The 72089-nt window shown below is 38.3% G+C and overlaps 2 protein-coding genes, 2 long non-coding RNA genes and 1 pseudogene across 7 annotated transcripts in view; 3 read left to right on the top strand and 2 right to left on the bottom strand.

Annotated features, from left to right (window-relative positions):
- LOC110722080 (nuclear pore complex protein NUP155-like) overlaps window positions 1-10881 on the top strand; it is a 16874-nt gene extending 5993 nt beyond the window's left edge. Inside the window, exons 3-13 of the mRNA XM_021901315.1 lie at window positions 260-386; window positions 4087-4349; window positions 4555-6214; window positions 6301-6513; window positions 6618-6865; window positions 6939-7341; window positions 7617-7822; window positions 8051-8399; window positions 9550-9768; window positions 9871-10196; window positions 10639-10881. Of these exons, the coding sequence (XP_021757007.1) occupies window positions 260-386; window positions 4087-4349; window positions 4555-6214; window positions 6301-6513; window positions 6618-6865; window positions 6939-7341; window positions 7617-7822; window positions 8051-8399; window positions 9550-9768; window positions 9871-10196; window positions 10639-10756 (4132 nt within the window). The 3' untranslated portion in view covers window positions 10757-10881. The remainder of the gene's footprint in view (window positions 1-259; window positions 387-4086; window positions 4350-4554; window positions 6215-6300; window positions 6514-6617; window positions 6866-6938; window positions 7342-7616; window positions 7823-8050; window positions 8400-9549; window positions 9769-9870; window positions 10197-10638) is intronic.
- Window positions 10882-12953: 2072 nt separating this feature from the next.
- Window positions 12954-23499, bottom strand: LOC110722078 (annotated as a pseudogene).
- A 9829-nt stretch (window positions 23500-33328) lies between these two features.
- LOC110722077 lies at window positions 33329-34609 on the top strand. Its single transcript, XR_002511520.1, has 2 exons — window positions 33329-33903; window positions 34301-34609. It is a non-coding gene; the product is annotated as an uncharacterized LOC110722077 (long non-coding RNA).
- A 12901-nt stretch (window positions 34610-47510) lies between these two features.
- On the top strand, window positions 47511-52086 carry LOC110722076 (dihydrolipoyl dehydrogenase, mitochondrial-like). Its single transcript, XM_021901314.1, has 2 exons — window positions 47511-48021; window positions 50632-52086. The coding sequence occupies exons 1-2, from the start codon at window positions 47746-47748 to the stop codon at window positions 51880-51882; spliced, it is 1527 nt and encodes a 508-aa protein (XP_021757006.1). The 5' UTR covers window positions 47511-47745; the 3' UTR covers window positions 51883-52086.
- Window positions 52087-52905: 819 nt separating this feature from the next.
- On the bottom strand, window positions 52906-57922 carry LOC110722075. 4 transcript variants are annotated; one of them, XR_002511518.1, is made up of 11 exons: window positions 57418-57922; window positions 56187-56293; window positions 55918-56030; window positions 55656-55818; window positions 55489-55562; window positions 55255-55345; window positions 54943-55071; window positions 54284-54842; window positions 54059-54170; window positions 53776-53917; window positions 52906-53676 (listed from the first exon to the last, which is right to left on the bottom strand). It is a non-coding gene; the product is annotated as an uncharacterized LOC110722075 (long non-coding RNA). The 4 variants fall into 4 exon arrangements; XR_002511516.1 differs by having other exon boundaries at window positions 55255-55341; window positions 57418-57915; XR_002511517.1 differs by having other exon boundaries at window positions 55255-55341; window positions 55656-55723; window positions 57418-57912.
- Between the last annotated feature and the right edge of the window lie 14167 nt (window positions 57923-72089).

The following is a 72089-nucleotide window of genomic DNA, read 5'->3' as shown; positions in this document are numbered from 1 at the left end:
ATAACCACTGGTTATATGTACACCACCACCACAATCATCCTGTGTGAATCTTAGGTTTTGAGAGACTGTTTTTTTTACTGGAAAAGGGAAGTGCATGAATTGTATAACGTCAAAGAGAATAAGAATATACAGTGTGTTTTGTAAAACTGACTAAATCTGTTTGTCATTTCATTTTCTGAAGCTTGCATGTTCTATCTGCCTTGATGTTTCTGCCTTTGAGTAACTAGTCTTATTTAATCTCATTGTAATCTATGTGTAGGGATGGGCAATGTCCCGAGTACAGTGGAGAGGAACAAGCTATATGTGCTGTGGGCCTAGCTAAATCTAAACCTGGCGTTTTTGTTGAAGCTATACAGCATCTTTTGGTGTTGGCTACACCTGCTGAGGTATTTGAATTTTTTGTGCAATCATCCAGATAATACTCCCTCCGGTTTTAATAAATGTTCCATTTTGACTTTCAGTCAATAAATGAATTCGGCTATTACAGTTATCTCTAATTCTTATAAGGCTATTGTTATAAATTATAAAAATTTGATAATTCGTATTCTTATATGGAGACAAACCAAATAATAATTTACCTTATACTTGGTTTTATCTATTAGTTGAAAAGATGGTAAAAGTATGACATGTAAACAGTGCAAAAGTGAAACAATGAATTAAAAAAAAAAAAAATAATAAAAAGAAGAAAGAAATAAAGAAAGAAAGAAAGAAAGAAAGAAAGAAAGGAGGACTACTTTAAGATGATATATTGGTTCTAACCTTTCATCAGTTAGATCTCTTACCAAGCATCAACTTAAACAACATTTTGCATATGCCACTTGACAACTCGCTTGTTCTTGATATACTTTTCTTTCCTTTCACTCCCATATTATTGTCTGATTTTCTGTTACTTGGATGTGAAACATGCTAACTCTTTTTTTGGAATTCTATTGATTGGATGGAACTTGAAGTGGTCAGCTGGATTATCTATTATGTGTTCATCTGTTATATGCTAGTGGGAGGAGACATTGCAGTGCTCCAGAGTGCTCAAATTGAGCTACCTTTGTAATCTTGCCTTTTTTTTGGATATTTTAGATAATGACACCACCCAAAAAAAACCAAAAATTTGATACACTTTTTTTATAACACCACAACAAAAACCCAAAAAACTGGTTTTACCACCACTTAACTTTGCCATCCAAAAAAAACCGTTAAGTGGGTTTCACATTGTACATGTGTCAATCATCTATTGGATTAAAAAAAAGAAAAAATTGCCAAGAATAATACAACCTTTGGCCCATTTTTTAACTAATACAACCTTTGGATTATACCTGAATATTACAAGTTTACAACCTGTAAGGGGTTTCAATTTTAAACAAGACAAAAAACTTGTAACCGGTTAAATCCATTAGGCGTGACAAGTGTTGTCATATAATTGGTGACTTTTTTTCCCTTTTCTCTTTCTTCGTCCTTTCTCTTTCCCCCTACATACGACCATACTTCTGGCCACCTTCCTCTCCCTGCTGCACCTCCCTTTCCGGCCACCCCTTCCCTGCCACCTCCCTTTCCCTTTCCCGCATCCCCCGCCCAGTCCATCTCCTTTCCTCGCATCCCCTGCCGTGCTCCCACGAGTTTGCCGCTTTCCCCTCTCCGTCGAAATCAAGGAAAAACCCACCACCTTGCCGCTTTCTTCCTTTCTCTTTCCCCCTCCAATTGATGTTGATTTGCAATTGTTGCTGCTGATGTTGATTTGCGGTTGTTGATGTTGATTTGATTTGGATTACCAATTGATTTTGATTTAATTGCTGAATGGGGGTGGCGGATTGGTGCTATTTGGTGGCTTTGGCTATGATTTGGTGTGAAATTGGGGAATTGGTGATGCGGGGCTGGTATTGTTGGTGCGAGGAGAGGGAACAACTGCTGGTGGCTGCTGTTCTTGAGGTAGAAGGGAGTTGTGGTTGGTCAGGTAGGGAATTTCGGATTGTTGGTGGGTGTGTGGGAGTTTTTGGCGGTGGTGGTTGGCTGCAGTGGTCAGGAGGGCTGGAATCAGGGCTGCAGAAGGATGGGGGTGGAATCGAGGCTGGTTGGTGGGTTATGTGGGAGTTTTGGCCTGGTAGTGGGGGTTGGCAGCGATGGTTGGGAAGGGGAAGAGGGAGGGGCGGTTCTGGGTGGTGGAAATGAGAGCGAGTGGTGCAGTGGTGGTGGGGATGGAGCAATGGTGGAGCTCGGGGAAGGAGAGAGAGAAAAAAAAACTTATGTAAGCCAATCATATAACGACACGTGGCATGATTAACTTGTTTATCTTGTTATGTCTTGTTTAAAATTAAGACCCCCTAAAGATTGTAATATTCAGAAATAATCAAAAAGTTGTATTATTAAAAAAAAAGGCCCAAAAGTTGTATTATTAATGACCATTTTTCCTTTAAAACAACAGAAAAAATTTTAAAAAGAAAAAGGAAAACCCTAAAATCCCAAACTAGCCACCACCCTCACCACAAGCACCAGTTCCCACCGCCGTCATCCATACACAGCCCCAAAACCGTCGATGAACCGCCGAAAACGTCGCCGGACCACCGTAATCCCAACCCAAACCAACCAGCCGACAACAGCAACATCACCTCCACCACCGTCGTCGAACTCCTACCCTACCCAAAACCGTCGAAACCCACACCCATACTTAAACCCACAAATTGCCCTACTCTCGCCCTCATTGAACCTAAACCCATACCCAGGAGGTTGGGATACGGTTGGGCTGGTTTCGACAAAGAAGGGTGGTCTGCTGGGCTAGTTTCGTCGATTGAGGGTGGTCGGCTAGGATGTGGTGATGGTGGTGGGGGCTGGGTTGGGGTTACGGCGATGGGAACCAGCGCCGGGGTGGGGGTGGGGGTGGTACAGTATAAGGAAGATTAGCAATTGATTTTAATTCATTATTCTGCCTTTTACATAAAACATTTTGAAATGCAGATCTGATTCTCAATTAATAATTAAATTCGACAATGATATTGAGAGGCCCTAGAAAATCACTCTTCATGTTTAAGGACCATTCCCCTTAGCTGTAGTACAAGGTACCACAAGAATTTGAGCCTACCACTGGTATCTTGACTATTTTGGAATGTGTTCTTGCTTTTCCTTTATTAGTAACTTGTCGTTTAGTATGTAATATTGTAATTGTAATAAGATGAAGGTCCGATAATGGATTTTACTATTTCTTAGTAGTTGCATTAATTCAACCAAATAAATACATATTTCTGTTTGAATCCATTTTTACATGTGTTGATGTGATGGGGTTTTATGTTATAAGTTCTTTAGTTCCGCAACGAAAGAAAGAGGTTGAAAAGGTTACTTAATTTTCTACATTCTTTCCAATGATCTATAAGCAGTTTTACTTTCTATCTCTTTATATGTGCTCCCTTAGAGCTGTTTAATGAATTTATGAACTCTAGAACTATTCCATTTGTTGCTTGGTTGAAATGAAATATTGCATACGAAACATTGTCTTCACCCACCTTTTGAATTTCAACATTTTTTCATGCATCTTTGGTACAAAATAAAGTGTGGTTTTTTTTTTCATTTACAATCTCTTTACTTTGATGAATTCACTTTTTAGTTTGGATAAGTGTGAGATTTTGATTTTTCATTAGGCCAACATACTCTTGTCTTGAAAAAAAGTGAGAACTTGGTAAGTGGATAGGTGACCTGGAAGTGTCATTACAATACTTTAGCCTATAACAAGGAAGATCATATAAATCACCAGAGAATGCCCATTTGTGATTTTTGTAATTGCTATAGCTCACTTCTAAAGTCTGGTACTAATGTCATATAAATGCGACTTTTAGAAAAGTGGCCATTTCATCCTTGTAACTGAGGAGATTATTTCATTAAAGCTTTGAATAGGAGTTCTATTCGAAAGATAAGAATAAAAAAAATTATGTTTCACCTCTTATTGGAGAAATTATTTAATGTACAATGGTCTATTTGATATTAAAATAATGTGCCTAATGGAGTCTCTTACTTTCCATGTATACGTTTACTTTTTTTGGCCTTTAATTTGATGTTTCCCTTGTATTTTTTTGGGTGCTGTTGGTTGCTAACAAGATCAGATTTCAGTTAATTCTTGTAGGAGTTTGCTGTTCAGGAACAGCTGATGGAACTGATCCATATGCAGAGCTCTCTTTACAGCCACTTTCTGAATATACAATTCCATCTGAGGGAGTCACAATGACTTGTATTACGTGCACTGATAAAGGTCGTATTTTCTTAGCTGGCCGTGATGGTAACATTTATGAGCTATTATACACAACAGGATCTGGTTGGCAAAAACGTTGCCGTAAAGTATGCCTTACTTCAGGTCTTGGTAGCGTCCTTTCAAGGTACATATCATATATCTGGTCTAGCTGGATAAAACTTTGTCATAATGTTTTCTGTACAACATGCTATGTCCTTTGATATTAATGTATGATTTATATACTCTTATTCCCCATGTTTATTGTTTAATCACTTTAATGTTGAACCGAAGCCATTCCATGATCTAAAGAATATTTTTTTTGCTTATACTCTGCTTTTGTATCTGTTCAGATGGGTTGTGCCAAATGTCTTTAAATTTGGAGCCGTTGATCCAATTGTTGAGATGGTTTTTGACAATGAAAGGCACATATTCTATGCAAGAACTGAAGCTATGAAACTTCAAGTTTTTGAGTTGGGTCAAAATGGAGAAGGACCTCTCAAAAAAGTGGCAGAGGAAAGGAACTTTATAAATCAGAGGGACCCAAATTATGGAGGTAGACAGTCAGCAGGGTCAAGAGCTGGTAGTGGATCTGCAAAACCCTCTATAGTTTGCATTTCACCTTTATCTTCACTAGAGTCAAAATCTCTTCACCTCGTTGCTGTATTATCTGATGGGAGAAGAATGTATTTTTCTACTGGTTCTTGTGGGTTTAATGGTTCAGTTGGAGGTCTGCATGAATATTCTGGTAACCATCATAGGCCAAGTTGTTTGAAATTTGTTTCAATCAGACCTTCTCCTCCTCTGGGGGTCACGGGTGCACTTGGTTTTGGCTCTGTTCCTCTTATTGGTCATGCTCAGAGTGAGGATCTCTCTCTGAAAGTTGAAACAGCATATCATTCTGCTGGAACTCTTGTGCTTTCTGATTCCTCACCTCCAAATGCATCCTCTCTTCTTATTGTTTGCAAAGATTACACTGCTCAGTCTTCTCCTTCAGGGAATATGGCGACTAGTGTCAGGAGTTCTCGTGCTTTGCGGGAAACTGTATCTTCTCTGCCTGTAGAAGGCAGAATGTTGTTTGTAGCAGATGTTTTACCCTTACCAGACACTGCATTAATGGTGCAGTCTCTTTATTCAGAAGTTGAGTTCTTTGGTTTGGGTAGCTCAGGTGAGTCGCTGGAGAAAGCGTCTGCAAAATTATGGGCCAGAGGTGACCTTTCGACTCAGCATATATTACCAAGGAGGCGGATTGTTGTATTCAGTACCATGGGCATGATGGAGTTAGTTTTTAATAGGCCAGTTGACATCCTTAGAAGGTTGCTGGAATCCAACTCACCAAGAGCAGTTTTAGAAGACTTTTTCAATCGTTTTGGGGCAGGAGAAGCTGCTGCAATGTGCTTGATGCTGGCTGCAAAAATAGTTGATACAGAAAATATTACAGGCAATATTATTACTGAAAAAGCTGCTGAGGCGTATGAGGACCCTAGATTTGTGGGAATGCCCCAACTAGAAGGTAGTAATGCATTGTCAAACACAAGAACAGCTGCTGGTGGGTTTAGTATGGGGCAGGTAGTTCAGGAGGCTGAGCCTGTATTTTCAGGTGCCTATGAAGGGTTGTGCTTGTGCACGGCAAGGTTGCTTTTTCCGCTGTGGGAGCTTCCTGTTATGGTTATAAAAGGTGGTTCAGACTCTGATCAATCTGAAAATGGTGTTATAGTGTGCAGACTATCTGTTTCAGCTATGCAAGTTCTTGAAAACAAAATCCGTTCCTTAGAGAAATTTTTTAGATTACGTAAGAATCAAAGGAGAGGAATGTATGCACGTGTTGCTGGCCTTGGGGATTTGACAGGCTCGATTTTATATTCAAGTGGTTCAACGCTAGCGGGTGGTGACAGAAGCATGACAGGACATTTATTTGGGGGTTATTCTCGTAATATGGAGTCTGCTGATGGACTTGCATCTAATAGAAGACAGCGGCTACCTTACAATTCTGCAGAACTTGCTGCTGAGGAGGTCTGCTTTTGCTGTTTTTCCCTTTTTAACCATAAAATAATGATTCTTATCTGAGTTTTTTTTTTTTTTTTTCCTGTACCCTGCAGGTTAGAGCAATTGAATGCCTTCGGCAGCTGCTGCTCAGATCCAGTGAAGCTCTTTTTCTGCTACAACTGCTTTCATTGCATCATGTATCACGGTTAATTCAAGGTTTTGACGCTGACTTAAGGCGTGCATTAACTCAAATGACTTTTCATCAGCTTGTTTGCTCTGAGGAAGGTGATATGCTACCAACTAGGCTCGTCTCTGCCTTGATGGAGGTAATACGGCTTGTGGGACATTAAAAAATGAGTACCAACTCAGTTTTGTTGTGTCTTCCTTCTGCATTAATTAATCTTGTTCTTTTGCTTCTCTATTCCCACAGTATTATACTGGTCGTGATGGTAGAGGGACTGTGGATGATATTAGTGGGAAACTGCGTGAAGGTTGCTCAAGTTACTATAAGGAGTCTGATCATAAATTTTACTTAGCTGTGGAATGTCTTGAGAGAGCTGCTATATCTTCTGATGCTGAAGAGAGGGAAGCTCTTGCTAGGGAGGCCTTTAGTTTTTTGAGTCAGGTCCCCGAGTCTGCAGACTTACGCACAATATGTAAAAGATTTGAGGACTTGAGGTAAGCTTATACCAAAATTCTATCCTGTATGTGTCTTAATCAAGTGTACTTGCTAACAATCAAGGAGTTGCAGATTCTATGAAGCTGTTGTGCACTTGCCTTTGCAAAAGGCTCAGATTCTTGATCCTGCTGGGAATGCATCTAATGATCAAATAGATCCAGCAATTCGAGAACGTGCTCTTGCTCAGCGTGAACAATGCTATGAAATTGTTACTGGTGCTTTACGTAACCTGAAAGGAGAAGCATTTGGTTCTCCCACTAAATCTGCATCTGCAAGATCTGTTCTTGATCAGTCCTCTAGAAAGAAGTATATATGTCAAATTGTTCAGCTCGCTGTCCAGTCATCTGATAGAATATTTCATGCGTATCTCTACCGAACTATGGTTGATCTGGGTCTGGAGAATGAGCTTTTGGAATTCGGAGGTCCTGATTTGGTTCCTTTTTTGCAGCATGCAGCCTCTGAACACAAAGATGAGGTACATTTGAAACTTCTGCTGTCATTTTTGTTCCTCGGTTTTTCTTGGTGTCAATTCCTGCTTTTGGTATTGCCTTCAATGGATAATTTTCGGACCTTATATCATTTAATTTGATCTTCTTCTTTGTTGTATGACAATGTACAGTGGGTGTGATCTTCTACTTCAGTTTTTAATATTTTTTTTTTTTTGAAGGAAGGAAACGTCAGTTTTTTATATTCTTGTTCCTATATATATATTTTTTTCACGGGTAGTGGGTGCGGTCTTCTAACTTACAGGTACATGCTGCTTCATCAACTACATACCCTACTTCAGCAATGGGTCATATGGGTCTCCGTAATTCTTTTAATCAAGCCAAATATCTAGATCTCCTGGCACGTTATTACATCATGAAACGCCAGCATTTGCTTGCAGCTCATGTGTTGTTGAAGCTGGCAGAAAGGCGTTCCATAGAGGATAGAGATGTCCCCAGCTTGGAGCAGAGGTTAGTGCTCTAATTCTGTATTTTAACACATACCACTCCCATTAAACAACTTTAAAAATAAAACCAAACAAAACATCCTTTGTTGGACCCTGTAGAGCGAGATGACATAATGAAGAGGGAGGCTCTAGCCATTCTACTACCATAACATTATCTTTTCTTGATTGCTTACTATTTCTTGATATGCCAATCAAAGTATACATGAATAGTTTTTGCACATTGTTATGTCAGGTGTCAGTACTTAAATAATGCTGTTTTACAAGCAAAAAATGCAAGCAATAGTGATGGTTATGCGAGTTCTGCAAAAGGTGTCTATGATGATGGATTGCTTGATTTACTTGAGGGAAAGCTTGCTGTAGTGCGCTTTCAGATAAAGATCAGAGAAGAACTGGAGGCTATTGCCTCACGGTCAGAATCTCGCACTGGAACATCAGAGTCTGGTGAGAATGAAGAGACTCTTGAAAGACGTGAAGTTAATTTGGCCAGCTCCATGAGGGAGAAGGTGAAAGAGTTATCATTAGAATTGAAGAGTATCACTCAGCTGTATAATGACTATGCTGTTCCTTATGAACTTTGGGAGGTAGATCACTCCACTCTCTCATTTGCTGATACCCCCCCCCCCCCCCCGAACATATAGAATTTAATGCATAGTGCTTGTCTTGGAGTATGTTTCATTCTACCTTTCTATATATGATTTTGAGGCATGGTTATCTCTTGTAAGCTGCCACAAATTTTTGCTGTTGGATATGCTATGCATACATAGGTACCGTGAGAAGTATAGTTTTTAGATACTTGACACTAGTTTTCGATAAAGTTTCTTGATGTGACTGGTAGTTGATAAATAGTTGTGAGGAATTCTTTGTTTAGGGATATGCTTTTAAGATTTTCTATTTTGGAAGAGGTTTGAGTTTTTGAAGTAATATTATATTGCTCTCAAAGAAAAGTGGTTAAGATATTTCCTTTGGAATTTGATGTCTTATGGCATAGCATGCCATCATGCACAAAAAGTAGTTGTGCTCTCTCAAGTAATGTTGACATTGGAAAATCATTCCTGTGGTCTCTTCATTGTTATTTTTCTTCTTTGGTATAGCACTATAGTGTAGGGCTTGAATAACTGTTTAGGTGGAGCATTTTTTCTAAATTTCTTAACATAAAATTGTATCCACTCAAGTACTTTTAATTTCTAGGGTTACACAATTTTTCTGATGAAATTCCACTTTGATGGGGAGGGATCCTTCAAATTTAGAATAGATTTGAGTAAAATAAAAAAACCTAAGGTTGCATGCTGTTGTAGGAAGAACTATTGGAGAATTATGTTAAGAATCTTGTGGGGGTTCTTTCTTGGCAATATCAAACTGATGTAGAATTTTCAGGAGCCCCTTCATTGAAGTATACGAAAATGCATCTGATTTGTTCATATTAACTACTAACCAAAAGCTATAATTTTGTGGCTAAATTATGATTTTGAATGTTCTTAAATCCTTATCCTTAATGCCGAGGCGATTTGATCCTTTGCGTAAACTTTGAGGTGAAAGTTTACTTATTTATTTCAAAGTTTCTTCGTCAAGCAATAAATTTGGGGGCAAGGGAGTAGCATTTTGCTTTGATTCAAATCGAAATGTCTTTTACTTTAAAGACATTTTGGAAATTTTACTGCATAACTTAATTTCTCTCCTTTATGCTTTGGTATTCAATCTTAAGTTGGTTTTGGCTCTGTATTTGATCCACAGGTTTGTCTTGAAATGTTGTATTTTGCAAGCTATTCTGGTGATACTGACAGCAATATTATTAGAGAAACTTGGGCCAGACTTATTGACCAGTCTCTTTCAAGGGGTGGTATTGCCGAAGCTTCTTCAGTTTTGAAGAGGGTTGGTCCTCGTCTATATCCTGGAGATGGAGCTATGTTGCCGTTAGATACATTATGTCTCCATTTGGAGAAGGCTGCACTGGTATTGATGTTTACATGAATGACCTTTAGTAATGTTGCTTACAATAACTGTATTTTTTGAAGCTGTGGATCAACTAATTTGAACTTCTGTTTTGTTTCTCAGGAGAGATCTACTTCTGGAGTTGAGTGTGTTGGAGATGATGAGATTCCGCGAGCTCTCCTTGGTGCCTGCAAAGGTGCTGCAGAGCCTGTCCTTAACACTTATGATCACTTGCTATCTAATGGAGCAATTTTAACATCACCAATGCTCAAGCTACGGCTTCTTCGTTCAGTTCTAGTGGTGCTTCGAGAATGGGCTATGTCCATTTTTGCACAGACAATCGGTACAAGTTCTGTTGGAGCTTCACTAATCTTAGGAACATACCTACCTGATCAAACTGCTGGTGGTAACCAAGGGGTCCGAGATAAGATCACCAGTGCTGCAAATAGGTAGCAATTCCTTATTTTTATTTATTTTTCAAAAAAATTTGGGTTAGTTGGATTACATGCACTTAGGTACTTCTCTTTCTATATAATCTTCTACATTTTCTGTGAGTAATTTTTTTCTCTTAGTCTGCTTGCTACTCAGAAAAGAAAGATGGTACCAATCCTTTTTTAATTTATTTTTTTTATTCTATCAAATGACTGTTGGCAGACATTGGATGTTGTGTTACATATTGTGGCTTTGAGTAAGTTTGTGCCACCGCGGGAAATTTGGTTTGACCATAGGATAACAGGCTTTACTGCACTTCATGACTTGGCTAAATAGAGTGAAAGGCTGCTTACTAACTATTATGCTTACCATTTGATGGAACTTGTATACTAATTATTTGCCAAGACTGCCAACTTTCTTCATTACTTCTGATCTACCATGTCAAACTTGGAATTTCAGGTATATGACTGAGGTACGAAGATTGCCACTACCACAAAGCCAGACAGAGGCAGTGTATCGTGGATTTCGAGAATTAGAAGAATCATTAATAAGTCCATATTCTTTTCCGCACTACTAAAGGTTTTGATTTTTGAAGCAATTTGTTGTATGTACTGTATTAATATCAGCATTGATCCACAGTTCTGAAATATGATGATTGTGATTTGTGAGTCTTTGAGGCATGATTCAAAAGCTTTTCGTGTACTTCCTGCTTTCAGTTAAATCATCCCACTTAGACGTCTTAATTTAAGGAATAATTTGACATCATATGCCATATATTATCACCACGTCAATCAAACCACTGATGAGGGTCCAAAATCCATTGTCCTAATACAGTTTTCTTTCAATTAGTTACTCTGTAATAGTGAAAGTCAGATTGTATCCAACTATTCAGCACTGATTTTTATTTTTGGGTGATGAGATTATGTCATTGCATAAATCCAAGTACATATTTTGGAATTAAATTCTGTATGAATTAAGCTTCACTTATTCTCACTACCCATATCTCCGTAAGTATGTACTAAAAGTATGGCATGTTTGCCAATCCATGTCTTTATTACCTCCTTGCTCTCCTCGAGCTTATATCGATAAGTAAAGCAAATCTGTTGGCTTTTTATCAGCACACTAGTTTATCTGCAAAAAGGGAAACAACACATGAAAATATGCACTAGAGATGCACAACATTGATCTGAAGCAGGAAATGAACACATGCACTAGAGATGCAGGAAATGAACACACACTAGAGATGCACACCATTATAGGACAATCAAGCAATTACATTGAAACGGAAATAGCTTACTTAATTCGCTAAAAAAACACTTAATCCACTATGGTTTGCTAGGCAACTTGTTTAAGAGGTTGGCTTAGGCTAACTGTATCAAGGGGAATTTGAGTCAATTAAAATATCCTAGTAATGAATCCCATTTCCTATTCACTCCAATTAACATCAATTCAACACAATTACATGCTCATCAACGCAAATATGATGTATTTAACTCAAATCAACTCATTTATACATGACATTAACTCCAATTAACTCAATCAAATTACCCAAGTCGTAGAATTACACATGATATTACCACAATCAATCAATAAATTATTTAATTGTAAAAAAATTCAATTTACAGTAACAATAATGGGATGAATCAACCCGATAAACTGAAAATAATGTCGTAAAGTGAAGAAACGACAATGTACCGCCACCTCCATAGTTTGAAAACACAGACACCAATTCAGATCGACATAGAAAACTGGGGCAACTTCAATTCCATATGAGAATCAGTGGAATTATGGAGAACATGCTCTCCACCTGCAATATCTTTTGGAGGAGAGTCAGACCATTCAGGAGAACGAAACACCAGTTGGTTTAGCAACGGAAAATAGTAACGGAATGGAACGGGATTGTAAACAAACGATGAGTTCACGCCTGTTTTGGACGTTAGAGGTCCTACCCGCATGTTTACAATTTTGCCCTTACTAAAAAGGTGGAAATGACTGGTGCGCCCTCATATAAACGAGTCTTGTTAATATTGCATATTAACCAGTATTTTCTCGTAGGAAAACAAAGGTTTAAAGGAAAGTGATATAATAACAAGGGTGCACCTAAATAAAAATGCCTAAAAGAATGAAATTCCGACATACTTGACTAGTTTAAATCTATTTTTTGGCAATGCTTTGATTTAAGGGAATTACGGTAATTTAAATGAGGTGGCTGTGTTGAAAAGTTGCGATAGTGAATGAAGTTAATTCAATTACTAGGTTATCCCGTCAATAATAATAATAATAATAAGGGGCGTTGGTTAGCTTTTGCCGAATAACATATTACCCCCTTTGTTTTAAATACTTGCTCAATTTTTCTATGCGCAGAGTTTTAGAAGAAATTAGAGAAAGTAATAAAAAATTGAGGTAGTGGGGTTGGTAGAAGAATAAAAAATTGTAAAAAAAACCAAAAGTAGTGGAGTGAATTGAAGGAGAGAGAATATGGAATTAATAATGTTAGATCCACTCGGTGAGAGAAATTAATTAAATATTGTAAAAGTTTTCTAAATAAGGAAATGGAGCAAGTATTTAAAAACGGAGAGAGTATCTCATAAAATATGTTATTAACAAAGTATTAATATATATTTTCAAAATATAACTTTTATTACAATTTTCATCAATATTTTAATTATACGGAGTATAAAAATAAGGGCAAACTAGTGCATCGGCATGTGTGCAAAGGTTGAATGTGTCGGCCTGAAATAGACGGAGTATAATGGGAAACAAGCATTATAATATAGGACAAGGGGAAATGGGGAATTACATTATAAGATCTTTGGGCAAAATAAAGAGAAAGAGCAAAAAAACAAAAGGGTAATGATATATATAGCCCTTGGGCATCCTATTACATAAAGCATTGAGAGCAGAACAATTTTTTTTTTTTTTTTTTTTTTTTTTTTTTTTTTTTTTTTTTACTTCAGTTGAATATCCCAAAACTAAATGGATAGTTTAGAAAAAGTAGGCATCCAAACCTTGGGGGACAATATACATAACAATATCAAGAAATTAAACATCACTCATCATCATGGGTATTCTTCTGGAATTTGCTTGAGAAGTTTGACTTGCAGTTCATACGCATCATCCCCACGAAGCATATCACGCATCCATGTGACTTTTGTCTTCATTGATACCTAAATATACAGGTGAAGGGGAAGATGTACTAATTATATGTAGGAATGTAGCCCAAAAGATAAATATTGCAATGATGACTCTGTAAGATAAATATTGCAACGATGACTCTGTAAGAAGGTTAACATTCATTCATTCCTTTCCAGAAGATGAAAGTTGCACATACAATTGGAAGCATAGGTGAAAATCTTAACGGTAAGGTGAGAGAACTCACAGCAAAGGCATACACCACAAGATAATAATATATAACAATCTCCCCCCCCCCCCCCCCCCCCGCGTCTTCTTTTTCTTCCCCGTGACAACGTAAAAACAAATGGGCTTGAGAAAAATGCTTTATGGCGGTGATGAGAGGAGCTTCAATAAAGACCTCCTCCACAAACAAAAGTTAAAAAAAAAAAGAGAAAGATATAGTGAAACAGATAGTATTAGCTAGATCTCTTCAAGAAACCTATCCAGGCAGCTGATGAGGCTAGAAATCTAGATACAGATCCTATCAGCTTATAATGCCAATCTGAAAATTAGATTTCAGTGGCACACTCTGCTTCAATATGGAAACAAGTACTCCATTAATATGATTAAAAAAAAAAAAAAAAAAAAAAAAAAACAAACAAAAAAAAAAACAAAAAAAAACACTAGCATTAGATAGCAAGAGCTCACCATCTCCAGCGCTCCTCTGACCACACCATTTAAAACATTGCAATAGTGAAGGCCTTGGCACGTGTCAGGAAGCTAAACAAAATCTACCAAAGGGTTGTCCTCCAAGACAAGGCTGCAAGTTGTTCCCTCTGCATCTCAATTAGTGACTGTTGCACTCACCCCCAGAAACATTTTGAAGCCAACCTGTTAGCATGCCATAAAATCTGTTAGAAAGTTTTAAAAACACCTATATACCACATAAAACAAAATAAAGGATACTTTATTTATAAAATTATAGAGAAATATGGTGTACCTTCATGCTGTTCAACAACCATATTTTTGTTCCAAGCACATAGGATAATCAACAACATAGAAAACACTATCTTACAAAGCCATCAGCTAATATGCTATTAGATAGACTAGCTTTTAAACAATCATCACATTAAACAGGGCTTATCATAGCATGACAATTATTCAAGTCACAGACTCATACCAACTTCAAAACTTTGGAAGCTTCTCTTATATTAGCATCATTAGAATACAATAATCCGTCTTTAAGGAAGCTAAACATAATCATATACTTGTAAGATTTTTATTCTCTCTTAATCTCTCACTCCCTCTCTCGAATGACTTAGACAAGAGTGAGATATTATTCATATTTAACTAAAAACAATCGGACAACTGTATAATTTGTACAATTACAACAAGGAAAAAATTCAGAACAGGAGTCCAATGAGACTGACCTGATTTTACAATTTAGCTTAACAGAAACAAGATAGAATTAATTGGTTTTAATTACCTCAATTGTACAAAAACATGTCACATTTGTGGTTTACTAGTTTATAAGCTTAAAATTACTGATACATACAAATTTAGCTTAATTCATTGACCTGCTAGTTTATAAGCTTAAAATTACTGATACATACAAATTTAGCTTAATTCATTGACCTGCTACGAGTATTGATATAGAATTACTATCTGAGTCATACTTCAAAGAAATTCCAATTAAGGGGAAAATTTACTCTATGTCGTATGTCAGAATTAAGGAATACTAGCTGATTCAGTTGAGGAATACTGGAGCTAAAGCGCATTTAACTGAGACAGATCAACTGCTGTAATCAATAGATGCTACAATATGTAACTGACAAGCCAGAATGCACTCCAAATTTGCATGTAGACAATAATAAGAAATACAGCATGAAATGTAACCTTTGCAATTACTTCAGCAGTTTCCTTGAAGTCCACACATCTGGAGACATTGGATTTTGCTAAGAACTCATCAATCAACCGCACACCAATATTATAACCCCTACAAGAAAATTGAACATCAAATAAACAATTACAGGTTGAGACACAACAGATAATTAATGTGCAGCAACATGTGTTTTATCAATGTAAAAACAATACAAGAAAAAGGGAAGACACAATCCATAATGGATTTTGAGTTACAGAATGTTTATTAGCTACAAGGAATTTTAAAAATAGAACTGCAGCTAAGTTTGGACGCTTGAAAATGCACAAATGTTCCTAAACTTACATGAAAAAGCAAGACTTGATATCGACATGTAAAAAAAAGACCTAATAAATTGTCTAGTATCTATCACCAAGTTGTTATAACGTTAAGTTACAATAAGTGAAGTGTCAAAAAAATCCTTACCAATCACATAATGTCTAGCACATATCATTTCAACTGCAGAATATCTTACCAGTAATTAAAACCTTTTACAGTCTAGGCGAGAAGTGATGTTGGCTTTACATATCATTGCCAAAAGAATCATCGCTATGAATCCAAAAGCTTTAACAAAGTTTTGGACTTTTAGTACTACTTAATGCAGGCCTTGCATGAACTGGTAATCCCTAAACCTATAAAAGCACCAAGTATCATAATTTCTATAACTCCTTATGAATAGTGTGCTTCCCATATTGGCCCAAAATTTTAACTAGCATTTCCTTATGAATAGTGTGCTTTCCGAATTGCCCTCAAAAAATTGTGCATGTGAAAGCCCATGTGGTCCCTCAGTTGCACTGCCCAAATATCCCCTGAATTTTAACTAGCTTTTCTTTATCAATAGTGTTCTTCCCGAATTGGCCCTCAAAATTTTCTCTCTCCTCCCACCTCAATCTTTACGCATGGTCTGAGCACTTTGACCATCTTCATCATCTCACCTTTTCATCGGAAGGTAATCTATGAATTAGGAAGTATTTTGATCGGAAATTTTCGATTTGCAGTTTGATTTCCTCCTCCATCATTGCCGGAAAATTAGCCATCTGGTGCTGCACCCAGTGGAAGCACCGCCGCTATTAGCGTTTTAAAATGCTGCAGCGGAGGTGCCGAGAGTGCGAATGAAGGATCTTCAAGGAATTCCGACCTCCCAGATACACCAGGTTGGCTTGTGTTGCATCTCTCTCAAGGTTTTACTTTTAAATTCTTTCCCAAAATTTTCTTGCACAATTCTCTGATTTTTAATTGTTCTATTTTGATTTCATCATTTTAATTGAATTAATTTTGTAGGCTGATCTGAATCGAGGCTATGGTGGGTACTGGGTTTAACATCAGATGGGCATTGTTACTCTTGCATCACATTTTTCCACTGGTATTTTCTCCACTGATTTCAACTCTCTATAACCCAGATCAAGTTTGGGTTTCTGTTTTTTTTAAAAATTTAATTTAATTTTATCTTTTGTGGGTCTTTTGTGAAAAAGAGATTTTAGTGTGTAACAGATGGGTTTGGGTTTAAGAGATCTTATTTACCTTGTAGATAGTTTAAAAATTGCAGCAAATTCAGAGTTCAGAATATTTTTAAAAATATTCTGGCAGAATCTAGAGCTTCTTCGGGTTGATGTGGAGAGGATACATCGGAAGAGTGGTGTGAAGTACCGTTGGTTCTACAATATCTCGAGCAACTCTGGAGGGAATTTGAAATTAAAGACAGAAAGTACGACGTTTTTAGCAATTGAAAGTTGTAAGTTTTCTTCGATTTTTGATTTGGCATCGTCAATATATTCAATCTTGGTTTTCTTTTTAAGTGCTAATTCAAGGAAAGAGGTAACATTTAACTATTTAAGGTTTATAAAAGTTAAAAAATATTTAAGTGAAATTGTGGTGAAGGAACCATTCGTTTTAATTTACAAATTCAAGCTTCAATTAAACTCCCATTCTTCCACACGTGAGCAGGTAATTTCTTCGATTTTTCCCTTTTATGTGATGATTTGAAATTGTTGGATTGCTTAATTTTTAAATGGGGTGCTTGTTTTTGGGTTAATTGTTTGATTAAATTTCTGGGTATTTGAAAGATACTAGGAGTGCTATTTAACATCTACGGAGTATTAAAGCTGAAAATGTGCTCCTCCTTAGGGTTGTTGATCAAATTCTATTATTCATAAGCTAAAAAGAAGTGTCTTGATTGTTCTTTGTATTGGTAGGCAATGATAATTGTAGCGTGTGAAATTATTATTGTTTTATCAGTCCATTGATTCATTGAATGATTATTTGAAGGATGTTTGTGAACACATTTGAGTATCTTGGTCTGGCTGTTGTATAACTGGTGTTGCAATGGTCTACTATTTTGCTGAAAAATTATCGTTTTCTAATGTTTGATGTGTTCATTTCTGGCATATATATTGAAGATTGTACTCTGTATAATAGTTTAAACAAAGTAACTATCTAAAAGCATATCGTACTCTTGCACATAATAAACTCCAAAGTTATGAAAGGCCTTCACTGGCCTTCAGCAAAATTCATAACCAATGACAGTAAACTTTCTTCAAATTTAGTTTACATTACAGCCTCCATCTTCCCTATTATTTCTACCTCTGCTGCTCTAGGTTTAAGGATTATTACAAGCTATTTCTACTTCTTCTTTTTTTCTTTTTTTTTTCTTTTTTAACTTATTTTACTGCCAAAAACTAGAACTTATTATTTTTTTTTTTGTTTTGTATTGTAGGATGTCAAGCATACTTTACAAATGCACACTTCCATGGTGTGAAGGTTGTCATTGGAAAGGGATGAGTGATCCTGTGAGTGCAAGTTAGTGTGATTACTTTAAGATATACAACGTAAAATTATAACCCTTCTCTACTTAATTACTTAATCAAGCACATCTAGAGAATCAAGCAAAAATAAAGTGGACCAAAAATAAGCTACATGATCCATGCCACACTGTGAGCTTTACGATAGACACAAACATGAGAAATTAAGAACTGATAATACCTACTATTATTACCTAAATTAGAGTTCCTACTGACATTTAGTTTTTTTCTTCTTGTCTAATTTTTAAATTAGATGGGCATGCATGTTTTCTTTTGATTATGATTATAATATTGTTGAGTATGATGTAATTGGATGTTGTGCATAATTTTTTTTAGATTGGGAATACAAATAATTGATCTTTAATGCCTTATGACAAGGGATGGATTCATAGTTTAGGTAAGTGAGTTGTGAATTACTCGAAATTGAAAGGATTACATCTATGGTTATGTTCTCATAAAAATCAGTTAGGGTAAACAATAATAATTTAAATTTCTCAAAACAAAGCTGAACAAAGCTTAAGTGAGTGTTGTGAGGGATATGGGTTTGGTTAATTGTTTTTCCAGGGGTAGATTGCTGAATTTGGATAAATAGGTTTTATATACTTTTGGTTACGACTGTCAAGTGGAGAGATTTAAATAATGGGTGAAGATTAATTACTTAGTGTTGAATATCTTGTGTGTGTATATATATGATTCGCTCTAAAGCTGCATTTTCTTGAATTGGGTCGAAAGAAACTATTGGTAATCCTGCTTTAGAGAGTCAAAAGAAACTTCTGCGGGCTCAAATGGAGGTGGGATCCTTCAGTCCATAGATCATCCATTCCTGCCCACATTGTAATCACATATTGGAACACATAATCATTCTAGTTTGGTGCTAGAGTTCTAGAGGTGATCTGCGCTCACTTCGGCAGAGACAAACCCCTTTCGTGATTCAGTTTTATTGGTTCTAATTATATTTCTGCCTTCTCTGCTAGGTCATCTGTTTGGATGAAAGAACTTGCAACTTACCCCTTATAGTGGTCTCCCTTCGGAAACCAAATCAGCAGTTTAAATTTCAGCATGTCGGGGGGTGATCAAGTTCAAAATGTCGCGAAATTTACCTTCAATAATATTATATGCTACTATTGTTGCCAGATGGAGCAACTCTCACCACATCATAATCCTACTTGCAGAACTCAGATTTAATACTTAAATCTTGTATTTGTAAGTTATAACCAGATGTATTTTGGTATTGTGTTTTTTGGAGGGAGTGGGATATGTTTTGGCATATATCTATTTGTATTTAACTTCTTAATTCACTGATGACATAGTGCATTATAATTTGCAGGACACTTTCATGTTGCTAAAGCTCTGAATGTATCTCGACACATACTCTTCACTGTGCCATGCATGGAAGTAAGTTTTCTGACTAAGGGAAATATATTTTGACTAGATGATTTTCTTCTCTAGATTTTTCTTGTTTTAGAGTAAATTATGCCAGGATATTGATTGAGGGTTAGAATTTATCTAAGAGTGGCACTTCCAAATCTCTAAAACCATTCTGGCAACTTTTTTGAGATTTTTTTTACTCTGTTGTAAGGTCATTTTGGCACCTTAGTGAAACAACTAAAGAATTACAGTCAATAAAAAAAGTGACTTAAGATGATTTTTTTTTTCAATTTTTTTAATATAAGTTAAGAAGCGTGTTGAGGCATTGAACCTAAGGCTCATAAGACATTCACTTTGAATTGCTTAGATCTTTTAAGTCATACCTGCAGTGCACACTGGAATGAGATACTGAGCTCAGATAGTTGCGAAGTATATGTTCATCTGTCAAATCCCAGGTAGAGGGCCTTGAAATTTTCAGGAGGATCATTCTGGCAGGTTGTACGTATTGAAAATGAGGTACAAACTACTTTCCAGCAGAGATATATGGTAAGGATATAGCTTATAGCCATGCTTTGTCCATGAGGTTTGTGCTTTGCCACAATTAGTGCGGCAAGGGTGAGAGTATGTTGTGTGTGTGGACTAGATAGACGTTGCTTTTATGTATTCATGTAATCATGTGTCTGCTTTGCTTTGAGGTGGGCTGTAATGTGTTGGTAGTTGCGAGCTGGGCTTGTGTTGTTGGATGACAAGGGGGTGTGAGTGATGGTGCAGAGCAACAAGAGTGGATAGATAAAGCCATATTTAACTTCATTCTCGGTAAATGATTCTATAATATGAAATATGATGCTTTGACTTCACCTTAGCATTAGGTTTTATTATTTACTTTTCAAATTTCTGCTATGATTGGGTGTCGTATTATGGTATATATAATTTATGTCGAATCCATTACAGTTTTTGAAAAACCTATTGCCTATTAGCTCAAATGGTAGAGCAATGTGCTACTGCACATGTATGTAGGTTCAAGTCCTACATAGGTTGGAACTATATATATATTAATATATATAGTGATTTTATTAGCTTTAATTATATGCATTAGTGGGCAAATAGCATGGATCAAACAAGTATGTGGATAAAAGATCACATAAGAAAATCAAGGCAACTATCTTAAGAGAGAAAAAAAGAAAACATTCACTATTGAAAAATTATTTATGAAAATAAGGTCAATTGGCTTTGGAGAGGTGAAACACTAATTAAGAAAGATCACATACAAATATAGAGGCAATTAACTTAGGTGAGAGAGAGTGAGAGAGAGAGAAATGGGGCACTTATAAGAAATATCACTTGAGAAAATTGACGCAATTAGCTTAAGAAAAACAATTAGCTTAGAAAAAGGGTTACTAAAATTAGTGAGAGAGATAGAGAGAGAAAGCGAGAGAGAGAGAGAGAGAGACTACTAAGGAAAAACCACTTAAGAGATTAAAATCAGGGCAACTAGCTTAGCAAGTCACCTAATAGAGAGAGAGAGAGAGAGACCATTTAAGAAAAATCATTTGAGAGAGACCACTTTAGAAATCTCACTTAACAACGAGAGGGAAACCACTTGAAAAATTACTTATGAAAATAAGAAAAATTAGCTTAGGGAAAAGAGTTACTAAATGTTAAAAAGAAAGAGAGCCACTTAAGAAATATCAATTAAGAAGAAAAATGACTCAAGAAGAAAGATCACTAAAGGAAAAAAAAAAAAGATAGCTTAGAACTCAGGGGAATTAGTTTAGGTGAGAACACATAAGTGATCAATTTAATTTAAAACGTAAAAGTGAAATCCTTTTAAGTAACAAAAAAAGTGATGTTTATATTTTTTCAAATTTGAAAGTTACCTCACCTCAAATGACAAGCTTAATTTTATAAATTCTAACATCAAAATTGAATTGTCTTGTATCACTTTTATTGAGTTCATCAAATATAATATAGATTAGATGTGATTTTTAAGTATCAAATACGTGCGATTTTGAAGCCAATGGCATTGTGAGTGGCTTTGGCGATTTTTCACTAATTTTAAGTGTGTTTTTTAAGTATCAAACTCGCGCGCTTTTAGCATCAGAACTTTAAGTATGATTGTCACTAAAACTAACGACCATTGAATTAATGATTAGTGAATTTTCATCTAGGATATGAGATACCATAACTTAAAATTAGGTAAACTAAAATTTCAACTTCACTTATTCACATTTACATAAACTTCTACACATATCAAGTATAGCCTTAGTGTATTTACTTCTAATAATATTTTACATTAGGCCTTTTACGCGTAACCTTTCTCTAGCCTTATTAAGTATTAAGCTTATCTACATAACATCTGTTATTATTACTAAACAAGAAATAAAAACCCAATTTTTTACTTTGATCTCACAACACCACCTCTACGTTATAAAACCAATACTTATGAAAAATAAGGCATAACACCTAAATTATATTATGAATAATAGTACTAGCTTTATTCATTTTATACATTTATTTTTAACTAACCTCCAAACAATATTTAACACAAACAATGATTTCTTACATTTATTTTTCTAATGAGAACTCATTTCTTACATTACAATACACAACGTAAACTAAATTGCACATTTTGCATTTCAATTCAAACTCATAACATACTTAAATATTAAATTTTAAAAACCCCCAAAATTGCCACATTTCTAAATACGTCAAACAAATCGATTTACAAACTAAAAGCGTGTGTATCGCACTCTAGCCCCCTAGTTAAACCAAAATTCAGCTAAAAAGGGGTACTAAGAGATGCACAATACTTCACAAATATTATCCGACTCTTCATTTCACTTCAAACACCCATGGAAAATACTAAAAACTTGTTTAGGATGAAAAAGATACAAATTTTTAATGAAGTAGACAGGTCTAAAAACTGGACACTTGCTTGTACGACACTAACAACCAATTTGACTTTTAAATGTTCATGCCAGAAACATTCATCAGCAATATTGACTAGTTTAATACTTCATATTTTAAGAGGTCTAAATGTAATAAATCAAGACAAGCAGAGCAAGATAATAATCGGGGAAAAAAAGGTTTAAACAGTGGTTCACCACCACATCAGCACCCAGCAATCTACCAATCCACAGAAGAGAAAATAATTGATTGACAAGCATGCCACAAGACCCACAATAAAGAAGTCAAAGAAAATGAAGAAATTAAGAATGAATTTGGAGAGAGGTTACATTTGATCAAGCTGCTTGTTAACTTCATCAACTTCTTCCAGATCTGTAATTAGTTGACGAACTATTGCTCCATACGTTAATGTAAACAATTCCGCATTCTATTGCACCAATCCAAGCCAATTCATGCAATCAATCAATCAATAAATCATCTTATTTTCAATCAATTTTTGCTCTTGACTAATAACTAAACAATGTTCTTAAATCGTAATTACTATCAATTGTAATTTTCAATCAAATTATTCCAAGAACAATAACATGGGAATGCAATTATAAGAAAAGAAAAAAAAAAAAAAAAAAAAAAAAAAAAAAAACTAACTCACAACACGCTCAGCACTGGCAAAGATGGCCTCCCCAGATCGTAGAGCAACCGCCGGCATGTTCTGATCTCACTGCTTTCAAGAGAGATTTCGAGAAAGAAAGAAAAAGAGAGAGAATACAGGGAGATTTTGCGACAGAATTAACAAGAAATTGACACCAAAATCAAAATTATAATTCAACAACAAAAAAAAATTAGACACCAAACTTACATGCAAACTCAGACCAAAATTCATCCAAAAAACAAGAATTCTAACAATCAAAAAAGGGGGAAAATAGTTAGGGTTTGTCACAAACCTCACAAACAGAAAATGCCGAAGTTACGACATGCAAACTCAGAGGATGCAACTGGAGGAGAGAGACTCCAGCAGTGTCGTCGCCTGTGTCAGTCGATGTTGCAGTCGAAAGTGGCAGCGTCGCAACGGCGTAGAGTGCGATTGCGGCGTCGGATATGGTGGCGTCAGGTGGCGCTGACGGCGGAGGAGAGAGAGAGTGAGTGAGCGCGCGTGTGTTTGTGTATGACTACTGCTTTGACCGTAGATTCAATTAAATAATTCATGGGGGATACTAAATGCAGAATAGTTTTTCCTAAATGTAGAATAATTTAATTTTTTAAAAAAGCTTTATTCCAATTCTGCCCTTATTATAATTTAATCCTTTACACTCCTACCTATATATAATCATAATTTACAAGCATATTTAAACATATTCAACCTTTCATCTCAATCTTTAATATTCAATAATACTACCTCCGGTCTACTTTACTAGCAATTTTGAGGGTGATTGCGGAGGCCGAGACAAAACTTTTAAAGGGTGAATTAGAAAAAGCAAGAGTATGTAATTAGGATATAAAATTGGAGGGAATTGTTGTGGTCCCATTTTTGACTTTTATAACCCATTGTACTTTTGTGAAAGTAGTGGGAAATTCCCAACCTTATTTCCTGGCAGTGAAAGAAAGTAGTGGGAAATTTTTTTTCCCATCTTGTTTCCCTCCCAAATTTTCCCCAAATTTCGAATTTTTTACCAATTTCCCCCAAAATTTAAATTTACCAATTCAATTCAAACAAAATTCCCTATATAAAAGAAGGGCTTCTCTTCCAATTCCCTATTTTCAAAAGATCAGTTTTAGGGGAATTGGGGAGGAAGGAGGCCGGGGGAGGATAAGTTCAAGTTCGATTACATCAGAAATTAGTTTAGTAAATCCAAAATATAGGCATCCCTATCAAATTACAACCATCTAAATCTAGATTAGTTAAATCCTAATTCCTAAAGCTGTGTTAGTAGATGCAGCTTCATTAATTATAAGAATAGGCTCCGTTGAAGACCGTCCAAAAACCACCAGCCGCCACTTCATCACCAAAAAATTCTCCTGAAAAATTAAAAAAAAAAAAGGGAAGGGACTCATGGCAGAGTTCATAGACGAACTTATGGATGAGTTTATTCAATAGCAGCAGCTCATGGAAGATGAATTGAACGAAGAACAATTCATCCAAGAAGAGTATCAATGGTCGTCATATTCAGATCAGGAACAAGACCAACAACATGAAGATAATGATGCAGATGGCTATGATGCAGATGATGATGCAAACCAAGAAGAGCTACAACACAATGTCAGAGCAACCAGAGAGATGACAATAGAACAGAAAAGAGCAATTGTTGATGAGATTATGTTGCACATGGAGGGGGACTCACTGCCAAGAGGCTTTTTAGCCAATTTGGCAAGAAAACATTCAGTGCACAAATCTACAACAACAAGATGGTTTCAGGTAATAAAACAATCTCCAGCACAAGGTATTGTTGTTGATGTCAATACAAAAAAAAAATAGGCAGGACAGTCACAATTACAGGAGATGATCAAGGGCACATGGAAGTAGATGCAGACTGATACATGTGCATCACTTTTGGAAGGATAGTATTAGGGGACTTAATTTTGACTGCCATACATAACCTTTTCATTTTCAAACAACTTTTTGAGTTAGATTATGTGTAGGTTATGTGTACTTTTGGTAGATACAAATGGATCATTTATTTGGCAGTCATGTAATCAGTCAAGTTCATATCTTTTGATTAAACAAACATTTACAAGTAAAAGTGTATCTGTGTTTATTTTTTACAACTTATCATTTCCATCAGAATAGGTGTGTTTTCAGTCAAAGATTTAGTGAGTGTTGGTACCTCAACAAAAACCTCTGTCACAAGGTTTATGGAGCATCCAGACCACCAAGTAGCTATCAGATGAGTCCCATTATCATATGGAAAACCAAAAGGGATATGCATTAACAAAAAAGGGACTCAATGCATGAATGGAAGAATACAAGGGACAAAATTCAACACCTCCATGGATTCCATGCCAACTAGGCCAAGGTTGACAAAACCAGCAGGGGACTCAGATTCAACAGCCATAATAGAACAATCAACTGTACAATCAACCAATGCAACAAACATATAGGCAAATTTCTAAGTTCTACAGCTCAATCACATGACTTCTCCAACACCACATAACCAACAAATGCAAACCAAACCAGTATATCACCAGCAAACAACCTACATGTCCAAACATACCAGTTTTAATACAAACAAACATCAACTTTTATCAAACACCAGCATCCCAAAACAGAGAGCCAAACAAAATTAACTAGTCACAGATAATCCAACAGTCATGAAACACATTATTAGGTGAGCTAAACAACCGCAGCAACAACCAACCAAACAACTTTTCAATAAATAATTTCACAGTACAAGCATAAACAGAGAAGCTTTGAAAAAAATTAGGGTTTATAGAGTATACGCTGCGCATTCAATTACGAGGAGGGTTGAACTGAGGGTAGTAGATCTGCAGGTAAGCCTCAATCACTTCCTCCCTCGTCATGTCGTCCGGAGGTCCAGATTTGATGCGTTTAGCGCCGGAGGAAGGCCCCTCTTCACGGTCTTGGGACTCCGGTGGCTTAACCACCTCAGAAACCTCCGGATCTACTGGGGTAGACTCCCCGGTAGCAGATCCGGTGGCTGAAACCTCAACCTCTGTCACTAGGGAACCAGAACCCCCGGCTGAAAAACCGATAGTAACCACGGAACCCTCACCCGCAAGAACCACCTCAGATAGTGGTTCATCATGGGCCACAGCCTCAGAGACCACCACCTTCGGCGTCTCCTCCTCATCGCTGACATACTCAGCGAGTTTTGCCCCCGGATCCGCCTCCTCGAAATCATTGAAGCACGGCGAACGGGTTTCATGTTACCCGTTCCACGCTAGGGCTTGTAGGTGACGCTATCAGATCGGCGGCTAAAAGCACTGGATTCTAGGGTTTCATGGCAAGTTAGATCTAGGTTTTTGTCGGTAGGAGAAGCCATTGACGGATCTCACAAGTTGAAACAGAGAAAGGATGAAGAGAGGAACTCACAGAAAACAAACCAAAGAAGAGAGACAGAGAGAGAGAGGGGATGGGAATCGGCGAGTGAGGAGAGAGAAAATAAGAACTAGGGTTTATGTGGGAGGGATTTATTCTGAAGAATTCTCTTAAATAAATGAACTCCAACCAATTCATCAGATGAATTGAATGAGGAGCATTCAATAATTAAGGTAGTTGGGGAGTTGTTGAATTTGAAGGGTTAGGGTATAATTTTGGTGGGAATGATTAATTTAATTAATCAGTTTTATTTTGTAATCTGATAAGGTTAGTAGTTTAATAAAGTTGAATTATTAAAAAAATAAGGGTAAAATAGTAAATTTCCCTAAAAAACTTTACTAAAAAAGGAAATAAATAGGAAAGTTGCAAGTAATGTGGACCAGCCCAAAAAGGAAATAGTTGCAAGTAAAGTGTACCGGAGGTAGTATACAAAGTCATGGACAATAGCGAAGTGCACTATGATGATTATTTTGAGGTATGAATATTATGTGCTATAACTTTTTTTCTGCAAAATCTAATTTATAGATGAACAATCATACAAGTTAAAATTTTCATCTTGCATGGAACATCAACGATATGATTTTAGGGATTAACAATAACCCCCGAAAATCATATTCGGGGGTCAACAACAACCCCCGAAAATCATAGCCGAGGGCCGACAATAACCCCAGGATTTGATTTTCGGGGGTCGATAATAACCCCCAATTTTAATTTCCGGGGGTCGACAAATCGACAATGCCCCTCGGATATGATTTCCGGGGGTCAACTGTTCTCCCCTAATTTGATTTCCGGAGACTATTGTCGACCCCCGGATATGATTTCCGATGATTTTAATTTTTAGGGCTTAATTATTATTAATTTTATTATTATTATTGTTGTTGTTGTTGGTGGTGGTGGTGTTGTTGTTGTTGTTGTTGTTAACTTTTGTACTTGTTGTATAATGTTTTTATTCTTAATCATTATTATAGTAGATAAGAATAATATATAAGTGATGTTTAATTGAGATGATTTTTGTCAAAATTATGGACAGGATTATCATTTTAAACCTGATGAGAACATTGAAAATTATCCTGATGTTGGCCATCTTTTTATGACGGACACATTATTTAATAATCGCCAAGAACTGTTAGAATGGGTGAAAGAAGTCGGCAAAAATAATGATATGTATTTTGCTATCAAAACTTCTCGTAGAGGGAATGGATTGGGATATGGTCGAGTTTATATTGGATGTGAAAGAAGTGGACCCTATAGGTATAATGTTCCTTCACCCGAAAAAAAAAATTCAAACCTAGATACAACACTAGTACGAAAAGGAATTGTTGTCCCTTTGAACTTCTTGGAGCTGAGCAAGTTGGGGGTAAATGGAAATTATTAGTTGATGTGAATAAAAATAAACATAACCACACATTAGGAAAATATAAGCAATGACATACATCGGCTGCAAAATTGTGTACAGAAGAATTTGAGAAGGTTGCTCATTTTAAACGAAGTAACATGAAGCCAAAATAAATGTTAAAACAAATACAATTAGAAAACCCCAAAAATGTAAGTGGAAGGAGACACATCGCCAGTGCATTGCAAAAAATGAAAAGAAAACAAATGGGTGATTTATCTCCTATGCAATATTTTTTAAGTTATTGAAAGACCATTGGAGGATCTATGTTGGTGCACACTGAATTTTTTTTTAATAACAAAATATCAAAGAGATCCCTTATTGTAGAAAGGCGGTCTCCTTGATGCTGTTACAAAGCTTTGCGCTATGTCAGGGTTTTCTTTTTAAAAATATCAAAGAGACCATCTGTAGGGAATATTTCAAGCATTACCCCTAGCTTGAACCCCACTGTGATCATACGCTAAAGTACGGTGGCGTCCAAAGGGAAAGAAGATAGAGCAAAAGAGTCGCCAACAAGTTTTAGGAACTTGTAAACCGTTCATGAGGTGAAGGTTACACCCCTTAACGATCCAGGAGATCGTCAACTCCAATAGGTCTGGAAACATGACTGGTAGTTCGGGGATGAAAGTACAAATCCAACCTAAAAGAGATTGAACTTGCCTTAATAATAGGCCTCTACTTTATTCTGATCGTATTCATGTGCGATTTCTGACTAACATGCAATCAATAGGTTTAACCCTAAACCTGTTTATCTATGTTGGTTGAATTTAATGCACAAATAAATCTATTATTGGCGATCACTTAAATTATAATCATATTAACCCTAAATAAAATTATTAATTATTTTATTAAGCGTGATTACAAGTACCAATTCCCTTTAAACATGCATAAAGGTGTGATCAAGCAACATAATAAATAATCATCATAATAATAATTATAATCATGTTAAAGCATAATAATAATAGCAAGATCCTAGGCATGATACTAACAAGATTAATAACAAACCCTAACATGTCACTAAGCATATAAAAATCAAAGCTTTAACCCTAACATGATACTAACAATCATAAATATTAGGAAGAACATAAAAGGCATTATACTTTTAATCATACTTAATAGGAAAAATTAGAAAAAATAATCCCAATTTTGATCAATTTTGGTAGAATAATCCCAACTTTGGATTATTCTAGAATAATCCGAACTTTGGGGGGTCTTCATTTTCTTCAGTCCTAATGACCGGTTACCTGTTGAGAAGGTTTTTTTTTTTCTGTTTTTAAAAGCCACGTGTCAGCTTGTCATTGGTAAAAAAAAAATAAATTTAAAAATTAAAATAAATTAAAAATTAAAAATCAAAAATAATAAAAAAATAAATCCCCCCCAAACCACCCGTTCCCCCACCGAAACCACCCCCTCCCACCACCCCCTCCCCAGCCCCCACCCCGAAACTACCCCCACCCTGCCGGAGAAACCCCCCTTACCCCCGACCACCACTCCCCACCGCGAAACACCTCCCCCTCCCTTCCCCACCCACGAAACCCTCCCCCCTTCCCTTCCCCCACCCCGTAAACCCCCTCCCCCCTCCCTTCCCCGACCCCGTAAAAACTCCCCTCCCCTTCCCCCACCCTCGAAAACGGCCGGAAATTAAGCCCTCTTGCCGTTTCCGGCCGTTATCGAGGGTGGGGGAAGGGGAGGGGGTAGTTTTTACGGGGTGGGGGAAGGAGGGGAGGGTTTTACGGGGGTGGGGGAATGGAGGGGGAAGGGTTTCGTGGGTGGGGGAAGGGAGGGGGAGGTGTTTCGGTGGGTGGGGAATGGTGGTTGGGGGGTGGGGGGAGTTTTCCAGCTGAGTGGGGGGTAATTTCGGGGTGGGGGATGGGGGAAGGGGTGGTGGAGGGGGTGGTTTAGGTGGGGTAACCAGGTGGTTGGGGGGGATTTTTTTTTTGTAATTTAATTTTTTTGGACCAATGACAAGCTGACACGTGTCATGTGACCTCTTATTAAAGGTTGTTGACTCTCATTGACCGGTTTGGGACTAAAGAAAATGAAGACCCCTTAAAGTTCGGATTATTCCAGAATAATCCAAAGTTGGGATTATTCTACCAAAATTGATGAAAGTTGGGATTATTTTTTCTAATTTTTCCTACTTAATATTAAAGTTACCCTAGACATGATACTAGGAATTTATTGTTGCCACCCTAAACATCAAATTAAGGAAAACATCCTAACATGATACTAGGAATCAAAATAACAATCTAAGCATGATTTTTATATCATAATATTAATAAAACAATTAAAGCACTTACTTGGATGCCTCGTATCTCTTTCTAATAACAAAATACACACGTTAGTAACTTCAAGGAAAATAATAAACAAAACAATTAAATTAGGGCTTGTTTGGCATTGTTTTTTGTTTTGAGTTTTTAGTTTTTTTAAAAACAAAAAACCAAAAACAGGAAACAAGAAAAAGGTGTTTTCACTTTTCTATTGCCAGTTTTCAAAATTAGCATGATTTTAATAAGTTTGACTAATTTTTTATTCATTACATTACATATATCATACACTTTTAAAATACAAAAAACCAAAAAACTGAAAACCACAACAATGCCAAACGAACCCTAAAATAATTGAAAGAGAGATTTGGGACCAAACCCTCAAAAATTAAACCTTTCACGTCTAGGGCGAAGGCAACTTCTAATATGGCTAAGTGTATCTAAGTCTTGCGAATGCAGAATTTTCTATTTGAGAAAAAGCTAGTTTAGAAAAGAGAGAGAGAATAATCAAGAAAATCTTGATGAGAGTTGGCGAATATTGGTGAATGAAAACGAAGTTTTTAGAAGGCTATTTATAGAGAAAATCAGCTAAAAAGATAGAAAATCGAAACAGATTTCTGACGCGCATAAAACTTAATTAGCGTCAACGCTGGCAATTAGCGCCAGGCGCCAAGCGCTAATGCTTAGCGTCATGCGCTAATAATCAGTTTCACGCATTTTTGTTTTTATCATATCTTTTGATCCGGAACTCCAAATAAGACATATAATATGTCGTTGGAAAGATTTTGAAGTCTACTTTCCAACCCAATCAGAATCAGATTAAAATCTTTTGTAGATAAAAAGAATGGCTAAAATAGTGGAAGGGTATCAGTTTTGGATAGAGTTTCATGTCTCATTCATATCTTTTTCGTTATAGCTCGGATTTAATATTATAATATATCATTGGAAAGATAATTTCAAGATCTATCCAACCATATAAAATTTGGATAAAGATTATGAGGCACAAAATTAAATCTTTATATATTCCACTTCGTATAAAAAGAGTAGTTTTATTCAATTTCAAACTCTTTGAAACATAATCATCAATCCTAACTCCATTAGGATTTAAACGAACCTTCTCGAGTATTCTAGAAGACTATAATCAATCCTAATACCTTTAGGAATGATAATTAATAATAGGCCCTCCCCTTGATCATTGGGCCGCATATAAAAACCAAACCGGGCCCAGTTTAATATTTTGGCCATAACTTCCTCATTATTCATCGGAATTGGGCTTATAATATATCGTTGGAAAGGTCTTTTCAAGCCCTATCCAACTACACCATTATTGGACCATACTATGGACCAAACTAAACTAGAATGCACGTTTTTCATAAATAAAGTAAGAAAAAAAATATTTTCAAAAACAGAAAGAAGAGATATTTTAATAAAAACATCCTCATCACTAGACTTTTCACACTTTCGCTTTATTCGATAATCAAATGACATGAAAGGTATTCATCACTGGGTTTGGTTTTGGGGAGAAACATTTGGGTGTCTACAGCATCTATTTAGGTAATAGGTCTCTTTGATGCTGCTTTTGCATTTCACATTTTAGCGCTGCTTTTTTTTTTTCATTTAAGGGACCGGTTATACTTAATAACATGTCTCTTAAGTTATCTCATTTTTTTAATTAATAATCATTAATAATTTTTGCTTTATTTATATCCTATATTTGTGCAACCAATTTTAATATTTTCCCACAAATCTTATCAATAAAGTAAAAAATCATAAAGTTAATGAAATATAATACTTTCAACTTGTAAGCTTGAGTTTGTAAGTATTACGGAGTATTTGGTTGTAATATGAATTTTTGTGTCCTATTTTAGATTAAAATCAATTTGGTGAAATATATTTGTTTTTATATAATTTTTGGATTGAAATTAATTATGAACAAGATTTGGAAAAATTATTTGTACTTTCACAAGTGATCAATAATTGATAGTGACTCATCATGTCGGAAATCCTGGATCCGCCACTGTGAAAGACTATGGGTATTATCAATGGCATAGAAAAGAGGATGGGACTAATGTTGTTGGGGATGTCTTATTTGCACATCCCAAAGCAGTTGATCTGCTTCGATTGCTCCCTCATGTAATTGTAATAGATGTAACGTATCAAACAAACATGTGTGTTGTGACCTTGTTAGAGGTGATTGGAGTATCTTCAAGGGGACAAAATTTTCATATTGCATTTGGTTTCATGAGAAATGAAAAAACTACAAGTTTCTTATGGGCGATGCAAAGGGTGAAAGAATTATTTGGCTCTGAGAATAACCCCGGAGTAGTTGTCACATATAGAGAGTGGGCACTTATGAATGTTGTCAAACATGTATTTCCATCTTTAGTACAGATAGAGAGTGGGCACAACAAAATCCACCGGGATTACAAACTTTCCCACCCTTAATTAGAGGAACATCCTCCACCTTGTCCTTAGGAAATTTGATAGAACGATCGGCCAATTGTAGGGTAATGTTGGTGGGTAGAAGTTCCCCTATCTCAAGTCTTTGATACACCAAATATGGCATAAAGCTAACACTAGCCCCAAGATCACATAAAGCATTATCAATTTGCATTTTATATATTGCACAAGGGATAGAAAAGTTATCGGGGTCTTTCAATTTCAGTGGCATTTTGTTCATGGTAATTGCACTACAATTCTCGGCGAGATTCATCGTTTCCACCAATTCACACTTTCTCCTTCCACTCAAAATGTCTTTTAAAAACTTAGCATAGTTAGGCATTTTCTTGATAGCATTGGTAAAAGGAATTGAAAGGTGAATTTGTTTCAATGTTTCAAGAAACTTTCCAAATTGCACATCTAATTTGTTTCTAACAAATTTGTGAGGATATGGTTTTTTAGGGTAAAAATACCCTAGACACGTGGACCAATGAGAGAGGCCCACGTGTCAAGCTCTCGCAGGTCACCATAGGCCGCTCACCAGCTGACACGTGGTAACCTCGGAGAATAATAAAAATTGTGGCCTTCAAAGGCCCAATTCCCAAGGAATCCGAGAAGATTCCGTCTAAATTTCCGCACTTTTTCCTTTCATTCAAGTTCTAACTTGATATTCGGAGGCGGAGCTCCTACCACCCGGAGTCTCCGTTGATTTTGCAGGTACAACTTGATCCGGACCAGTCTTTGTGACGTAACTCTCCCGAGGGACAAAAACACCCAAAAAAATGGTAGCTTTTGCAATTGTTTTGTTTCTATCTCTTTTTCCCTTTTCTCTTCACTCTCTTTTTCTCTTCACTCTCTTTTTCTCTTTTCTCTTTTCTCTTCACTCTCTTTTTCAAATATCTTTCTTTTTTACATTCATTTTCTTTTTTACATTCATTTTCTTTTTCTTCATGATTTTTCTCTCCTTCTTGTTCAAAATCACTCTCAAGGGTAGGGGTGAAAGTAGTTTGGATAAAAACCGAAAACCGATCCAAACCAAACTGAACTAGAAATTCGGTTCGGTTTTTTCGGTTTTCGGTTTGGATTCGGTTCCAAAATCCTGAAACCGAATTATTTCGGTTTGGATTCGGTTCTGGTCCTAAAAAACCGAAAACCGAAATCCAAACCGAAATGTTTAAAGCCCATATAGATTCCAGCCCAATTCCCCTACATATATATAGCAAACCCTAATTTTCTCCTTCATTTTTCTGACTTTCGGCCACCTTCACTCCTCAATTCCTCTACTTCCTCACCAAAACCCTTCATTTCCTTCACTCCGACCATCGTATCTCACTCCGGCCACCGTATATTGTCTCCTTGGTCGAATATCAGTTCCTTTCTTCATATCTGGTGTTCGTAGACTTCGTACTCCCTCAATCCGCGACGCGCCACCACCTTCTATCGCCACCACCTCTCTCAGTCACTCAAAGGTAAGGATTTTTTTATTTACTCCTCTTTCATTTGTTTTTTTGAATTGGGAATTTGAATTATGTTCGAATTAGGAATTTTGAGTTATTTCTGGGAAATTAATTTATTATGTTCGAATTGTGAAATTGAGTTATTAATTTATTATGTTCAAATTGGGAATTTTGATTTATCTCTGGGTTATTATGTTCGAATTGATTCCATTCAAATTGGTGATGTTTTGTTCAATCTTTATAGTGATGTTTTGTTCTGTTATGTTCAAATTGGTGAGTACTTATGTTATTTTTGATAGATTCATTACTTTATGAGCCTTATTTTTGTAGTATAATGATTAATTATCATGTGTTTTTTTTTTCATTATGTCATATGTATTATGTAACTTGTTTATTTTTTGAATGTTAGACTTGAAGAATATGAAAATTACTGATCCAATCAACCCAAACTTGGTTGAGCTTGATTGAATGCATGAAGAGTACGCTGCCAAGAAGAAGAAGCTAATGCCAGATTTGAATGAAGCTGCTGCCAATCTGCCATACTGTCATTTTATGTTTAAGATTACTGTTGTGTTTGACTGTCTGTAATTTTTATTTTGGCTGGACAAACTTAAGTGTTGTAATTCGTGACATTAATTGTGGTGGTGGAAGCTTTGTCTAAAAATTTATGTTTTGTTCAGGAACAGGTACAAAAATTAGGTCTTTAAAAGGCCCAAAACTATTTGTCCAATAACAGCCTAGAATTCAAGGCCCAAAAAAACAAGCCCAAAGAAATTCGGTTCGGTTTGGATTCAATATCCAAAACCGAATTATTTCGGTTTGGATTGGATTGGATTGAATCCAAATTCGGTTTGGATTCGGTTTCAAAAATCCAAAACCGAAATAATTCGGTTTGGATTCGGTTTGGGGTATAATCCAAACCGAATACCGAACTTTCACCCCTACTCAAGGGGAGGCTTACTCATGTTCACTTTCGCATTGCTTCTCTTAGGGACACTCTCTTCCAACACCTTCCCACTCCTAGTTGATATGGCATTAACGGGCCTTTTGGGATCTAGTCCTTGGGATGAAAGTTTGGAAGTGCTAGTCCCTTCCTTTAAAGCATTGGACAATTGAGAAATTTGTGTTTCAAGCATTTTGTTATGGCACCTGACTTCACTAAATTTCTTATCACTAGAGGCCATGAAAATATTGAACATTTTGGTTTGACTCTCCATCATTTCCTCTGAGTTAGACCTACTAGGTGGTGCTTGTGCATAGTAGTTATCTTGGGGAGCTCTATTACCTCTCACATTTGAATTGGAAGCATTTTGATTAGAAGAACCTCTATTGTGTAGGGGTTTATAGGTACTACGCAGCGGAAATAAATATGAATCATATTCATACAGTACATAATCCCAAAATCTAATGCATAACACATAAAGAACATATAATCGTACCTTTGAAGCGTGATTCCACGTGCGATCGAGCAAGAACAATGGGAGATAAAGAACCCCAAGCGTGATTCCTCTACTTGGTCCACGGGCACATATTAAGACCTCCACTAATGCTAGTTAGTCGTGATTGAACGCTTCAATCAACCTTAACCGGAGAAGAGCGAGCAACGAACCACCATGAACCATCACGAACCACCACACGTGCCACCAAGGGTGGCTGGCCGTGAGTCCAAAGGGGAAGGAGAGGGAGCCGTGAATTATAGAGGGAATTAGGGTTTTTGGGATTGGTTGCCTTGATGTCAAAATTCAGTGTGTGTGAATTATGACTACTTACTTGCAACCCTAGGCATGGATCTTATTTGTAGATCTCATCTCTAAATAAGAGCCCATGTCAAAAGCCTAAAACCTAATTCCAATCTAACTATGCTAGCCCAATCTATTTCATGATTAGTTAATTGCTCATGAGGCCCATTAATGGGCCTCTAACTTGCTTAACCCAATACCCTTGTGTGTGACCTCATAGGATCCATTCTATTGGGCTTTGGACTATTTAACTAGCCCAAAGATCATTTGTCATGTCTAGCAACAAACAATGACGACCCAAAAGAACGAACTTATTATCTCCATAATAGTGATCCTTGATATATCTAGTAATTGCACTTATCGAAGACATAACTCCTTCATATTGTATTGTTGTTCCAATTATTCCTATTATTAGAGTTCCCCCCTTTGTGATATTGGCCTTGATTCGCATAGTTCCCTTGGTTATTATGGCTATGGTTACCATAAACACCTTGTTGTTTGTAGTTACCTTGGGGATTTTGGTCCCTTTGGTTCCTATTTCCCCATTGGTTTTGGTTATGGTAATCATAATCATTTCCTCTTTGGTTATAGGAATTTCCCCCTTGTTCTCTTCGATTAGGTGGTAAGTATCTTTGATTGTCATTCCTAGGTCTATTATCATAAGACAAGGCATTGACTTGTTCATTTTCATTTTCATTACCATCTTCATATTGGGATTGAGGTCGGGAATCATAATTACAAGAAGAGGTATCATGGTCATATGACCCACAATTTTCACAAAATAAACACCCATGTGGCATGTTATTAGATGTAGAAGGAGAAAAGTTAGAATTCATACCTTTCCTCTGGGAGGGATGCTCTTATTGTGAAGTGGAGGTCTCAAGTTTTGCCTTGATGGATGTCATCTCTTTGCCAAGGTTGGTGATTTGATACGTCAAATTATTGATGGCGTTGAGGTGATCGACGAAGTAAACTGGAGTACATACAAGCTGCGAAACATAATAAGAAATCCCTAACATGCTACTAATAATCAATCATCATGCATCATTAAATTATAGACTCAACACACGACTCAATTATCAATTTTATTAAGACTTCACTAGTTAATAGTAGCAAACTCATTTTATTTATTTCTTTGGATTAAGCAATAGACAAGGTTGTCCAACCCATGTCCATTACATTGTGAATTTCGTATGACATGCACTATTTTATATTGCAAGTATTATTTATGCTCTAATTATGCAAGGTGCGCTTAGAGGCAAAGGTATGTGATTGGTGTAATGATTAATTTATCACTCATTCATGATTATGCAAACAGGATGAGTAAAGGAAGAATTTAAGTCTTATATGACGAGGTTAAGTTTGTGGGGGTGCCTTATGCACTCAAGGTGTTTATACACAGAGGTAGTTAAAGGATTAAATAATAAATGTTGTTTGTCACTAATAAATCAAGAATTGAAATTGGAAACTTACCTTGCTTGATTGAATTGTTGTTGGAATGTTTGTATTGTTATGCATATGAGTCATCGCCAAGTCTAAACCTGTAAATCACGTAAAGTGCAAGATGGATGAGCAATAAAACTCTGGATTGGTGCACGTCTGGAGTAATGACAATCAGGGGTTGGGGTACACGGGGTATTAGCCGTGCACTTTTCTCGAGGCCGTCTGATCTACGAGTCTCCTATTTCAAATTTTTTTTTTAAAACTAGGAGTTAGGTGAGATCTCATACTAACAACTGTAACGAAGTCGCACCTGTGGTCGTTGGATGTTTATTGATGTTTCCGAAAGGAGGCATGGGGTTTTCTTTATTGATGTTCCAAAATTTAACCCAGTCATCCCTATACATGATATTAATAAGTTCTCGATCCGTCCTTAAACATGCACCTAAAAGCAAGGTTTCGTAACTTGTACGTACCTTGAATAAACGAGTTGGTATACCACTTTACTATCTAGAAATCACCTTCAATAAACTCCTCTCCTAAACCAAACAATAACATCTCAATCAATACCCAATCAATCAAATTTACAACAATACTAACTTACTTTAAAACCTTCAAAATCCAAATCAAACAACACTATAAAACCTTCCCTTTAGTTAAAATTAAAGGCTTGTATATAGTTTTTAAAATTTTCTTCATAAAAACCTGAAAATACACTCTTATACATGAAATTACAGCAAGTTTAAAGTTTAATAAAAATCTTAAAATTATTTAAAAACCCCTAATAATCTCCCTTTTTAATGGGTGATTAAACCCTCTTTATAAAACATCAAAAGTAGTACTTAGAAACTATTTCCAACACTTTAGATTAATTAAAAACCCTTAAAAACTTTATCTATACATCACTTTAATACTCGATTAAAAGTCTCCTAGGAAATAATCACTTCCTAAAAAAACAACCAACAATTAATATTACTAACCCAAGTAATTTCCAACAATATAATATGATGAAAAGCCTTTTAAAACTTCAATAAAAACATATATTTATGCTTAATTAACTTTAAAAATAATTAATTTATTAATCAAACTCAAGGATAAAATTTTAAGTATAAAAAAAACTTCGTTAAAATGAAAAACTGCCCGAAAATCATATTTAGAGGCTGAATTTGGCCACGATAGGGTGGTGCTCACTACCATAGGTAGTACGTAGTTCTTAAAACATTTTTCAACATGGAAAACACTACTTGTTCATCAAAATCGGATGAGTTTAGAACCTGGTCGAGATTAAAACGGTACGGGATTAATATTAACGAACGGAGATCTAAAAATTAAAACACGAATTTACGTGTTCAGAATAATCTGAAATTAAGTTAAACTAATCAGTAGTTATAATCACCAAAATTTTAAAACATCATTACTAAGAAATCCCAAAATCAATTGTTCATAAAAACACTAAAATCATGATTTTCAATAATTAAAAACCCTAAATTATAAAATTTACAAAATTTGAAAATTATAACATTTATAAAATCTGAAATTATAAAGTTTAATCATCAAAACATAACTTGATGCTAACTAAATTAATTTCAAACAATAAAATCAAAACCCATAAATCAATAATTATAATTACACAAATAAATAAAACAAAGGAGAAAGAAAATAAGACTAACCTTTTTGTGTGGGAAATTGTTGGGGGTTCATGGGGTATTTATAGGAGAGAATTGTAGGGTAAATAGGAAGATTGAGCCTCATAAAAAAATGATGGGTCAATAAGTAAACAAATGGGTTAGACTTGTTTGATTGGACATAAATTGTAGAATAAAGGTGCATAAAATAATTTGTTCAAATAATTTCGACCCAGGTTAATAATTTGAAACTTTTGAAATTAAATTCTGGAAAATAACAAATAAATATTATAAATAAAATAAAATTTCATTTATAAAATATTTAAAAAATACGGGGGAATACATTAAAGGTCTTTGAGGTGGTGGATCTGCGTCACCCATTTGATCTTGTTGCTCTTCGAAATCGACCTCCCTAGTTGAGGAAGTAGTTAATGGCCTAGAACCGGGCTCCTTCTCCTCCTCCTATAAGTTTGCTCAATCTCGGGATCGTAAGGCACCAAAATCCTATTATGAGTTCTGCGCATACACTCTCAACAATTGCAATTAGTAACAAGGCCACAAGTGTAGCAAAAAAGAAACACACTCTTTTTAAATTTTTGTAGTTTTATGGTGAACTAGACTCAAGTAATCAATTAGCAATCAACAACACCGCTCCTCGGCAACGGTGCCATTTTGATGGGCGTTAGAACGGTCGCACATTCCACACTCAATCAAACACACTTATAAACAAACATCCTACAAACCAAGCATGCATAATGATAAGTAAGAATTCGGTCCACAAGGAACGGGATATGGTTGCTAATGATCTTAAGACTTAAGCTAATTCGAAGTCTATGGTGAATTGAGGTTCGTCAAGTAGACAAACAAAATATGGTTCTAAATCAATGTATTAAAGACACTAGGGAATGAGATCCACTCAACCATGGCAATTAGGTAAACGGGGAGTAAAATAGACAAGGTATAGCAAGGATATATGTAAAATCAACCTCATGCAATTACAAAACAACTCACACTACCAAACTTAGATTCCTCATTAGTTTAGCAATAGAAGATACACAATCAAATTGCAATAAGTAATGACATACTCAATTCATATTTCCATGTCAAACTAAGCATATCATGCTATCAAGCTCCTAAGTCAAGGGTAGCTAATCCTATCATGAAGAACTAACAAGCAATCTCATACAATCAATTTAATTGCAATACAAACATCAATACTTCTCCCACATTTGCATAACTAACCCAAAAGGTTGAGCTTCACCCAACCCCTAGCAAGAAGACTACTCACAACTCATATTAATCAACATGCAAACAAGTATTAGGGTTCTAACTATTTTGGGGGAAAGTGGTTAACAATTGAATAAACTATCATCAAACAACAAATTATCAAGACATAAAAGGATTCAAGTAACATGAAAATACCAAATGAAATAAAAAATTAAGCAGAAGAAGGCTAAAGAAATTACTAATTGAAGCTTCAAATGTTGATTACAAAGTGCCAAACCTTGAAAACGATGCTTGAATTTCACTAATACAATGATTAGATTGATGAAAACTAGGCTAAATTAGGAAAGAGGAATATTTCAAACCAAGAGGAACTACTAAAAACTAGGCCACTGTTGTCCAAGTTACAAATGAGCTAAAAGGGAAGTATTTATACTCCCCGAAACACATAGGTAAATCCGTCAAAATGAAACGGATTCCTAGCGAGGAGCGCCCGCTGGCTTTAGAAGAGGGTTGATTCAAAGTTGCGTAGGAGAAGCGCCCACTCCAGCTTGGATGCACGCCCTCTCCTCACAAGTTAGGATTTTGGGCAAAATGTCTTGATTACGGAGAAGCTCCCGCTCCAGGAGAGGTGCACGCCTGCTCCAAGCAGGAGCGGGCTCTCCTTTCTTTGACTTCGAGCCTTGAACTTCATTCTATGCCTTGAGTGCTTGTCAAATTGAGATATAATACCTGCAAAACATGGACAAACACATACAAAGAGGGAGCGAGGCCGAGACACAACTTTTTCATTCAAAAACGAGTTAGAAAGAGGGGAAAAGATTACAAAACCGAGTTTAAATTAACACAATAACCTCCAAACTTGGTAGTTCTCTGCCTTAATAAAGATCTCTATTTGGTTCTTCCAGTAAGTGTAGAACTTACCATTTAACATAGGAGGCCTCTGAGTTGAGTATCCTTCCTCGAGTTTTTCATGCATATTTATCTTTTCCAAGACCTTTCTTATTCAGGGTTTCCTGATTCTTCAAGAAGTTAGGCTCTGATAACAATTGTTGTTTCAATGAATACTACCAGAAGGGGGGGTTGATTATGACAGTGTAGTCAAAATTTTTGCGGAATTAAAACTAAGTAAGCTAAGGGAACAGAAAGATAGCTAAAGGAACTAAAAGTGCAAGAGAGATTTTTACGTGGAAAACTCCTTGGCCCTAAACAACGAAAAAAACTACGACGACTTGGGATTTTAGGAAAAGAATCTTCACTAGAATAGGGAAAATGGACATATTACAAACTAAAGACTCTAACTTCAAGTTCCTCAACGAACTTAAAGCCCCGAGGAACAAGTCACCCAACTTATCACTCTTCTCTTCTCTTTCTCTTCTCTATCTCTTTTCTTTCTCACTTCTCTTTTTCACTTCTCTTTCTCACAAACAAAAGTTCACTTAAACTTCCCCATTCCCCAAAATACAACTCAAAAGAAATAACTCTAGTATAAGAACACGAGAACACTCTATTTCACTAATGTGGAATTGGACTCTTAACTTGATTAAAGAAAGCAAAAGGTAAACTTATTTGAGTAAGGGTCAGTTTTTCCAACTGAGATAAAAAACTATTTATAGAGCAACAAAAGTATTGGAAAAAGCTCTTTGTGCAGAAACTCCATTACGCCACTACTCCAACCCACTAAGAAGATCATGTTCCTCGATTCCAGGGACATGAACTCCTCAATGTGTCTGACCATGATATGAAGAAGATCATGGGGAGTAGGTCGAAAGTTTAGGAAAACTTAAACTCAGATTTTATTTAAAGAAAATATATTTCGAAAATCAGAATAAAAATAAAATCCTTTTTAGTTAAGAAAAGATAAACATTAAAGCCAAATACTTTCCTAAAAACATGCTTGCACTATTTTATCTTCTAAGACCAATTCCTGTAGACACCTAAAAATGTCTCCCCAAAACCAAACCCGATGATGAACAACCTTTCACCGCCATTATTGGTCGGGCTGAGTATTTAATCTTGGAGTGCTTAAATCCATATTTTCATTTCATAAAACCAACCCAACTCCTATCCCATTTCCCCAAACCTTCACTTATTTTCCTCTTTTTGTGCCTTTAAACCCAAAATAATTCATTTCGTATCCTTTAAAATCATTCATTTCGTGTCCTTTTTATAAAACGTTTAATCCATTTTATTTTGGTCCATAATCTGGTCCAATGATTTAATAGTTGGATGGGGATTTAAAAGAGCTTTCCAACGACATATTATAAGCCCAAATCCGAGTTATAACGAATAAGTTATGGCCAAAATATTAAACTGAGCCCAAACCGAACCTAAGCCCACCTTACCTACGACCCAATGATCATGTGGAGGGTCCAAATTATTTAATCCCATTCCTAAACCAATTAGGATTAATTGTAAGCTTCTATAAGTTTCTAAAAGATCTTAATTATCCGTTTTGAAAAGATAAGATTAAAGAGTTTGAAATTGAATAAAACTTTTCTTTTTGAAAATCCTATTTCTATCCGAATTGAAAGACGTTCAAAGATAGACAGATATTATTTTTGTGCCTCATAGTTTTTATACAAATTTTTCTATGGTTGGATATCCCTTGAAATTATCTTCCAATGATATATTATAATATCAATTCTGAGCTATAACGGAAAAGAAATGAATAAAATGTCAAACTCTATCCAAAACTGACACCGTCTCATTATTTCGGCCATATCTTTTATTCTATAAATTATTTTTATCTGATTCTAATTGGGTTAGAAATATGACTTCAATATCTTTCCAACGATATTTTATTCATCTTATTCCGATTTCTAGATCAAAAGATATGATAAAAACAAAAACTGCAAAAAATGCTGTCTATCGAGTTTTATTCCGATTTAATTCGGATCTTATCTTGTTTTTTCGACCCTTATTTTTTCTCTATAAATAGAGTTCATATCACCCCTTTTCCAATCATCAACAAGCTTAATCATCAAATAATTCTCTTCTCCCTCTTTAGCCTAAACACTAGCCTCCCTATTCTTCCATAATACTTCTCTTAAGCACTCCAAGGAGTTCATACAATACCCAAATTTCTATACTTAAACCAAGGCGTGAAAGGTATAATTGAATGAGAGTTTGGACCAAATCAAATCTACCTTAATTTAATTAAATTTTCATTTGATTTATATTTTTATTGAAGTTACTAACAATTTATTCATGATGTAGCAATTCAAGGAAGCGCGGAAAGTGAGTAATTAATCACTTAATTACTCTTATTTTTATTCTTATTGCTAGCATCATGATTAGGTTATTATTATTATTTGATTTGACTAACGTTATTATTGTTAAATTGCTTCCAATATTAATGTTTATTCTATTGTTATTATTGATCACCATATTGCATGTTTAAAGGGAATATGTAATTGAAAATCACGCCTAATAAGATAATTTGGACAACCAGTTTAGGTTCCTTTTAATCTTGATATTAAGTCAAGTGATCACAATATTTTAGAATTATATGTTGCATTAATATTCAACCAATTTAGCGTAATAATAGTTTGGAGCAAATTGAATCTCTGTTTGTATGCCTTTGAGATCGCATGAATCACTTTTCACTATAAGAATCAAGTAGAGTCCAATACGGGCGAATGTGACTCCATGACTCACTTCTTACCATCATCCCCGATCCTCCTTTTGTGGTTCCGAACCATATGGAGTTAGTAATCTCATGGATTATGAATGGGGTGTAACCTTCACGGGTCAATCGTTGTTGCTATCATTGTCCCTTAATTGTGGTTGCCTTTTATGATCCGTGAATGGTTTACAAGTTCCTTAAAAACTTGTTGGCGACTCCCTACTTTCCTTGTCCCTAATCGTATGTGTCAATTCTCACTTCCTATGAGTGCCAAGCATATTCATCACATGTTTTAACGTAGGCGCACTTCGAGCGGCGCCTTCAATTCCACACATTTATTTTGAATGTAACTTAATTCTTATACTTACATAAATCCTAAAATATAAAAATATATTTAGTTTTTATGTTCTCTAATGAAGCTTCTACTCTAAGGCTTCTATTCCTCAAGGGGAACTTCTCTTCTCTTGTGAAGATTCTGCTCTCAAGCTTCTGTTCCCTGAGGGGAACCTTCTCTTCTCAAGACTTCATTTCTAAAGCACCAGTTCCTGCAAATGAACTCTTCTTTTTGGATAACTTTGTTTCTGGCTTTCCTCTTCCTCATGGTATCTTCGCAAGACATTTAGTTCTCCTAGTCAATGCAATTGATCACACACTCAAACAATCAAGCTCTTATTAGTTTGTAAGTAAGTGAGATTGTTTCATCATCAAAATCCTTAAGTCCAACACCTTGCACCGGGGGGGGGGGGAGGTCAGAGGATGAACGATCTGGTAGAACAAAGAGAGAGAATTGAACGAAGAATTTAGAGAGAGAAAACGAAAAGGGATTTCTGAGGTGAGAGAAAATTTAGGGGTTTTTATACATAGACGTTGGGGAACACCTACAAGGAACCGCCAACTCCAAAACAAGTTGAAATTTTGAATTTTGGGAAACCGCCCACTGTTGGCTTCAAATCTTTTAAAGGAAATTAGATTTCGAATCCCATGGATATTACCAAGAACACCTATAGACGGTTCCCAAAAAATTTGCTAGCCAAAGTTTTGGGGGTAGACAACCTACTAAATTTACACAAAACTCAAAAGTTTGGTTCTTTTATCACATGTCAAGGTTATAAGGTAACACGTTGTAGGTTATTGTGTACTTCGTCACTGGTGTCGAGGCTATGTGTTGCCACTGAATGTTATTCACGTGCAGATAGCGTTGTTATATGTTAGTGGAAAGGACATGGTAATGGTATAGCAACACGGTAGCTGTTTCTACGTCATTGACATTGATAATATTATGAGCCATGAATTACGTATAGTACACGTACATGATCGCAATTATTACGTGTCACATGCCCCTACTACATAATTATACATGTTGCAGCAACGCTGTTATAGTATATATGTGTAGTGCATTCACCTATACACATATGTGTATATGTTGTATACGTTAATAGCAATATGTCATATAAAGTTCAAGTTTATCCGAAACATGTGTGTCATTGATTTTGTTACGGTGATAAAATATAAGTTACTGATGTCATTCTCATTTGAATGACCACCACCACTAATATATTCTGGTAACTACCACTTTTGTTTGTGGATAATTGATGTGTCTATTTTATATAGTATTTTACCCCTGTCCCTTGGTCATAATTAGTAGTGTTTTCGGCTCTTTAGAGCCACTTTTATTACTAATTGGTGTTTTCTAGTGTTTTCGTACACTTGGTTGACTTTTGCAGGGATTTGCACTTTTAAAGCATTTTCCCGAGATATTATGGAGCAATTACGAGCATTGGAGAAGCACGACCAGTTTCTGTAGCCCAGGGCCGGTTAGAGCCATCGAACCGGTGATTAAGGGCTCGGTATATGTGATACCGGGGCATTTGGACCGAGTATTCAAGACCCGAAGAGGAAACCCAGATTGGCCCGAATAATTAGAGCCCAATCGAAGTCCAAATAGTGGCCCAAGAGAGCCGCTCGGCCAAAGAGGCTGGCGCCTAGAGGCGCGCCCGGCCGGGCGAGGGAAGCAAGGCTGGCGCCCGATCTCGCGCCCGGCTGGGCGCGAGAAATGTACCTGATGGAGAAAAGGAGCGCCCGATCGGGCGGTGCCTCGCCCGATCGGGCGCGTGTCATTGTTAGGAGACGATTAGCGTCGTTTAAGTTTGTTTTAGTTTAGGATTCTTACTTAGTATAAATACTTTTCCGTAAAACGAGTTTAGGACCTTCTCTTTACTCTCTCTTAATTATTTTTTAGATTTTCTCTCTCTACTTAGCTTTTAGATTAGTTTTCTCTCTCTTATACTTTGTTCTTAACTTTATTCTTAATTCCAAATTTCTTTGGTAACAATTTCTCTTCTCTTAATCTTAGTTATTTATTTTATTCCTTTGATCATGTCTTGTTTATTGCTTTGATTAGTTTAGTTTTTATTATGTGTGAGTAGTTCTATTTCTAGGGTTTGTGGGAATCCATAAATAATATGAAGGGGTAATTTATTGTTGTTAATTGTCAATGCTAGATTAATTTCCTATTGATTGATTTAATGCTCTGTGACTAGATTTGCGAAGATCTTTTATGCATGAGTTTAACAATATTGATTCGAGATTCGACAGATGAGAATTAATGTTTAGGTCTAGTTTCAATAGGCAGGTTAATTTATAAATGGTTAAGTCGAGATTCGAGAGATGAGATTTAATACCGGTAAATTAATTGTGTGATTGTAATACGTAGCGAAAGCCCTTTATGATCTGATTAATGTATGCATTGATGATTGATTATTATGTTTTACCCTGGAATATTATTTATTGGTGAACCTATGCCCTAGGCCTTTTATTCATTGTTTCTCCTCCTACTTTTATTCTTTCCCACTTTTACTCTTAGTAGTTTAGTTTCCTTCGATTATTATATTTTGGTTACTTTATAATCTAGATTATATTAATTAATTAGGAATAGAAAGACTCGTTTCTCTGTGGATTCGACCCAACTTCCCTATCTACATTAGTTAGAGGATTTAGGAATTACTTTTGATTAGGGGATACGACTTTACCTTGTCAATAATACCTACATATTGTGTATTGGCAAAAGTCTTGAACGCTATTGGATATATCCACGTAGTTTATATACTCCCCCCGCCCACCCACCCCATCACATAGACCAATTTTTCGTTGGTGATGTACAAGTGTTTATGTGGCAATCACCAATAATAACAGTTACTGTTCATCATCTTCTTTAACTTATTCGACCATTGTCAAGGCAATCTCTGAAGTTTGAACTTGCCAGAAGTTCAATAAATACAAATAAAGTGACTCCATCATCACAACAATCTCCGTGGATTACTCCATGAAAAGGGATTTTTAAAAGAGAGAGAATCTCCATGGCTGAGAGGAGATTCCGGAAGGTCGTCGGTGACTCCATTAATACGAACTCCAATCACTTAGTTTATAAAGGCTATGGTGATGTTCTGCAATAACACGACGGCTATGTTTGCCGTTTCCGGATAACGGACCCCAGTGGTTGACAGGAGAGGGAGGGGTAAAACAACCCTAAAAAGAGAGATTCTAGAAATCCGTCGGTGCCTCCATGAGTGCGTACTCCATGTTCTCCGCTTATAAAGGTTATGATGATGTTCAGCACGGCCGTTTTCGGGAAGCAGTCGGTAGCCCGATACAAGATTCCGGTGACCGTGAAAACAGATTCAGAGGAGAAAGAAATGGTGTTAAGAAAACCCTAAGAGAGTATAATTAGTATTTCTCACCTTAATTTACTTAACTAATATGCAACAATTTTTAATCAATCTATTTTCTGGTTTTCAGAAATATTATTTTCTGATTTTTCTTAATTATAAAAATTAATTTACAAATTTTCTAAAATGATTTAAATGATTTTTGGAAAAAAATGAGACGGACCCACTTTTTTATTTTTTTTACTATGTAGCTTATATGAAGTCATGTAGTTTTTGATCACCTTAGAATTCTCACTCCACTAACACGTTATAATATGATCTCTCTTAGCGGCCGCAAAAAATTGAAAACTTTATCATCTCCTCCAAAAAATTACTTAACCCAAAAAAAACACACTCACACATTGCCATTCACCAAAGCCTAAAAGACAATAAAAATACCACTACACCACTACACATTTTCTAGCCCTTTTATTTCCTCATTTTTCAAAACCAAAGCGACAGAAAAAGAAGAAGAAAAAAAAAAAGCGTCAACAATGGCGATGTCGAGCATTGCCCGCAGAAAATCCACCCTTCTCTCCAAAAACCTCTGCAGCTCTACCGAATCTCTTCGCTACACACTTTCTCTCTACTCCTTTTCTCGCTACTTCTCTTCTGGATCCGATGACAATGATGTCGTCGTCATCGGTGGTGGTCCTGGTGGTTATGTTGCTGCCATTAAAGCTGCTCAACTTGGGCTTAAAACTACTTGTATTGAGAAGCGTGGTGCTCTTGGTGGTACTTGCCTTAATGTTGGTTGTATTCCTTCTAAGGTAATTGGTGGATATTTTAGTGATTTTGGTTTTTTAGGGTTTGTTGAATTTTGATCTTTTTGGCTTGATTTAGATCTGGGTATGATAATTGGGGGTGATTTTAGCTAGTTGAAGGAATCTGGGTGTTTTTGTGTTTGTTTTAATTGGTCAACTGGATTGTGAATTTGCGATAGTGTAGATTTGGTTACATGTGGGTTGATTTGTTCTGTTTTTTCAGTTATCTAATTTAATGGAAATTGATTTTATGATTATGGATTTTAGGATTGTTTGATGGAGATTGCTTGTATGTTTAATCTAAGGAAATTTAAGTTATTGGGGAGAACATATAAAGTTATTAATTCAACTGTGGTTTGGGTTTTTAATGAGTATTTACAGAATTTCAGTTTATGCTGTGCTTGATTGTTGCAATTTTGATGCTTATTATGAATTGGAAGTGATATTAATCTGGTGTAAGGGTACCTAAGCTTAATATTATTGTAACTCATGACAAAAATGATTGATTTGTGACAATGACTGTTAGAAAGGTATGTAATTGACGCGAGAATGCAATCCCTTTTGGGTTGGTGATAGACACATGTTATTATCTCTTCTTGTATTCTTTTCACATCTATATCTTTCTTTTGAAAGGCCTATCCTTCCACATTAGCTCAATATGTGTTCCTCTTCATCATCCTATCCGAGTTAGGCTCACAATCCTTGCATATGGCTACCAGGTTTCAGTGTGTGCATTTGGAATGTATCTCTTAGCCATACTCGAATCCTGTGTCTTAGAAACTAAGATGCAAAATTATAATTCTTTACTAATTAAAACTATGTTCTTTCTTGTTCGTCTGGGGAATGTAGAAAGACATAAGTTGTATTCACCGGCCAAACTTTTATATTACTAGCCACAACAAACCTAGGGATGTGCTTGGGCCTATGCCTAGCTACGTACTTCGTATTTCATAATTAGAATAAAATAATTTTCCTCTTTTATTTGAGTAGTGCCATTCTTGCAGTCTGCGTGGGATCTTGTTCGTGCTGCACTAAAAATATGACAAGATTTCTTTATCATTGAGAAGCTACTGATTCTAGGGTCATTGACCTTTTTTTGCTTGTGTTATTCTTTGAATCCCTTACTCTAGAGTGTTGACATGGTGTTCATGTGTATAACATATTTGGTTGAAGTCTTTGCTGCATATTGTTTCTGAGATAGAATAAATTCTACTTCCTCCGTTTCTTATTATGTGCAACAAAAGAATATCTTTATGTTTCACTAATGACACCCCTTTGTTGCACATAATAAGAAATGGCGATAGTAATTTGAATAACATATGAAGTGTCTCTATAGATTGTATGAGTCGTTTATATGTTACGACAGAAAATTCTAAAGATTTAAATTTCAACAAAATTAGAAAGATTGTCAAGTGTTAGGATGGGCAAGGGGATATATGTCTCTAAGTAGGAGATAAGGGAATAAGAATGAAGGAGCATGTCTGGAGTCCACTATTGTTGAAATTAACTTAATGAGTTGAAGTAGTTATTATAAGTTGAGTGTGCTGTTATTCACTAGTCCTTGCCAGTAATGACTTTTCCATCATGTTTATTAATGAGTTTGATTGTAATTAGTCCATTCTTCATGCTGGTCCATTGCATTAGAGACATGAACTTGCCCAAATAAGGAAGAAAGCATAATGGGCAATATTATTTCATTAGAGGAGGGATGCAAACCATCTTATGTGTACAGTTGAATTTTCGGGAGTATGATAGTAACTGATTAAAGTCAGCTGTACACATGGTATGTATGATGTCGCACCGGAAATTTCTGTTTTTTTTTTTTTTTTTTTTTTTTTTTTTTTTTTTTTTTTTTTTTGGGTGGGGGGAGGGAATTGGTTATCAGAGGTGTACTTCCTCCATTTTTTTTGTATTGCAACATTTTAGGAGTCCATGTGATGATGAGAGAGAGATAGAGAAATTAAAAGGTACTCTTGTGATGAGATGAGTAAGATTAATTATGTGCAATAAGGACATGTTGCAATAAACTAAATTTTTTTTAAAGGATGGAGGATGTATGATTCAGTTGTGCTGGATAACTTGGATTTGTTTTTTTTTTTTATTTGCCCCTATTATCCAAACATATGATTTTGGGTTGTATGGTTCTATTATGTATAGCTGTGTTGTAGTGGTGATTTTTTTTTTTCTCCTTTGACTGTCTTTTACTTTTATAATTTTAATGGGTTGCCAAAGAAAATGATGTTGACTAACCCATTATATGGATGGATGGTTGTGTCTATTTGTTGTGTATATCGATAAAGTGTTAGGTTTCATAATTGTTGAGTTTGCTGGCTGAAATTTGCAAAGGGGTTAGATTTAATTGAAGGGTGAGTTTGAAATGGGGTGCCCTAAGCTAGCTTCTTACTAGTCACTTGCACATCAAACATACTCCTTGATTATCAAAACTTCAAAAGTTTAGTGCCTGTTTTTCAAAGTTTATATAATCAGATGCTAGAGGCAACTTTCATCTTTAGTTTCATTTATGATGAATTTGGCTCTGCATTTTACTCCCAATTTATTTTTTCCCTTAGTTTTCTTGTATATCTTAGCCTTTGTAGTATTGCATGATTTTTTCAGGCACTTCTTCATTCTTCCCACATGTATCATGAAGCGAAGCATGCTTTTGCTTCCCACGGTGTAAAATTCTCTTCAGTTGAGGTAGATTTGCCTGCCATGATGGGCCAAAAAGACAAAGCCGTGGCTAATCTGACCCGAGGTATTGAGGGTTTGTTTAAGAAGAACAAAGTCAAGTATGTGAAGGGCTATGGCAAATTTCTCTCTCCTTCTGAAGTGTCTGTGGATACTCTCGAAGGCGAAAATACTGTTGTGAAAGGCAAACATATCATTGTGGCTACTGGGTCTGATGTCAAGTCTCTACCTGGAGTTACCATTGATGAACAGAAAATTGTATCATCAACAGGAGCTTTGGCTTTAAAAGAAATCCCCAAGAGGCTTGTAGTGATAGGTGCTGGCTATATTGGCCTTGAGATGGGTTCTGTGTGGGGCCGGCTTGGTTCAGAGGTTACTGTTGTTGAATTTGCTTCAGATATTGTTCCTTCCATGGACGGTGAAGTGCGCAAACAATTTCAACGCTCGCTTGAGAAACAAGGAATGAAGTTTAAGCTGAAGACCAAGGTTGTTAGCGTAGACACCTCTGGGGATGGTGTGAAGCTGACTGTTGAGCCTTCAGCTGGTGGTGAACAAACAGTACTTGAAGCTGATGTAGTTCTTGTCTCTGCTGGCAGAGTACCATTTACATCTGGGCTTGGACTTGAAAACCTTGGAGTAGAAATGGACAAGGCTGGGCGGATTTTGGTCAATGAACGATTTTCTTCAAATGTTCCTGGAGTCTATGCCATTGGAGATGTGATCCCTGGACCCATGTTGGCCCACAAGGCAGAGGAGGATGGGGTTGCCTGTGTTGAGTTCATTGCAGGAAAGCATGGACATGTTGACTATGACTTGGTCCCTGGGGTTTGTTACACGCATCCTGAGGTGGCTTCTGTGGGTAAGACCGAAGAGCAGGTAAAAACTCTTGGCGTTGAGTACCGTGTGGGTAAATTTCCATTCATGGCCAACAGTAGAGCCAAGGCAATCGATGACGCTGAAGGACTTGTCAAGATCTTGGCTGAGAAGGAGTCTGATAAGATTCTAGGAGTTCACATTATGGCACCTAATGCCGGTGAACTCATCCATGAAGCTGTTCTAGCATTGCAATACGGGGCATCGAGCGAGGATATCGCACGTACATGCCATGCACACCCAACCATGAGTGAGGCTTTGAAGGAAGCTGCGATGGCAACTTATGACAAAGCCATCCACATTTAGATTTCATGGCTTACTCACTCATTACTGTCCCAAATTTCTTAATTTCCAAGATTTTTGATGCCATTGTGGCACATACGATGATAATTATCTTTGCAGAAGCAAATAACTGTGATACATGATTACATGTTGTCAATATGCATCTCATTACTATTGATTTTGAGTTATGAAGACGAGCCAATAAACGGTTCAATAGTTTTGCATTGATGCTTGTCCAGTATTTACAAACAACGTATTCTCTTAACTTGCAAATAATCCAGATTTACAATTGCTTGCATGTTTTAGCTCCCTGAGCTCATCTCCTTATTTGCAGGGAGGCTAGTCCTCTCAATCCTCTGCTTGGTCAATGTTCAGAGTCTAAAGACAAGCATTTCTCTGCCTATTATTAATTTATTTATTTAATGTGAGTGATGGATGAGTAGAAGTCAGCATTGCAAGACCCAAATTAGAACGTTTTGTATTCTGAAACGACCTAATTTGGCACTTGAACTAAACTATATTTGGTACTACACTGGCGGCACAAATGGGTTTGTGCTTCTAATATAACTAACGTGATGTAAACAAAAAACTGCGATACATAATCACATAAATGGGAAAGATGCACACACAATACATAATAACAAGCGGAAACACACTGATTTCATTTTTCCATTCTACAACACATTAGGAAAAATGGGAAAGCACACACAATACATAAAATTAGTAGCTTTTTTTTTTTCCAATTCTACAACACATTAGGAAAAATGGGAAACATGCACACACATACATGATCACAAGCGGAAGCACAACGATAATCACAATACAAAAGTTAGTAGTTTTTTCCATTCTACATTTCTACAACACATTAGGAAAAATGGGAAAGATGCACACACAATACATAATCAAAAGCGAAAGCACAACGATTTCATTTTTCCTAATGTGTTGTAGAATGTGAAAAATACTACTAATTTTGAGCAAACGCAATATGGACAACAACAAACAATACTAAATAACTCAAATGCAATAAAAATAAAGCACACCGAGATATACGTGGAAACCCAATCCGAGAAAAAACCACGGGTACCGTAAGCCGGCACCAAGCCCTTCCACTTCAATAATTAATGGGTACACCAAGTTGTCCTCCAAAAAATGTTGGAGGCTTTACAACATCAAACAACATGTTTGGAACAAACCATTCTCCATACAAATAGAGATTATCAACATTCGGAGACAAAAGTATTATCTAACCATTGGATATAGAGCATGGGATGGCAGAAACGTATCAAAATTAGGCGTCAACCGACTTTCGTTTGGGTCCCGATCAGGTGAAAAACCAGACATATTCGATGGGGAACCTCCCATTCTTCTTCTTTGACTTTCCTCTATTTTGTGTCTGAGATGCTTCTGTGTGCTCCTTATTTCCAACAACTCAGTGGTTTAAATAGCGGATAGTGATAGAGGTAACGTTTGAGTAGGTTTTGTCAAACGGTAAAAATATCAGCGTTGTTGGGGTTATTCTCTTCTACTTGGAGGATGTAGCCCATTCGACCTGATCAAAACGCTAATAACCACTACCTCCAACTTTACTGCTATATAGAGCCTAAGTGGGCTGGATCATCAGTAGCTGTTATCTCCTTGTTGCTCTAGCAAAGTGGTAAAACGTGCTGCTGGAAGTCTGGAACTGCAGCTGTTGATTCAAAAGTTATTAGCACCATGATCTCAAGTTTGCCACATGATCTTCTACGTCGATTTGGGAAAATTGATTCCCATATGTACTGAGTCGTCATGGATTTCTGTGTGAACGAGCTGGAATATCCACTGTGCAAAACCATGTACAAAAATTAGCAATATTTCACATGTATACAAGTTAAGCAGTTATGCAAGTATTAAACAGAAATAACAGATAGTGCTTCTAACCTGCATGTTTTGTTAATGTGACATTTCAAACGGCACTAGTCATCGCATGGTAAGAGCATAAGAGAAACCGTAAGATCCAAGGCTTCAGGGCTTCCAATATACGTAGAGACATTCACAGACCCGCATTTTCAAGGGTTATACCCTGTAATGCAGAGATCAATATTAGAATATAACAGAACAAGCCATGAAATCAGTATCAACGTACGGAACTATTGAAAACCAAATTCAAGTGAATTTGTTTTTTTTAAAAACCAAATTCAAGTGAACTTAAGTACTGACGTACATGTTCATATAACCAAATTCATTGGACTTGCATAAGCCCAAGGGTTTTGAGCCATCACAATTTTTCTACCATCTCCTACTTCTCTTTGGAATAATTTTATCACAATAACAACCTGCAGTAAACTGTAAGTGTCATTTCATGTAACATATGAAATCTCTGCTGCATCATTGCAACAAACTTAAAATCAGATTCAACATAAACACAACTAAATTCAAGTAAACGTACATGTTCATTGGACTTACATAAGCCCAACGGTTTTGAGCTTATAAGAACATCTCTGGTTTCAGGCAATTGAGGCACTGCAAAAACCTAAAATTTATTCAGTACAAAGATCTTTCGGTTGCAGCAGTCAATAAAAAGATATCACATCTATTTTCCTGCAGGCTGCAGAGTGCATCTCCAGCTCATTCTCTTTGGAATATTTTATAACAATAACAACCTTTCAGAAATCCTTTCAGACTTAAATAATAAGGCTATTGATTGTTGATAAATTATGAACGAACAGGGGAAATCCTCAGGCTTAGGTCAATCTTTCTCACAATTCCAATATTTACTTCGACAAATGCCAAAGCAGACAATCAGTCCAAGTATACAGGCCGCCCCTGGTCTGATTCAAAACTGAACAGCATTCAACACGAATTAGCTAGGGAGTTCCCCGTTCTTGAGAATTACTTATAAGGCAATGTTATGACAAGGCACTGGAAAAGAAGCACTGTGTAAATCTAGTAACTCAGATTGCAAACCAACATAAGGCCATCACCTAAGCATATCTCCTCTTTGAGAGCTGCAAGAAATGGAATGCATATATTATAATTTTTGGTTGCAGTGACAAAGACCTTCAATAAAAAAAAAAGTTGCATGACAAATTTGTTAAAACAGCTTACATATATGAAAGCAAGAGTTTCTTCCCAAGGTAGTCACACAACTTTATCATCACTTTGCTGCTCAAAATCACCACGGATTCACAATATTGCTCAAAATTCAATGCCAAATAACCATTACCAACATTATTTCTGCAGAACCATAAAATAATTAGATTGATAGATACATCAGAGAGCAAATGGAAATCTAATGCTGAAGCATACACATATGGTCCATGTAATATTCTCAGTTTCATTGGTTAAATTCCAAGCAAAGGCAGGTTTAATCTTAAACTCAGTCAAATTTGATCGATGATAAACTATGTATTTAAATACCTCTAAACATCCAATCAGTCGGTATGAATTGCGACCAATACCACCATCTAATCAGTCAGGTACTCAAGTATGTAGACCTCCCCTCACCTAACTCATTCACCCAAAGAAAAAAAATAAATCAACATCAACAACATCGAACTTATCCGGCAAAGACAAGTTAAGCTAATAGCCTAAGGGCCAGATGTTATGACTTCTGTACTGAAGCTCCATATCAAATTCGGAGTAGAAATGTACATTATCCTGTCAACAATGAGCTTCCAATATAAGTAGAGACATCCATGAACCAGCGTTTTCAAGGGTTATGTACCCTGTAATGCAGAGATGAATATTAGAATGTAGTACCAACCACAAACCAGAGTCAACATAAAGTACTAATGAAAACCAAATTCAAGTAAACATACATGTTCATTGGACTTGCATAACCCCAAGGGATTTGAGCTTATAAGAGAATCTGTAGTTTGAGGCACTGCTGAAATCAAAAATTTATTTAGTAAATAGATCTTCAGTTGCTGCAGCCAAGTTTGATAAAATTACAATCATCTAATCATATTTCCTACTTGAGAGCTGCAAGAAATCGAAATGCATATATTATAATCTTTGGTGAAATGACAAGGTCCTTCAAAGAAGAAAAAAGTGGCAGTGATAAAACTATAAGCAGCTTACATGAAAGAAAGCTAGAGCTTCTTGACAAGGTCATCACAAACTTTATCATCCTTTGCATCTAAAAATCACCACGGCTTTACAATGCAACTCAAAATTCAATACCAACACAGTTTCTGCAGAATCACAAAACAATTAGATTGATAGATGCATCAGAAAGCAAATGGAAGTATAATATTTTCAGTTCCCTTGGTTAAATTCAAAGATAAATTTAATCTTAAAGTCATTCATATTAAATTGATATAATGAACTATGTAATGGTATTTAGATACCTCTAGACATCAGTAAATTTCTGTTTTCGAGCATGAACTGCTACCAATATCTGAATACCAGCATGGGCACCCTCCATCAGTCAGGTATGTAGACCTCCTCTCGCTGCCTAACTCATTCCAAAAAAAAGAGCAACATTCAACATCAATAATATAGAATTATCTGACAAAATCAAGTTGAAGACTATATAATATACTGAAGCTGCTCCATTTCAGACATTTGAGCATCACTTTACTTTATTTATTTTTTTTTTTAAAAAAAGACCTCAATAATGCGATTAATTTTTTAATAAAATAAAAATATATTGGAATAAAAAATATAAATTTCCACTCAGAAAAAGTGTTCAAAATACATAAATCATATACCACAAAGTTGCACATTAATAACCTAGTTATTAAGAAGGTTAAGCAAAAACTACAAACTAGGTAAAAATTAAACAAATTAAAGCAACCCAACAAACACTATTGTCACTTGTCAATTTATTATGCCCACATATTTGTTGTATCCAAACGAAAAGTGAAAATTAAAGTCGCTAGTTCAATGATCACAAAAGGTATATGTTCACTTCTTTTTTTACGATGACGCTTGGGTGATCTTGTTGCATCTGTTATCCTCCAGCAGTAATTTTAATTGATATTAGAATGTGTCAACAGAACTGGTGGCAAAATAATTACCTATAGTGGTGACTACAGGCAGACACCTCTACACTCTTCCTCTTTAGTTGAGCCTAGTACATGATTCTCACAATCAGAATTTACTCTATCAATCTCTTTATCAGATGTACGTCCAAGGTCTAACAGTAATGATATAGTGATTCTATTATCCACACAATGATCAACCTGACTATAATTAAGCTAAACACCACTTTCCAAAATATAGTGACCCCTTTTAAATCATAGTTACCCTATTATCTACTTCAACTAATAATTAACCATATTTCAAAAAATTGAAAAAAAAAAAACATACAGTGACCCTTCCTGTTATCATCCAAACTCTCACTTTCAACAATAATTACGCGAAATCAAAAACCCTAATTAAATAGCTAATGTATATATATAAAACAATGAGATTCAATCTAATTATAAATCAACATGAATTGATCAAATTGAAACCCTAGATCGTTAATACTACATAAAATTCAAGCAAAAATCCCAAAAGAGCTTCAATTCAAGAAGAGCATCAACCTAATAAGCTTAAAAAGTTCAATAATCAACTCAAAAATAAGAAATTTACCGCAGTTACGTTATGTCCATCATCGGGATTTACCGAAGAACGAAGGCCCTCTTCCTCTATAATGTTCCACCACCTCTAGTTATCACCATTGAAGAAGAGGCTAAGAGGTCTTGAAATGTAGAGAGAGAAAAACTCATATGGGCGAGCTTCGAAGAGAGAGAAAATGGACCTTTAAAGAGAGAAGATGGAGCTTGGAAGTTGGAAGTTCATGTGAAGAGAGAGAAAGCAAAAGGTAACGAAATAATTCTGTAGCTTGTTTGAATTTCCAAAACGATTAAGCCATTCTATTCCTTACGCACGTGACAGCTACTTGGTCCACAATAATTTACTATGGACCAGGTTCATTTAAGAATTTTTACCAAAATATTAGAACTCAATCCGTATGGTGCAATAATAAAAAAACGGAGGAAGTATATGATGTATAAGGAAAATCATTATAGTATGAGACAGACATTATTATTAGACACATCCCAATAAATAGTTTCCAAACATCAACATTTTATACTTTGTACTTAACAAAAAGAAAGGATATTTGTAGAAATTCCGCATTTACAAGCGTAAAAAGTGAAATTGGGTAAAGTAAAATAAATACTTCGTATGTAATTGCAGAGTAATACTTGGTGTCTGAAATCCCTCTCAAACTTTCTCTGATCTATCGTTTTTCATACACCCACCCACCTTTACTTAACCTTAAATTTTCTTGCAACTTACAATAGCTCACGTCTTAATATTTATTGTAAATTAACAGGTAGAGTATGTAAAGCGATGTCAGTATCAAATCAAGAATTACTTTATAAAAAATTTCAAATCCAAAAGACATGAAATAATAAAGTGGTATGAAAGGATCGGATATGCCTTATCCTTTGTGTTGTTCATGGTCCAAAGAAAAGTAAAGTTCAATGAATTTAACTAGTGAGGAACAACATATCAATAATATGTTTTTTTTTTTGGAGGAAAATAATATGTTATACTTGGTAGTTTTTTTTTTTTATTCAAAATGAGACAAAGCCAAGGATAAACAAAATAACAAAAACCCAAAAAAGAACAAAAGGCAAGAACTAAAAAATTAGGGAGGAACTAAGCGTGGGAAAGCCACCCCCCTAGCATCCTCCGCTAAGATACTACTAAGAACTAAAGGAACAAAATTAAGAATATCAAAATACGTGTCTTGAGTGACTCCGCGGTTGGCCAACCAATCCGCTGCGCGATTTCCTTCACGATAAATATGAGCAACCTTGACTTCCCATCCTTCATCATTGAGCATATCCAAGCATCAATTAAGTTCATGTACGTTTTCACCACTTGATGCTTTCCCCTGCTTTAGGATTTGAATGCAAGCAAGGTTGTCTAATTGTACCTCCAAGCGTTCAATATTGTAGATTTCTAGCTAGTTTATGACCTCGGCCTCGTGTAAGAGCTAGAACTTCAGCTCTAAAAGTTGTGCAACGACCAAAGTTCGTAGAGAAGCCAGATATGAGGTTACCTTCATGATCTATGATGATCCCTCCAACCCCTGCCAGACCTGGACACGGGACACCCTTTAGCAGCATCGTACCATCACAATTGAGTACATACCACCCCCAATTAGGAGCTAACTAGGAGATATGTTGTTGCTGTTTTGCTTGCCTTGAACTGGAAGCAGCCTCCTGGCCGAAAAAATCACGTGCCAGAGAGGGAGTGAGAACTAAATTCCATACTTGCTTTGCTACTGGGCAATCTCTTAAGATGTGGAGGGAACTTTCTTCCATATGACCACAAATGAAGCAATTGGGATCTTTAGTGAGTTTCCTTTTGAACCTGTTTTGATTCCCAAGGACTCTGTCATGACAAGCTAACCATTAAAACACACGCACACGTTGCTGAACAGGTTCCTTCCATACAAGGTTCCAGAATTCTTCCTCGAGGCTGTCAGTTTCATGGTGCATGATGCTCAAAACAGATTTGATTGTAAATTTACCCTTGGAGTCTCCCTTCCAATAAATCAAATCTCTGATATTCGCGGGTCAGCTCTAACTTCATGATTTTGTAAGAGCTTCAAGGTATCCGAATCTAAGTAAGGGGTAAAGATGTTCCACCTCCAGCCATGATCAGTTTCCCACATGTTTTCCACTGCTGCGGCTGCTAATTCCATGGGAATAGGACCAGTAGCCAATGTTGGGGTTTGGTGAGTCCGACTCACCGCGGAAACATACCCAAAAAACAAGACCTCACTCGCAATAAATAAAACTATAAATATAATTAACTTAATGACAAAATTAAGATAATAAGATTACCTTTGAAGAGTGCTTCGCCCGACCACTAGGGCTCTTACTTGATAGCTAGCCTTGAAATTACGAAGGCCTCCAACGATGATCCACCCACAACTCGAACACCGACTAGGTCCAATGCCTTGGAGTTAGCAAGGCCCGACCGAAATCCGAGTAATTGAGTTCAAAGGCTTTCACAAAGGTGATACCTTTTTCAACTCTTGAGTTCAAAGGTTTTCACTGCTAGTGATCCCTTTTCCAACTCTTACTCAAGCAAGTAATCCCAAGCCATGCCTTGGCTATTTATAAGGAAAGTTTCCTTGTAAATTCCACTCATCTTTCAATGTGGAACTTTTTCACAAAAATATCCCACATGGAAAGATTGATGAATTCAACCCTTAGTTAAATAAACCAATATGAACAAGTAATAAGTGTCACATGGTTAGGTGAGGACCACTTTCTCACTTGGTCCCCAAGGAAACTCACATGCATTGTGAGCTAACCATGTGTCACCCAACCTTGAGCCCCAAGTTGGGTTCGGTTGGGCCACTTTCTGTTTGGGGGATTTTTACCCTAGACACGTGGGCCAATGAGGGCTCTCCACGTGTCGAGTTCAGGATGGCCCATGTGGCCCAACATCCTCTTGACACGTGGACCAATGAGAGGTCGCCACGTGTCGAGCTTAGGATGGCCCATGTGGCTCAGCATCCTCTTGACACTTCTTGACACTTGGCGCCCTCAAATACGTTTCCGAGAATGACGGCTTCAAAGGCCCAGATTCCTAGGAGCGCCGTAAAACGGCGCATCCCACTAAAATCTAGGTTAAGTGACCTAGGTAGGGGCACTTTTCCCAACGACCCTATAAATAGGGAGATATTTCCCCATTTTGGGGACAGATTGAATCATTGATTACACCCTTATTCTCTTACATCAGAGAAAGGCATGAGCTTGGAATCCAAGCAGATACCCACCTAAATTTCCGTTCTTTTAACTCCGTTTCAAGTTACTAACTTGACCGTCGGAGGCGGAGCTCCAACCACCCGGAGTCTCCGTTATTTTGCAGGTGCAGCTCAGCCGGAATCAGACTTCGTGACGTAACTCTCCCAAGGGACAAAAACACCCAAAACATTTGGCGCCGTCTGTGGGGAGAGTACCTCGAAGATGGTTCAAGAGTCTGTACCACCTCCTAACCGTCTGGGTGAAGACCCAGAAGTTTTTACAGACCATGAGGAGGATGAGGATCCTCAGGTCCAAACCTCCACAGCCGAAGACGGCTCTCTTAGAGTCAAGCACATCCGGTCTAGGGAAACTATGGAGCGGGGTGCCTCCTGGGCGGGTCCAAGCAGGCCCACTGGGCAGCCGGATGGGGCAACCCAAACGGCAGCAGGATCAGCCCCTTTCACCCGAGACGAACTCATGAGGTTCATGACGAGTTTCAAGGGTGAAATCACAGAGCTGATCACCAAGAGCCGGGCTGGTCCAAGTAAAGGCCAGGCGGCAAAGAAGACTCCTCCAGGGAAGGGAAAGTCAGTTAGGAACCGACAGCCCACTCCCCATCCAAAGGAGAAGGCAGCCGGGACCATTGATTGGTCAAAGATTCTCCTTCCTGGGAACAACACCACCAACACTCGCCGGCCTCAGCAGCCGGTGAGAAGCAAGAAATCAATTACTGATGCCCGGGAGATCATCAACCGCAAGAGAAATCAGTCGCTGTCTGAGTCGGCTTCAACGTTGAACTTTCCTGACAGCTTCAACAACATTTCTGCAGGGAGTGCACCCTCCTTGCATGAGAGTCAGACAGGCGGTAATACCGTCCATTCTGGCCCTCATATGATTGGAGCTGTCCCGTATATGCTTACTCAGGCTTACGGGCAGTATCCTCCTCACTTCATGCAGCCGACCTTCTTTGGGGGTCAGGCGGCATATCCAAATGTCCAGCCTTTGGACTGGCAGCTTCGTTTGCTGCGCCTGGGTGAACACCCTTCTGCGTTCACTCGGGAGATAACCGAGGCGGCTCAGCCGGCCAAGGTTAAGAATGTGTTGGTTGGTACCTATGACGGTACCTCCAACCCGGAAGATCACCTCATGGCTTACACCAACCTCATGCATCTGAAGGGGTTGGATGATGTCACTTGGTGTCGATGCTTCCCGTCTACATTAAAGGGCATTGCCCAACAATGGTTTGGTAATCTGCCAGCCGGGTCCATAGACAGCTTCAGGAAGCTTGCCTTCCTGTTTGCCTCTAACTTCTCAATGAACATCCCTGCTAAGAAAACAAGCCTTGATCTGAGCACTGTTAAGCAGGGAGAGAGAGAAGGGTTTCGCTCATATGTCAGGCGGTTCAACCTGATCAGAATTCAGATTCAGGGGCTGTCTGATGAGGTAGCTTTTACAGACTTTTTTAAGGGTCTGAGAGACGGGTCGACTTTTAAGTTTGACCTTGTCAGAAAAGGGGCTTTCACCTTACAGGCGGCCCTGAGGGAGGCGGAAAGCTATATTCAAGCTACCGACCTCTGCTCGCCTGGTAGCCAGTCGGACTCTAAGAAGTCTGACAAGCAGAAAGACAACTGGCCTGCTCAGCCGGCAAAAAAGAAAGAAGAGAGCAAGAAGAGAAAAGAAGTATGGGCGGTTAGTGACTCTGACCAGCCGTCCTAGAAGAAAAAGAAAGAGTTTAAACCGTACGTCCCCAAGTACGATTTTAACAAAGATTGTAACTCCATCCTCATGGAGGTAAAGGACCGACTGTCCATTGAGAAGCCGAATCCTATGAAAAGTTCTGTCCAGTCACGGAACAAAAATAAATACTGTCAGTTCCATGAGGAAGTTGGCCATGACACCAACAACTGCTTTAGTCTTCAGCGGGCGTTGGACCGTCTGGCTGACAAAGGGATGCTGAAGTCCTACATTACTAAGTCCCCAGCCGGGGCAAAAAAGAAAAACAAGGGGCAGTCCTCCAAGACTACCCCCCAGCCTGCTAATAGTTCGGATACCGACAAGGAGCCGGTCTACACTATAGCAGGCGGGTTCTCATGTGGTGGCCCTACCATCCGGGGCACCAAGAGCCATCTTCGAAAGATGGACAAAGATGATGATGAGCAGGCGGAAGCCAGCTCCTCCTTCGCAGACTTCTTGATCACTGAGAAGGACAGGGGCAGCGTCCGCCGCCCGCATGATGACCCGGTAGTCATTGAATGTAAAGTTGCCAACTAGCTGGTTGGACGGATCCTTATAGACACCGGCAGCTCATCCGACATCATCAGCCTCCGGTGCCTGCAAAAGCTGAAATACAATGTCAGCAGCATGCATCCGGTCACCCACCCCTTGGTTGGTTTTGGGGGTGGGATGGTCTACCCAGCCGGAAGAATCGACTTACCCATCCGGCTGGGAGAGAAGGGCCAAGGGCGACATATTGTCGTCAGGTTCTTGGTCGTTGAGGAGTTGACTGCCTATAACATTATCCTTGGCAGGCCAACCCTCAACGTAGCCAAGGCGGTAATCATTCCATCTCTCATGCTCATCAAGTATGAGAAGGATGATGGCACTGTTGGTTCCCTGAATGGGGATCAGAAGACGGCTCGGGAGTGTTACCTCTCAGCCGTCAGGGACACTGTAACCCCAGGTGTCCAGGAACCAATAGACCTTGACAATGTCAAGGATGCCGATCCAGCACCTGCCCCACCAGCAGCCGGTAAGAAAAGAAAGGCACCTCTGCTGGTGGAGGTGAAGAAAGAGAAAAAATAGCAATCACTGACCGGTGAGCGGTCAAATGAGCTCCGTCCTCAACCGACTGGCGAAAGCATTGATCTCGTTCTGGATGCCAGTTGTCCAGAACGTACTGTTAAGGTTGGGACGGTTTCTCGTGCTACTTTGGGTGCAAACTTGCACCTTCTGCTGAAGGAATTCAAAGACATTTTTGCCTTTGAAGTGGAAGAGATGTCAGGCGTCAGCCCGGATCTCGCTGTCCACAAACTTGCCGTGGACCCCAAAAAGAAGCTCATTCGGCAAAAGAAAAGAAACCACGGCGAGGAAAGAAGTCAGGCGGCAGCTGCCGAAGTCAAAAAGCTGCTAGATGCCAGGTTCATTCGGCCTTGTAATTTTCCCGACTGGGTGCCAATGTGGTCCTTGTTAAGAAACCGAATGGGACCTAGCGTATGTGTGTTGATTACACAGACCTCAACAAGGCGTGTCCAAAGGACAGTTATCCGCTTCCAAAGATCGACAGTCTGGTCGACTCTACAGCCGGTCACGCCTTGATGAGTTTTATGGATGCCTACTCCGGCTTCCATCAGATACCCCTGTGGAAGAAAGATCAAGAAAAGACGACCTTCGTCACTGATCAGGGGCTATTCTGTTACACGGTGATGTCGTTTGGCTTGAAAAATGCGCCGGCTACATTCCAACGGATGATTAACACTGTCTTTGTTAATCAAATTGGGAGGAATGTAGAGGCATACATTGATGACATGATAGTCAAATCCAAACAGCAGACATATCACCTTGCTGATCTCCGAGAAACCTTCACCACACTCAGGCGGCATAAGGTCATGTTAAATCCTAAGAAATGCGTCTTTGGTGTTGAGTCTGGGAGGTTTCTCGGATTCCTGATTGATCAAAGGGGGATAGAGGCTAACCCTGAGAAGATACAGGCGGTGATTGACATGAAGTCACCCCGCACTGTTAAGGAAGCACAGAGACTAACCGGTTGCCTGGCTGCTCTGGGGAGATTCCTCAGCCGGTCAGGTGACAAATGCCTTTACTTCTTCCAAGCAATCAGGAAGAAGACCAGATTTGAATGGGGAGATGAGGCTGAGGCGGCTTTTCAACGGCTGAAAAAGCACCTCCACTCTTTGCCAAGACTTGTTAGTCCATTGCCTAGGGAGGTGTTATACATGTACTTAGCTGTCTCAGACCATGCCCTCAGTGCTGTTCTCCTTGCTGAGAGAGACGGTGTTCAGTTTCCGGTCTATTTCATTAGCCATGTCCAAAAAAATGCTGAGCTCCGGTACCCCATGGTAGAAAAATTTGGCCTTGCTCTGTATATGGCTTTCAAGAAATTGAAGCCATACTTTCTGGCTCATCCGGTGGTAATCTACACCGACCAGCCCCTCAAGCGGCTAATGTCTACTTTGGAGTCATCCGGAAGAATGTTGAAATGGGCCATTGAAATGCAAAGTCTTGAAATCACTTTCGAACCTAGAAAAGCAGTGAAAGGTCAGGCGTTTGCCGACTTCATTGTTGAAATGACCCGACCGGTGCAACCGGAAAATCTTGACTAGGTTTGGAAAGTGTATGTAGACGGAAGCTCAACAAAGAACGGCTGTGGTGCAGGAGTTATATATGAGTCCCCAAAGGGGGACAAATTTGAATATGCACTGCGGTTTAAGTTTCAAGCCTCAAATAATGAGGCGGAATATGAAGCCCTGCTAGCCGGTATTCGCATGTGTAAGGCGGCAGGGGCAACGAAGATTGACGCCTATTCTGATTCACAGTTGGTCGTTAGCCAGTATGAGGGAACATATGAGGCAACTCATCCGGCTATGATCAAATATCTTCAGGCAGTCAAGGAAGAGACTGGAGCACTTGAGGAATTCCGTCTGAATTAAGTGCCAAGGTCAGATAACAACCAGGCGGATGCCTTGTCCAAATTGGCTTCATCCGCCTGCTGTGATACCCCTCGGTCGGTCTTTTGGGAAGTTCTCGAAAAAAGAAGCATACGTGAAGAGCCCATTGGAACCTTAGACCGAAGCTCCACTTGGATGGATACCATCCGGGCTTATCTTTCAGACGGCACGCTCCCTGATTCACCACAGGAAGCAGCCGTCCTGAAAAAGCGAGCTGCAAGCTTCGAGTTGAAAAATGGAGAACTCTTCAAAGCAGGATTTCTTAAACCCCTGTTGAAGTGTGTCACCCCAGAAAAGGGGAAGGAGGTTCTCGAAGACTTGCACTCGGGATTCTGCGCCTCTCATATAGGCGGCAGGTCCCTAACCGTCAAAGCCAGACGACACTACTTTTGGCCCACTCTTGAGGCAGACGCCAAGGAGTTGGTGAAGAAATGTGACAAGTGCCAAAAATTTGGCAAACTTATTCACCGACCGGCTACTGATCTGACGGCCATCCACAGCCCAATCCCATTTGCTAAATGGGGCATGGACATTCTAGGTCCTTACACGCCTGCTCCGGGCGGAAAGCGCTACATCTTGGTGGCTGTGGATTACTTCACCAAATGGGTGGAGGCTGAGGCGGTCAAAAACATCAAGACCTCAGACGTAATTTCCTTCATTTGGAAGAACATTATCACCCGGTATGGGGTACCTATGTCTATGGTGTTTGATAATGGTCCTCAGTTTGAGACGCCTCAGCTAAAAACTTGGTTGGGAGATCAGGGGATCTCAAGCTATTTTGCATCTGTTGGCCGGCCCCAAGCAAACGACCAATTTGAAGCCTTCAACAAACTCATCTCAGACGGCATTAAAAAGAAAATAGAAAGGGCCGGTGGCCTATGGGCAGAAGAATTAATCCATGTCCTATGGGCCATCCGGACAACAGTGAAAGGGGCAACCGGAGAGACCCCATTTCTTATGGTATACGGTGCTGAAGCCGTTTTGCCCATTGAGAATTATGAGCCGACTCTCAGAGTTATGCTCTATGATGAAGAGGCAAATTGGGAGGCCATGCGGCTGGCATTGGACTCCATCCCGGAGCGTAGGGGTAATGCTGTCCTGCACCATGAGATATACCGTCTGAGGATGGCCAGAGCCTATAACAAGAGAGTGCACAAACGTCCTCTTAAAGTGGATGACCTTGTGTTACGAAAAATGGAGGCAACCGGTAGGGCCAATGAGCTGGGAAAGCTTACTCCCAATTGGGAAGGCCCCTACCGGATTTATGAAGAAGTAAGGGATGGCACCTACCGCCTGGAAACCCCAGACGGCAGGCGTCTACCTAGAACTTGGAATGTAGACAATCTAAAAAAGTACTACTTCTGAGATTGTAAACTTTTTGTAAACAATAAGTCAATTAATGAAGATTCAGACTTTGTTTGCAAAATCGAGTTATTACTAAATTATCCATCCGGGTAATACCCAGGCGGATTTTTCTTTGCCTAACTAAGTTTGACACTTAGTAAAGGTTACATCTGTCTGACCGCCTGAGTAATACTCGGATCCCTTGTTCATTTAAATTTAATACTTTGTTTATTCAACTACCTGATCATCCGCCTGGGTAATACCCAGAAGGACCCTCTTGTTTAAAAAACTAAGTTTGATACTAAGTGTAAATCTGATACTAACTAAAAACTAAGCACAAAAACGTTTAGTGGCTACACAACCGGTCTCAAACAAGACCTGAGGCTAAAACGCCAGATGGTTGCCCCTTTTATAAAATCGCCTGTCCCAACATGGACAAAGGTGTCCGGCGACACCCCTCCGGGTGCAATCGCCGCAGAGAACAGACTATTTGTCGGTTCTATGTACCAATGCAGACGGCAAAAATTGAACGACCAAATTGGCCAACTCATAGCCGTCTGACCGAAATAGCCTATGAAGAGCGAACAAGTTTTCCAGATATCAGATGCCCATATGCATCAGTCGGTCATTGATAGAAATTCATACTTGGGTTATTTATTCCAAGTTGCACTCACATCCCCTATTGGGGCAAAGGATTGTGTAACGGCTACGCGTTAACCCCAGACGAAATTTAACCGCCTGGGTAAGAAGCTCAAAGCACACGCTTTTATGGCCAGCTGTGCACTTGGTTTGGGAAATCACCATTGTGATTGATTGGCCTAAAAACACTCCATACTTCTCCAAGTATCAAGTGTTTTCAAGCCAATCAATCAACCAGGATCTAAACCAACCGCACAGCCGCCCAGGGGCAAGAGCACCCGGATGGAAAATTGCCGCATGCTTTTTTAAGTTAGGCAAAATACTAAACAAAACAATTGCAAACAGATGAATAAAAATTCAAATGAAAAAACTCAAGGCATATATAAAATCCGACTGAGTCGGAATACTTCATTCATTAAAAATGGCTCAAAGGCCAGAATAATTGTTAACCGGACACATCCAGTGAAGAAAGAAAGTGGAAATGTTAAAAGATACAACAAAACACGGCATGCAAGCCGGTAAGCATAATGGTTGGCATACTGCCGCAGAAAGGTGGGAGGACCGCCTAAGGCTTAGTCTTCTCCGGCTAAGTCTGGCTGGCTTGGCCCTCTTGCTGCTGATCCTCCGCCTGCTCCTCATCATCATCAGAGACTTCATATCCCTGCTCAGAAGCCCAGTCTTTGAAGCGAGGCGGTGGAGCATCACCTAGTTGCTGGGCATCATACACCTCAGTGGCGTAATCATACCTCAGCTTATAGACTTCAAAGTCTATTTCTGGGTAAAGGAGGCCCCAGGTGATCTTCAGCCGGGCCAAGTTGTCCCGCTCATTCTCCTCGGTCAGCCGGGTCTGCTCCCGGGCCAGCTCGTCCGCCTGCTTGTTGCGAAGGGTCATGAGCTCGAGCCTCAGGCGGCCATTGTCAGTCCGGAGTTCGACATTCTCTTTGTCAGCATCCTCTAATGCCTTGAGATCAGACTTGGCATCTTTCAGCTGCTTGTCAAGGTCATCAGCCCGGCTGTTAGCTTCATCGTTTGCAGCCATTAAACTCCGGATCAGCTCCTCCTGTTTCAACTCTACTGCCTTAATCTTTAAATTACACATATAATCAGAATGTTCAGCAAAGTTGAGGTTTTCTAGGGCCCTCCGTCTGGCGTCATTTACCTCTTCTTGCTTCCGCCTGAAGGGGCCCCGGAGATTGTCTACCCTCACCATAGCCTGAATCAATAGCAGTCGGTTAAAGAGTTATTTAGTCAAATTAAAGATGAAAGATATCAGGATAGAAAAATCATGTACCTCAGCCAGAGAGCCCATTATCCGGTCAAAGTCCACAACCTGCAGATCAGGTATGGATGCCTTCTCGGACCGGGTGAGGGTCCTCACCATCCGTCTTGCGAAGCCTGGAAGGTCCGGCTGGTCAGAAGTCGGACCAGCATCAAAGGTAGTGTTATGTGAGATAGAAGCAGCGTAGCTGGCATTCATCCGCTGACGGCTGCTGATGGATCCTTTTGAAGAATCCACCTTGGTCTTGATTCTCATGAAATCAAGTGGCGAAGGTATTTCAGTTCCTTCCTTACCTTGAGTTTCCGGATGGGTCTCTGGCTTGTTCTCCTCCCCAGTGGTTGCCGCACCGTCTGCAACCTCAAGTGGCATGCCACCCTTTGATGCCGTTGAGGCATCCGGCGTCTTCTGCTGTTCTGAGCTTTCACTGAGCTTTTTCTGAACAGTAGGGGATTTGCCCCTAGACGTTGGACGACCGGATTGGGCAGAGCCTTGTTTTTTTTGGGGGGGGGGGGGTCCTTTCTTGTGGCTTTGGCAGCCAGAGCCTTTTCCAGACCATCTCCTTGCCTTTTAAGAAGCTTGGAGAATGATCGAGGAATTCTCTTGGCGGACTCCTGAGAAAGAAGCAAATATGAGTATACCCAACCGGGTAAAAAAAAAAAATGCAAACATTAAGTCAGGCGGTCTTACCCCGCCTTTCTTGTTGTCCTTTGCCTCGACGGCTGCCTTTTTGGCAAGAGCCGCCTCCTTGCGCAATTGCGCAGCCGATTTAGCAGGAGTCTTGTCCTGGTCAACCATCTTCAGGGCTTCCTCTGCAAATTCAAGAATTTCAGGTTAGAAAGAATCAAGACAAGTTTGCAATAAAAAGAAAAAATAACGATTGTTCCGGGTGAGAAGTATTCTACCCCTGGGAAACATTGTGCTCAGTCCGCAAGCGGACAAGAAACATTCGTCCTTGAAAAAGTCCGGATGGGGAATCCAGTTCTTAGGAACAATTATGTGAGTCCCATCCCCCATGGGCTCAGTTGTCGTTTCAAAAAATCCCGGCTCCATGATTTGCTCCCGGGCTTTAGTAGATAGTTCCGGGAGAGGGAATTTACGTCCAAGAAGAGTCGGCTCAGTGTTGTACCGACGCAATGTCCGGTTGTGCCTTAGGGTGGGGGAGGAAATCAGATAAAACTTGTCCTTCCACCCGGACCATTTGGACACTTTGTCCAAAGTCATCAAGTATTGGGCAAGGTAGTCAAAGTATACCATGCCCCATGGCCGCCTGGAGCCTTGCTCAAATAATGCATGTGAGCAAAGGCAGAGAAGCTTGGATTCAAATTTTGGAACTCGCAGGCGGCGATGTAACTCAAAATGTTCACCCACAAATTTGGGGTGAGCTGCCAAACCCCCAAATCGTATCCCTTTAGGATTTTCCTAATCCCGGGGTGGAGGGGGAACCGGAGGCCGGCTTCTATTACCGCCTCATAGCAGATGAAGTAGTCATCTGCATGATCAATGTCATCCCCCCAGGCCATTACAGCATCAGTCGGAGGGACAATAACTTCCCATCCTCTTCCAAAGGGATGCTTCTCCTTAAAGGCCCTGAACCCGCTGTTGAGAAAGGCGATGTTGCTCGGAGTCATCCGGGTTTTCTTCGGGTTGGGGTTGTCAGCTACTTTTGGCGGCTGCTGATAGTCAGCCGCAAAATCCCCTTGGTCAGAGCCAGAAGACTCTGCTCTTGATCCCCGGCCGGCCTCAGCATCGTCGGCTTCATTGGAGGAGGCGGCTCTCTCGCCGTCCACCTCTCTAACTCCTGAGCTCCCGGATGTAGAGGGAGCCTCTTCGTCGGATCCAATCTCCTCCAAATCCCTCGGATCCCCATCCGGAAAAACCTCATCGGCAGGCACTCTCATGGTGCGCCGGCTTTTAGACCGCCTGGCCGTTTGTTTCGTTCTGGCCATTGTGTCCTGCACAGACACAGAGAGGGAGGAATTCGGAGATGAGCATATTGTATCCGACAGTCCAGAAGAGGCACCCCCTGTTCTAGACTCAGCCGTTCCGGGGGATCGAATGAGTGTCCTAGGCAGTGCCGAGTGGGGGGATAGGGAACTCATTTGTATTTTTTATTTTTATTTTTTATTTTCTAAAGAAAGCCGGGCATACAGGCTGAAAAAACGGTATGTAAATCGAAAGGGAGAAAAGCTAAAATGGTACAGGTGGTTACCTTGCTTTGACTCTGAAAAATCTGAAACCGCTACAGCCGGTGAACCGGGTGATGAACTGTTAGCACTCGGAAGCTTGAAACTCGCTGATTATGCAGGCGGGAGCAGAGGAAAATCTCTCTAGAATCTCTCTTTTTCTCTCTCTAAAAAGTCAATGTGAAAGTAAAGTGTGAAAAGGAGGGGGGTAACTTTCTATTTATAGAAAGAAAAGCGGGGGAAAAATTTTGATTTGAAATTCAAAATTTTACCCCGTTACTGTTCACCTATGAAAGGCGGACACGTGTCACAGGCCACACGTGACATGCGCGTGCGACCTGTGAGGGGCAAATGTTTGGGGGATTTTTACCCTAGACACGTGGGCCAATGAGGGCTCTCCACGTGTCGAGTTCAGGATGGCCCATGTGGCCCAACATCCTCTTGACACGTGGACCAATGAGAGGTCGCCACGTGTCGAGCTTAGGATGGCCCATGTGGCTCAGCATCCTCTTGACACTTGGCGCCCTCAGATACGTTTCCGAGAATGACGGCCTTCAAAGGCCCAGATTCCTAGGAGCGCCGTAAAACGGCGCAACCCACTAAAATCTAGGTCAAGTGACCTAGGTAGGGGCACTTTTCCCAACGACCCTATAAATAGGGAGATATTTCCCCATATTGGGGACAGATTGAATCATTGATTACACCCTTATTCTCTTACATCAGAGAAAGACCTGAGCTTGGAATCCAAGCAGATACCCGCCTAAATTTCCGTTCTTTTTACTCTGTTTCAAGTTACTAACTTGACCGTCGGAGGGAGAGCTCCAACCACCCGGAGTCTCCGTTATTTTGTAGGTGCAGCTCAGCCGGAATCAGATTTCGTGACGTAACTCTCCCAAGGGACAAAAACACCCAAAACACTTTCTTTTGGCCCGTGTCCATGACCCGTCACCCGGGTCCATGACCCCCTTGCCACATGCGCTGCCACCATGGCACGCTTCCAACGTGGCATGCTGCGTGGCTGCTGCCACGTGGCACGCTCCTATTTGGCGCGCTTCCCTTATTTTTGCATGACTAGGGTTTTTGCTTGTTACTTGAAGCATTTTCCCGTCTCGCCAATTCCTGAATTTTTGCTTGACATTTAAGATTCTACGACGCTCGGTTTCGAAGCTCCAAGCTCGAATTTCCAACGTCTAAATATAAATTACTCGGTCGACTCATTAATTACTTCCGTATTAATTCGTCGCTTTGGATCATTAGTTGCTTGGGTGTGACCCAAAGGGTTCAGTCAAGATTAAGCTGGAATATTAATTATGCATTAATATTCCTGATCGGAAGCGGCCTCCACCCAGGCATTCCGATC

The sequence above is a fragment of the Chenopodium quinoa genome, unplaced genomic scaffold (assembly GCF_001683475.1).
Source record: "Chenopodium quinoa cultivar QQ74 unplaced genomic scaffold, ASM168347v1, whole genome shotgun sequence".
In the NCBI taxonomy this organism is placed as follows: Eukaryota; Viridiplantae; Streptophyta; class Magnoliopsida; order Caryophyllales; family Amaranthaceae; genus Chenopodium; species Chenopodium quinoa.
Note: the sequence above shows the minus strand (reverse complement) of the source record. Positions and strands in the feature narration are given on the sequence as shown.

What these genes read in the sequence shown, in the direction of transcription:
- LOC110722076 (XM_021901314.1), top strand. Translation starts at nt 47,746, where the DNA reads ATGGCGATGTCGAGCATTGCCCGCAGAAAATCCACCCTTCTCTCCAAA. An exon ending in TTGGTTGTATTCCTTCTAAG is followed by an intron (nt 48,022 to 50,631) that starts GTAATTGGTGGA and finishes TGATTTTTTCAG; the next exon opens with GCACTTCTTCATTCTTCCCA.